Source organism: Colius striatus, chromosome 11, assembly GCF_028858725.1.
Source record: "Colius striatus isolate bColStr4 chromosome 11, bColStr4.1.hap1, whole genome shotgun sequence".
In the NCBI taxonomy this organism is placed as follows: domain Eukaryota; kingdom Metazoa; phylum Chordata; class Aves; order Coliiformes; family Coliidae; genus Colius; species Colius striatus.
In genome coordinates, this window is record NC_084769.1 from 24,704,383 (window position 1) to 24,776,471 (window position 72,089).

At 37.6% G+C, this 72,089-nt stretch overlaps 1 protein-coding gene across 4 annotated transcripts; it reads right to left on the bottom strand.

Annotated features, from left to right (window-relative positions):
• Positions 1 to 7,655: 7,655 nt before the first annotated feature.
• On the bottom strand, positions 7,656 to 58,394 carry LNPK (lunapark, ER junction formation factor). Of its 4 annotated transcripts, XR_009819457.1 has the most exons (15): positions 58,339 to 58,374; positions 54,704 to 54,858; positions 54,499 to 54,580; positions 53,230 to 53,274; positions 51,865 to 52,052; positions 48,560 to 48,618; positions 45,329 to 45,369; positions 37,885 to 37,965; positions 37,744 to 37,795; positions 31,212 to 31,430; positions 26,305 to 26,410; positions 25,570 to 25,640; positions 24,176 to 24,346; positions 14,984 to 15,237; positions 7,656 to 9,031 (listed from the first exon to the last, which is right to left on the bottom strand). XR_009819457.1 is itself a non-coding variant. In XM_062004920.1 (14 exons), the coding sequence occupies exons 3-14, from the start codon at positions 54,523 to 54,525 to the stop codon at positions 15,047 to 15,049; spliced, it is 1,251 nt and encodes a 416-aa protein (XP_061860904.1). In that variant the 5' UTR covers positions 54,526 to 54,580; positions 54,704 to 54,858; positions 58,339 to 58,374; the 3' UTR covers positions 14,224 to 15,046. The 4 variants fall into 4 exon arrangements, 3 of the variants coding, with proteins under 3 accessions (XP_061860904.1, XP_061860906.1, XP_061860905.1); XM_062004920.1 differs by lacking the exon at positions 7,656 to 9,031 and having other exon boundaries at positions 14,224 to 15,237; XM_062004922.1 differs by lacking the exon at positions 7,656 to 9,031 and having other exon boundaries at positions 14,224 to 15,237; positions 53,230 to 53,271; positions 58,339 to 58,367.
• Between the last annotated feature and the right edge of the window lie 13,695 nt (positions 58,395 to 72,089).

The window sequence follows — 72,089 nt, forward strand, 5'->3', positions numbered from 1 at the left end:
TCAAGATCCTGCGTGGAAGGGGCAGAACACAAAGCAGGACCGTGACCCTGGATTTCAGGCGAGCTGACTTTGGCCTCTTCAAAGATCTACTTGGACAGATCTCATGGGATATGATTCTAGAAGACAGAAGTGCCAATGAGAGCTGGTCAATCTTCAAGCACCACTTCCTCCAAACCCAGGATCAGTGTGTCCCAATGCACAAGAAAGGAGGAAGGAGGCCTCCATGGATGAGCAAGGTTCTGCTGGGACAACTCAGGAAACAGGGGCTGGCTGCTTGGGAAGAGTATAGGAACATTGCCAGGGCATGCAGGGGTGCAACTAGGAAGACTAGAGCCCTTCTAGAATTAAATTTAGCCAGGGATGTTAAGGACAGCAATAAGCCACTTTTCAAGTACATCAGCAGCAGAAGGATGGTGAGGGGTAATGTTGGCCCCCTGCTAAATGCTGAGGGTGCCCTGGTATCTGAGGATGCAGAGAAGGCCGAAGTACTGAATGTCTTCTTTGCTTCAATCTTTATGGCCAAGGCTGACCCTTGGGAAGCCCAGTCCGGCAAGGATAACAGGATGGCCTGGACAGTAGAGGACTTGCCCTTGGTGGAAGAGGTTAAAGACTTGTTGGCCAAGCTTAAGGCTCATAAGTCAATGGGTCCTGACAGGATGCATCCCAGAGTGCTGAGGGAGCTGGCTGATGTGATTGCTAAGCCTCTCTCCATCATTTTTGAACAATCATGGAGGACAGGTGAGGTGCCTGAGGACTGGAGAAAGGCCAATGTCACACCAGTTTTCAAAAAGGGCAACAAGAATGACCCAGGAAACTACAGGCCTGTCAGCCTCACCTCCATCCCTGGAAAAGTGATGGAACAACTCATCCTGAATGTTATCACTGAACATGTGAAGGATAAGATGGTTATCAGGGGGAGTCAACATGGCTTCACCAAGGGGAAATCCTGTTTGACTAACCTGATACCCTTCTATGAGTGCATAACCGGCTGGCTGGATGAGGGGAGAGCAGCAGATGTCATCTACCTTGACTTCAGCAAGGCTTTTGACACTGTCTCACATAACACCCTCATCAGAAAGCTCAAGCAGTGTGGCTTGGATGAGTGCACAGTGAGGTGGATGGAGAGCTGGCTGAATGACAGAGCCCAGAGGGTGGTGATCAATGGCACAGAATCAAGTTGGAGGCCTGTGGCCAGTGGAGTTCCACAGGGATCAGTTCTGGGGCCAGTCTTGTTCAACATCTTCATCAACAACCTGGATGATGGGACAGAGTGTACCCTCAGCAAGTTCCCTGATGGCACCAAACTGGGAGAACTGGCTGATTCCCCAGAAGGCTGTGCTGCCATTCAGCTGGATCTTGACCGGCTTGAGAGTTGGGCAGAGAGGAATCTCATGAGGTTCAACAAGGACAAGTGCAGAGTCCTACATCTGGAGAGGAACAACCCCATGCACCAGGACAGGCTGGGGGTCGAACCACTGAAGAGCAGCTCTGCAGAGAGAGACCTGGGAGTCCTGGTTGATAATAAACTAAATATGAGCCAGCAATCTGCCCTCGTGACCAAGAAGGTCAATGGCATCCTGGGATGCATCGAGAAGAGTGTGGCCAGCAGGTCAAGGGAGGTTCTTCTCCCCCTCTACTCTGCCCTGGTGAGGCCTCATCTGGAGTCCTGTGTCCAGTTCTGGACTCCTCAGCTCAAGAAGGACAGGGAACTGCTGGAGAGAGTCCAGCACAGGGCCACCAAGATGATCAGTGGACTGGAACATCTTTCATATGAGAAAAGGCTGCAGGAACTGGGGCTGTTTAGTCTGGAGAAGAGGAGACTGAGGGGTGATCTTATTAACATTTGTAAATATCTAAAGGGTGGGTATCAGGAGGTTGGGACATCCCTTTTTTATATAGTAGATAGTAACAGGACAAGGGGTAATGGGATGAAGCTGGAACACAAAAAGTTCCACTTAAACATAAGAAAAAACTATTTCACTGTGAGGGTGACGGAGCCCTGGCACAGGCTGCCCAGAGGGGTTGTGGAGTCTCCTTCCTTGGAGGTCTTCAAGACCCACCTGGACACGTTCCTATGCGACCGATCATCTAGGTGAACCTGCTGCTGCAGGGGAGTTGGACTAGATGATCTTTAGAGGTCCCTTCCAACCCCGACCATTCTATGATTCTAAGTCTATCCCTGACAAAAACTTCCCACCCAAGACTTTTTTTATTTGATGGAGATTCACTCAATTAAATGGTATTAGTCTAGTAAACACCATTTTTTTCCAGGAATTAAAATTAATTACCAGGTAATATTCCAGTGTTGTAAACTGTGGTAGTTTAGCCCTGTCTGGGCACCAGACACCCACCAAGTTGTTCTATTACTCACCTTCCTAAACTGGACAGGAGAGAGAGAAATATAATGAGAAGTTTGTGATTCAAGGCCAGGAAGATCACTCAATAATTACCATCACAGGCAAGACACACTCAACTTGGGGATAAATAGTTTTATTTATTAATGAAAAATCAAAATAGAACAGGAAAATGAGAAATAAAACACAATCTTAAAACACGGCACTCCACCCTTCCTTCTTCCCAGGACTCCCCTTCCTTCCCTCTCAGCAGCGCAGGAGATGGGTATTACAGTCAGTTCATTACAGATGGCTTTGCTACTGCTTCTTCCCAGTGGAAAGCCTCCTCACACTTCCCACCGTTACAGTGTGGGGTCCCTCCCACAGGAGACAGTCCCTCATGAACTTTTCAACATTGGTACTTCCTATGGGCTGCAATTCTCCACAAAGTTCTCCACCGTGGGTCATCCACCAGGAGAACAGCTCTTCAGGTACCAACTGCTCCAGCCTGAGTCCCTCACAGGATCACAAGTCCTGACAGCAAACCTGGTCAGATGTGGGCTCCTCTCTCCCCACAGACTCCCAGATCCTGCCAGGAACTTGCTTCAGGGTGAGCTTCCCATGGAGTCACAGCCTCCTTCAGGCATCCACCCGCTCCGGAGTGGGGTCCTTCATGGACTGCGAGTGGATCTCTGCTCAGCTGTCTCACCATGGTCTTCAGCACAGGTCATAGCAAAATCTCTCTTCCAGGGCCTGGGCGCCCCCTTCTCCACTGACCTTGGTGTCTGTGAAGATGTTTTCACGTTCTCACTCCCTGTTGCTGCTGCCATTTAGCAACTGCCCAGCAACTCAAACATGTTACTCATAGAGGCATTACCTCAGTCACTAATTGGCCAGGTCTTGGTCAGCTGTGGGTCCATCTTAGCATTGACTGGCCCCAGTCCTGTCAGCTACAGGAGAAGCTTCTGTCAGATCTTTGTTTAAATAAGTCACCCCTGTATCTCCCCCAGCTTCCAAAACCTGGCCCAGACAAAACCACTACAAGCTCACAGGGGGGAGTTTATTAAATCATTCTTTTTGTAAACACTGCAAAATAAAAACAAATGAGGGTTTGTTTGGTCACAATTAAGCACATAAATTTACCAAATACGTGCATCTACTACTCTGTGGTTGTATCACTGAGATGGAATCCACTGACTGAGTATCCTTACACAAAAATATCATTAAAGTTGGTTTTCACCAGCTCTGTGGAGAACAGAAGACTGAAGCACTACAAGAGAGACTTGAAGGCAGCTGAAAGACTACTACACTTGACAAGGAATGCTTTATGAGATGTATACACTTCCTTGGACATTTGTAGAGCTGTGACATCAGATTTCTCAGTCCTGCTGCCCAGAGAGTCTTTTTTCCATCCCATTATTTATATTAGTGAAGGAAATTAGAGTGGCATTCTTGAAGCCACAAGACTTTGAGGAACGTCCCTTCATTCTCAGTATCCCAGCCTTTGGCAGAATCTGCAGACAGCAACAGCCATGCAGCACACTTATGTCCTACATACCCCCTGACCATAGGTATATCACCTGTGGAAAGCTCTTACAACTCTTAAGCTTAGTTTTCAGTGGGACACTAATAGCTCAGAGAGAAATCTCCAAGCCTTTAACCATGATACACTATACCAAAAGAGCAGTTGCATGCCCAACCATCAACATGAGTGTTCTGTTATTTAACACCTAACAAAATGTCTGTTCTCAGCAACCGAGCTTCTTGGTATTTGATAATTTTATCAATCTACCTTCTGAGCCCAGAAGCAAAGATAATAGAGAATCAGCATTTGTTTCTTTGAAGGCAGGCAGAAGAACAAGACCTACTCTTGTACATTTGTTATGCTTTTTTTTTTTTTGAGTTATACAACTTCAGTTTTGCAAAGCAATTTTCCTAACTTTCACTGACAAACAAATCTGCTCTGAAATATCTTACATCAGCAGGGTTGGTTTGCAGATGTTATTTGTACAATTTATTTATCAAAAATAACTAGAAAATGTTTTTAAAACATCATTCCAGACTGTACAAATAGGAATGTGACATGAGCTGTCTGTTTTACTTATACTGTTTTACTGCTTCATATTCTGAGCAAACAGAAAGGCTATTTTCCCCAGGGGTTCAGGAGGGCATACTATTTCATTTCTTCAGAAAATTGTTTCTCTGGATTTCAATCTTTTTAGCTAGATATGACAAAATATAATATCAAGAACACTTATGCTTTTTATCAGCTCTATTTTCAAAGCATAAATAATAGATCAGTATATATTTAAGTCAGGTGACCAAGTCTTATTTCAGAAATCAAATAAGCATTTTGCAATTTTTAAATGATGCTGTACATTTTCACCACAGTATCATTATGCCTTTAAAATGCTTTCAAAAGACCAATTTATAAGCATGGAGCAATTCTGAAGATATTTCACTAGTGTTAATAATACCTCACTCAGGTGGCATTCAATTTTCTGAATCCTTGGGTTAATGAGGCAAATAAATCAAAATTAAATTGGCCTCAGAAAAAAAAAATCTAGCAAAATTGCATCTATCACATACACCCTGAGACTCCTCCAGTACTGTTCACAATGGCTAACAATATTCCAGCTCTCAAAATCATTACATTTACTCATAACACAATCTCAGATTAGACCTCACGGACAGGTGAATATCATGCCTTATTATATCAGGAATATTCACAAGATACACAGTCTGGGTCAAACATTTTCCATTAAGAATTTCCTAAGTTTCAGCTGCCCACCATTTGTGCCCACTGTTTGTTCAATAGTTCAGTAAACTCCTTCCAAGAGCTATTGCAAACCAATAAGTTTTAAGAAAAGCCTTAAAAAGAAAATACATTTTTGCCTCCAGGCTGTCATTCATCATCTCTTTAAAAAAGCTCCAGTAGAACTCAGATGTAGCCAAATAGTCGAAACAATTAAAAATCCTAGCATTTTTTTAAAATAATTACTTCTAGTCATATAGCTGTAGTAGGAACAGTAGGAACAAATATAACCTCCAGTCCCTTCTCTAAAATACGAGAGAAAGGAAATATTTTCCCGATACTATAAAAAAGGATTCTACTGTTGGGGAATACCACTGCTGTCAATGGTTAATAATAGACAATACAGAGAACTAACAAGATGCCTAAGCTGTTACCAGAAGTAATAAATTCCATATGAACAAACAACAAATACTAACATGCAATGACACAACAGTTGCCATCATTTTGCTGTTGTTACTTCTTGCCAAGTAACAGACTTCTCTACCCATGGAGTCACCTACCTGCACAAGGGCATCCTTTCACTGTTAAGGAACTTCCCACAAACACAATGCCACAGTTGGAAAAACTTCCACATCCAGTTGTTGTAACCACCTTCATCTGCTAAGTGAGCAGAAGATTTCCATACACATTATATTTACATTTTTAATGGAAAATGGTGAAAAGTAGGTTGAGGTTTTTTCCAAAATGTTAGAACTATTAACATTCACAATTTAATGAAAGTATGCAAAAATGCTTGAGGGTGTTTTCTATTTTGAAAGTGGCACATGTTGAAAGCAACAAGGAACAGCACAGAAAATTGTTTGCACAATTTCCCCAGGCAGCACTTTCCTTGTGGCTTTGCAAAATAGTCTGCATGGCCAAGAGCTTGATTAGGAGCAATTTATGTGATGATCTAATTTATTTGTTTTGCTTTTCCTCCCAGGGAACAAAATTACACCAGAGATAGTCAAGGATTTTCTGTTAAAGAACCTTCCATTTTGATGAAATTTGCAGTACAAAAGTTTTTAGGATCATTATCAATCTACAACTACTGTGTATATACAGCAAATGAGTAACCTCCACAGCCAGGAAATCAAAGGAGAAAGCTACCCTAGATAAAGCACTCATCTCTCTGGTCACAGCAGGTTTGGGACAGACGAGCTCCCTTCAGTCCCCATTCCACATCACCAACTTGGGTCATATGCTTTCTGCACCAAGGTCCCAGTAAGGCCAAAGGTTACTGGGGACTAGGGCTTCCGATTTTTGACAGCTTAAAGAAAAGTATTCCAAAAGGTGTTGGTTTCACCTCAATATGAAACAAAACAAGCATTTTCCCAGCTTCTGAATTAAATTTCACATTGACACTGCTCAGCACCTGGCTGCCGAGGAAGTAGATGTTTTAGAAGACAAGAAGTTCTACTTCAAGTTATTCCTTTGAGTTTTGGTCATGACAGACAGCATTGATAGAAAGTCACCATTCAATGGTTACTCAATCACTTCCTCAGAATGACTCAGTAATTTTATTCTGATTTTTAGTCCACAGAACAGAAATCCCAACTGTTATCAGTCCTCTCGAGGCTTTACTGCTCTTTGGCAAGGAGTATTGATTTGTGTTTGTATAGCACTACCAGGTAGTGGTTGTGCACTATCATTACCCAATAATTTATAACAACAGCTGAGGAAGAAGGCCTGGAAACTAAACCAAATGTAGCTTGATCTGCTCAGGAAAAAAGACGAATCATAGCTGGAGTAGCTAATACAGCCTTTTAAATCAATATGTGGTGCAGGTCTTGAGACACTCCAATTACATTCCAAAAGGTGCTTAAAAACATGCAAACTTGCACCATTATCATGCAGATAACCAGCTCTAAAAAGTATTATGGAAGCAATATAGTAGTGACACATCGACTCCTTGCAGGACCAGGCTTTAGCCATAAATCAGAATATGAAATTTAGATTACATTAGAACACAAAAAAAAGGGATTAAAGAAACTCTCCCAGAAAAAAAAGTATTGTAAGAGAAGCCAATGGCATAAGACTCCTTTGTACCACTGAACTACTGTTAATTTAAAAGCCAAGATTCATTTGAAAACATTCACCTGTAAATCAAAAGCCCCTAAAGATTAATTTCTACATTTACACTACTTGCAAAATATATTTAACTTGGAGGCACCTTTTTTTCTCCCAAAATAATTGCTTACGAGATGAGAACTAAAACACAATCTCAAGTGTAGTAAAGGTAATTGCTGCACTTACTGCTCGTGTCATGTTGATGTATTACTACGTATCAAAGGTCACAGTTCTGTACTCATACATTATCAAATTTGAAAGAGCAATATTCGATTCTGACCAACCTTTAAACTGCCCAGAATGTGTGTGAAAATGGATGTCAGGCTAACTTGGGCTTTAAAAAAAATGAACCCATGTTTCGGAAGCTGAGGGGTCAATCAAGCCAGACTGACAGGGTTAGGTGTTGCTTCTGTGCATCTAATACTCTCTTAGATTAACAATGAGGTGCAGTACACTGATCACAAGCTAAAGTAGCTTTACTAATGAAAACGAAAGTCTGAAAAAATTAGATAATACAGGCCTGTGACACAGGGCAGTACCTTGTAGGCAATAATACAAGAATAAGGACATAAATCACCATTCAGATACAATAAAACCTGTAATACCCACCCTGAAATGTATGTGTCTACAAAATCACAGGCCACAATCAGAATCTTCACAACTCCACAGTCCCCTCTGAAGTTGCCACACAATTTTTCTACTGAGTCAAGACAGGTTTTTCCATGGCTCTACTTCACTGCACACACAAAATTTTGCAGTTGTATGCCAGCCTGACCTTTGAGGATGGGTAGCTGGCTGTTAATACCATGAGCCAGGAATTCTCACAATTGGATGTAGCACAGATAAATGGGTCTTATCAGAAGCTACTCAACCTTGAACAACTTTCTTTTCCTCCACATGCCAGTCCAACTTGTGAGTGAGGGTTGCACTGAAAAAGTTGGAGTATCCTCATCCTTGTTTGGGTAACATATGGGGTTCTTCAAATATTTTTTTAAAAAAAAAACTATCGAATCCAAGTTGATTGCATAAAGCCAGCACAGAATAAACTACTAAACGCTGGAATTACTACCTTAAAACCATAAGTCACTACTATGCAAAGAGCAACCTGACTTATCCCAGCCATCATCATAATCCAGATCAGATGAATATTCAATAGCTTTTTTAGAATCAAGCATTTCCTCAAGAAGATACATACAGCAGATGCAGCATACAGTCAAACAACAAGCCATACCATTTAATTTCATACTACTGTATTTTGAAAGGAGAGCACAAGTTTAAATATTTTCTCTACTACAAGAAAAAAACCTAAGACAGACATTTCAGGAAGTCTATTAGGCCCTAAGAATTCACACTAATTCACATCTTTGCCATTGATTTTAATGGAGTTTCAAGTGCAGGTGATGTAACTACTGGTCAAGGCCACAGCTAGCACTAAAATGATACTTCTGATAAAGATACTATTTATAGTACATAAACACACATACACTTTACTAATGCAGCAATAAGGCTATTATAACAACAAGAACTTAAGCTATAAATATACCGGATCTCCTGCTTAAATAAATTCTCAGTATACAAAAAATACAAGTTGAAACATTCCTTAAGAAATATCAACTTTCACATTTCTTCTAAAATGTCACTTAAAATAGTTTTCTCAAAAATGCATTTTCTTGGTGTTTTTATAAAACATTTTTCTTTGTGTGCTGAACAAGTCAAAATTAAGTTTCGGCAGCTGAGCAGAACTCCTTGAAGCGATGCAAGGAATTAGAGGGCAGACCATTTCAGGAGAACTGGAAGGTCTTTGTTGCTTGAGTTTTCTACAAATCCAGCATCTCTATTTTCATTTAGGCAGCAAAGTGGAGAGAGAAAGAGAGAAAGAATTATTATTTCAATATAAGTTACAAATTTAGAGATGAATTTGAATTTACAAATTGAACACCCAAAATTGCCGGGTCTCCAGTATCTGCACCCCTTGTTTTCTCCTATATCTGATTATTTCAAGATTTTGCTGCATGTATTTCTCTCTAGCAGTTGCAATCTCCCTTTTGTAAATTATTTTTGTCACACAATAAAAGGGGAATACATGATTTCACAGTGGCAAAGGCTTATGAAGCCCTCCTGAAAAACATTAGCAATTGTTTCCTGAGAATCCTAGCAGTATAATGCCAGATAGAGGCAGTCCTGAAGCAGATTTATTCCCAGAGTGACTACAGTCAGAAGTAACTAGTATTACAAGAATCAGCCAGTAACCAACCATCTTTGCAAAACTTAAGTCATTACCAAATTGATTTTATGCAACCTGGAAACAATTATGATTCAGTACTTTAGATTTTGCGCTGTTGCCAAGTTCAGATAATCTATCAAGAATCCTAGAAGTGTCTGCTTTAATCTCAAAACCCCATGGTTTGGGAGTAAATTATTGTATAATCAATACATTTCATTTTAAAACTCTTCTCTCATCCTGCCCATCATACACCTCTCCAGGTCTTACTCTTGCAGAGAAAAGACTGAATGTGACCTGACATGACCCCAGAGAGGTTCACAAATCAAAAGCAATGGTGACGAGAAGTCAAATTCCTAGAGACTCATAATCATGAGGGACAGCTCAATTTTATTTATTTTAAATGCCAGGAGGTAGCAGTTCTTATTGTTAAACACTACCATAACTTACTCTGTTGTATAAACAAGCCCCTAGTAAAGACCAAGTGGTAAGAGATTTCCATGTACTCAAGGATGCCATTCTTTTTCTCCAAAGAGCCAGAACCCAGAGCACAAAGCACACAATCTCATACTACCTGATACAATCTCAAGTATGGCACACTTTGATCAAACTTCACACTTTTTTCTCTGAGAGAAGCTTTGGCGGATTACTACAAACCAAGACCTGGAAGCCAAGGGTCCCACGCCAATCACTCCCCTAGAACTTCAGCAGTAGGAAAGTTAGTTGTAATTCCTTACCTTCAACACCCTCTACAAATTTCACACCTGTGAACTCCATCTAAAGACCACAGGCTGGAAGAGCACTGCCATTTTCACAAACACTTTCAGTGAATCAAAACTTCCTAACAATAGCCAAAAATCTCTTCCATGAACTACCACACAAATACATTCTTAAGTGAAACAAAAAACAGTGCACACCATTACAAAGAATCCTCTGGTTTCAGAGAAACCTCTGCTTGCACTCTTGTTCTCAAACTACCTTTTAAACCTAATGCGTCCTGCAAGGCTATTTGTCAAAATTATCAGGAACATTCAAACTTCCAGTTTGGAATTTATCCGTGGAAAACTTAATTTCCTTCTAGTGTTTATGCACTTGAGGTTATTTCTAGTCTTTTTTAAAATTAGTTTGTATTAGGGATGTATCTCCTGCACACTACAAATACCTATGTGCAACCTCAGAGGCTTACTACACCAGAAATCTGGAGAGGTCTGTATTTATCAATTCAAGGAAGTAACTGAGACATGAGATGCTGAAATCTGAGGCACTAACTATTAACCATGTGACTGGACAGGCAAGAACATCTTAGAGATATTCAGCAAAAAAACAACATGCAAAACACAGAAGGAAATGAAGGCCTAAAGGTTTTGCTTGACACTACTCATTGAACTGGTCAAATGATTTATTTGCCAAAAAAAGATGCAAAATGAATCTTCAAAGTTGTCATTCTAGCAAAACATTCACAGAGGGACCACTCCTCACCCCATGGACAGTCTTTGTCACTATGCAAGACCTAGTAAAACCAACACAAGTGCACAAATACTATGAAGTTCAGAACCATGCACTTGGGAAGGAAAAGTGTTTCTCCTAGCCTCTGAAAGTTCGTAAGGTTATCAAAATTAATTACTGCCACAGTTTCACTAATCTTAGAACAGAATTTCTAAGCTTTTATGATTAAATGAAAAAGGGTAAGAGCAACTTTGCTATCATCACCTCTAGTAATAGCTAGACAGTCTTACTCTAGCAAGTTACTGTAATCCACTTGTTCTGTAATTAATTCTAAAAAGTTAACAAGTTTCTCTGATACAATTCATTGTCAATTGCATCCTTATAAATTCTGACATAAAAATATTATTAGAAACTTGGGGTATGTAAAGCCATGTAGTAGTAGCCAAACTCTGCCACATTTTCTGAAAAATACCTTCAAGCTTTTTATCTCCTGATAAAGGTCTTATTCTGACACACAGAAATCACTCTCCCCCCTCCACCCTCCCCTATCTGTTTCATTTAAATTGTTCCATTGACTTCTACTTGTGCTTAACTTCAAGGCAACCATACACATCCCTAGTTACATGCTTTTGATAATCTTTAGAATGGTCCATTAATTGTCAGCTTCTGCATTGTCTTCATTTGCCTTTCCTTGTGAGCTTCTGCTTTTCCTGCATGTAGGCTGAACAGCTTTCAGCCATCTTCATATCATGACCCCACTAAATGATCTATTTCTGTCAAAGTGTGTAAGGGTAATCAATTGTGTTCTTCAGAATAAGTATTAGAATTTGAAGTAACATTCTCTCATTTCTCAACTCTGTAGGCTTCTTAGTAAAACTTAAATTTGTCCAACTGACTCATTTCAATTTATTTTGAACTAGAACACTCATTTGTCTTTTGTGGCAGATTTTACACAGCCCAGATGATTCCTCTCTAACATATAAACTACATTTGAATAAAAGGAGATCTTTGCAATTACTCACGATATTTCATAAGCAATAAAAACATTGCACCAATAGGCTTGACAAGTATTATTTTACTACCCTACTCTATCATGCTTTTTAGCCAGGCCACAGGAAGGGGGTCCTATAACATCTCTCAGGAGTGAGATTTTCAAAGGATAAGGCCTTTAAAGTACATACTAGAAGACAACAAAACACAGAATCATAGCATTTGCAATATTTTACCCTCTACTTCTCAGCTTTCAGAATCAGTCTGCAACTGGATTAAATATCACTGACAACTGCTGCACCTTTTTGTTCCACATCCTCCTACTTCTAAGTTTTTTGGTGCTGCAAAGACATGCCTAAATGTAGCAACTGCTGCTCACCGGTAGATATTTTTGAATTTCAATCCGATGTCTGTTGGACAGGCATCTTTTACTATTGCCACACTTGCAGTAGAGAGAAGCCAAGAAGCAACTGCTGCAGAAACAGAATCCTCTTCTCACATTTACAGAGACTGGGGCACGTATGCTTGGCAGGAGTAACATGTGAATGCTTACTGTAAATTGAAGAAAGCCTAGAGTCTATTACTATCATATGAATCTCCCTAAGCCTGAATGCACTTACAGATTAATTAACCCTCTACCCTCATTTACCCTGAAAAACGAGAAAGTCAAAAATAGTCTCTCTCTACCAAAATACTAGGACATCCTTAATACGTTTTTCTAGCCTTCTGAAGCAATTCATGGGAATGCCTGCTTAGACGCTCTTTTTAATTCAAAAGTCTTTCAGGAAAACTATCATGTGCTTAAAAATCATTTAATTCTCCTCAAAAATTCTAGGTAGTCTTGGGTCTCATAAAGCTAGGTTTTCACATTTTAAGAAATATTTGTTTTCACATCAGGTTGACTGTCTCTACTTGATCCTTCAGTGACATTAAGCAGAAAGTATCAATCATTCCTGTGACAAGTCGCTAATGTCACATTTAAGAATGTTGAGACACATAATATCATGCCCCATACAAGATACTGAGCTCTGTCAAAAAAATTCAGATTCCAAACAACCTAAGACACATCAGTTTCCTAGACAAAAGTAGGGCATCTGGAAATAGACATCTTTCAGGCTCGTTAAAAAAATTTAATTCATAAGCCTAATACCAATAGATTCTTTTCTCCATCAATTCAATAGATACCTCATACATTACAGCTCAGTGGTTTCTTGTCATGGGAAAGACCTCAAATTGCTCTACAAAAAACCTGACACTTAAGATACAATTTTTTTAAAGGATTCATAGGCCTGAAGTAAACTTAACTTAAGAAGTGACAGCAATTCGCACATTCATATCCCATATGAGAAAACACAATGTCAAATTTTACTTTGGTAATTGAGCAAAACCGAATAATGATTTCTTTTTTCTATGAAAACAGGTAAGTTAAACAGATAAATTAGTGACGTACAAAATGCAATGTAGAGATTAACATCTGAAAGGCTTGCAAAATAATGAGTAAGCTTTGTCACCTTTCAGGCAAAATTATTTCCATTTGAAAGAAATCTCGGAACATAAAATAATTCTCTTAGAATACCAAAGAATGTATTCCTCTGTCACTTTGTACCCTGTGCTTTTCTCATATCATATCATAAGACAGGTTTAGAAAGGGGACTGTTTTCTTTGTAGTCCCAACTAACATAGCCACGTACAAAATATATTTACTAATTGTTTATATAAATACAGCCAAACACCAACAAGTAACTCCTTGAATCACACGCCTACATTCTGTCTATTAAGGCAGATGTCACATAAAAAGATATGGACATTAAGGTCACATTTAGAACCATGATTTTCTTGTAGAGGGCTTTTGAGCTGAAATTTAGGTTTTTGCTGCCTTTACACTGTAAAACCAGTTCACCTTGGGAACAAGATAATGGATTTTAAAAAATGTTTTTGAAATCTCTCCTTCCCTCCATCTAGTGAGGTACACAGAAAATATCACAAATGTTAAAACTTTCATGAGAAATACTACTAAATCAACCAAGTTACACATGGTCAGCATTTATTTCTGAAATATCTGATTGATTTATGTACCTCACTTGTAGGCACCAGAAAAATTCCAATCCAGGCTCCCAAACGTTATATTTACCAAGAAACGTATAGCAATTATCCTTGGCTTGAAAAGTCATACAATAAAAAAAAAACTACAGTTTCAGTTAATCCAGCAGCAAACATTCATTGTAATTTTACTAAATAGTATAAACAGACTTGAGACAATTAGGAAAGTCTTTTGGCAAATGCATATTCACCTCCCCTATTGATCAGGGATCTATTTCTATTTTATCAAAGCCACCTCAGCTATATATAAGGCATATTCCTTTTAAGGTGCAATATTCCTTCTGAATAAAGTAACTGTGGACTAGCTGAATGTAGCAGAACAGAAATTTTCTTCAGTTTTAGAAATCACAAAGCAAATATTGCTGCTAGATGTCTTTATTTTCCTTTAACAAAACACACAAAGGCACAAAATTCACTTATATCTTGCCATTATTGTACAGGTATAAATAGTGCTTTGTATTCAAGTACAATCAAGTGCAGAGACTTTCTATATTTTATGTAAACACAAAACAGTCTTGTATGTACATGCCTCTGGTTCATCTGTAATGCAAATACCAAAGGAGATGTCATCCGAGTGCCATTTAACTGGATTTTGCCAAAAAGTTAGACAATAACATTAACACCACTGCAATGACACTTCCATATGCTAAAGTCAAATGTCAGATGACATTTTAACTTGTAAACATCTGTGTATTTAAAATGTACTCAATTCATTTTAATAGGGAAGCATTAAAAAGTATCTTAAATTCGCTAGACCAAACTTACTAGGTCAGCTTCTGACAGTAATTGTTCTATGTCAAATTATAGGTCACACTTAGCAAAGTTTATACTTTTAAGTTTTTAAATATGCAAACTGAACAATGGCTACAACTGTTAGACTTCAACCAACTACACATTCTGTGTGTTAACTTAAAGACACATGCTTAACTCACAATACACACTTCTATACATAGCTTTGACATACTGTGGCAGTTGAGGCAGTTTAAGCTCAAGCGAGATTTTTAAGTTGTACCATTTAAAAAAGCTCACCTGAATAGTAACAACAGGCATGAACAAAGCTAAGAACTAGCTACAGAAGGCACTTGAAGTACTTTATTCTGTTTTCATTAAAGATTCTTCACTTTGTGCGGCTGAAATAGACTGTGAAATAGAGTCTTCAGTTGTTGAAATGTTTTCTTCTTTTTCAACTTCTTCAGCTGGCTTATCATTTAGCTGCTCAGGACTTGGTGCTTTATCATCCATCTCGTTTGTCTCAACAATCTGGGCTGTGTCTTCTTCAGACTCTGTGAAAAGAAAAAATTATGAAATAACTATTTCCAGAATGAAGAGGTAGATCATACTCTTAAAAAGCAAATGAAACAACATTTTGCAATCACACACAGGTTTCAACTGCATGAAGTTCTCAATTACTTAAAAATTCTTTTTCTAACAAGAGGTAAAACACAAAGTTTAAGAAAAAAAAAATACTGTGGAAGAAAATTCAGATCCCACTGTGAAAATAGTGTGATTTTTTGCATAAGCTCACTCTCAACAGAATCTTCCTTAACTTGCTCATTAACACGAGAGACTGTCACAAATAAGACGTGACAGCAATTCAGCTTCTTTTTGCTTGAAGTTTTACCAACTGTACAGAATTTTCTATAGGAGTTCAAATCGTACATGGAAACTAAACATTCTATTTGGTGGAAACTACTTTAAACATAAGGAGATAGATAATGAGAAGAACACAAATTATAATAATCTAGTTCTCAACATCTCAAAACAGCCAGTGAAAAGTAATGTGTATTCACAATCTTCCCACAGGAAGTGCAGGAAGGATACACATAGAGTATCTTTACTCTCAATCTGAGATTAGAGTTTCTTTGATAACAGGCATTATTTTGAACATTGGTCAAAAATATTTATCTTAAGTATTATTTCTGAAGAAGTACATTCTAGCTTCAAAATAGGATTTCAGTAGCATATGAGAAATAAGAGACAGTCACGTTTTGAAGTAAGCATAAACATTTAAAAACTGAACACTAAGCGTTGCACTAGACACTAAGGTACTGTAGAATGATACGAGAGGCAGTTTGTTTATTGACTAGTAGTAGTCAATATTATACAGCACTAATGCATACTACAAAGGAAAACAGTCTGCAGAAAAGATGTAAAGTTACAGCTCAAAAACATTAACTTTATCAAAGGTTTTTAATTTCATATTTATCAAAGCATGTTGGGCGTCAATACCAGCTTTAGTCTGGTATTCATCAAATTCAAGCAGGGCTGAAAGTTCTAGAACCACTGCTCTGGGTTTTCAGGTCACACCTGACAAGCATAGCTGCTGCACATTCCAGCCCAGTAGACCTGGTACAACTGCCATCTGTTGACAAGAATTCTAGGCTCCTCACACAGAGTTCCGTGTTCAATACCTTTCTCTTCATCTAGCTAGTTCCAGGGTACACTTCAGACTGCTCAGTGCAGCCCAGCTTCTCCACTTCTTTCTCTGACTTGACCTTTCATCTTAATAAGATGCAGTCAACTGACCTCCTGATTCTGCTTCCTTTCCCGCTTTCTCAATCAAAGGCTGCTCAACATTTGCCCTGGCTTCTTGTTCCAAATTTTCTCCAGAGTCATCTGTCAGATGGTCAATACTCCTATTTCTGTCCAAGCAAATTAATTTTCCTAGTTTCTTTTCAGATTACCCCACTCTCTCTTCCTGCTCTTCGGTTTCCTTCTTGATCGCACCTCAGTCTGTGCTCAATCTCCCAACTGCCAGTTTTCTTTGTCTTCAGCTTCAAATTCTATGAATAAGTTTGTGCGTTTTCCTGCTACAGTCCCTCCACAGTTGAGTTACATTCCTGCTTTACTGCTGCCGTGCAGGCTTATGTCAAAGCATATGATGTGAGGAAGAGACAACTCCACACCCTCTCAACTCATTGGTAGCACAGCTCAAACATTACTTGTGTAGAGTTTCAGTCCTGTAGCCCTCAAATGAATAATGCTCAGCACTCTGTAGAAATTACTCCTTCTCAGTGTGATCAAGGTAAAGAGACTATTCATTTAGTCTGATCAGGAGGATGCCAAGTGTCTACATCATGTTTAAAGACAGCCCCACAGACAATCAGCCACCAGTAGAAGCAAGCAGAAGCTTCTAATGGAAAGGAGAAAACTTGCCTAAGTGCACGTTCTATCTATATTCAAAAGAACAGGAGAAGGATGCTGCTTTCACTTTTACTTTAAAGTATGGAGACACTGCTTCTCTAAGAAAAAAAAAAAAATCAGGTATCATATGACTTTTCCCTTCACCTTGTTCTTGATAAAACTTGGTGAAACTCTTGAAACTCTGCAAAACATACAGTTAAAACAAACCAACTTAACAGGGAAAAAGTTGGTCTAATAGTTACGTCTGACAAAGTTGAAAGGACCTACTCATTAGTTCCTCACAATGAGAATTCAGGGCCACCCCAGTAAGTGGTGCTACTAACTCCGACTATAAACACAATAAACCTGCATTAGACATGTAACAGCAATTCTATTCTAAATACACCAATTAACGGTAAGCTTGCCTATAATCAACAATCTCAATACTGCATGAGTTACATTGTTGTAAGAGCAGCAGCTAAAACAGAAAGTCCTGACAGGGAACTTAGAGACAGCAAAAGAAAATCAGTGTCTTTGACGATTAATAATCCATGATTTAACTGAGGAATGTAGCTACACATACACAATCTCAACAGCAAACAGCCCTACGCTGAGGCAAATTTAAGAGTTCTATCAATGCTACTTTAAAAAGAACTACTCTTGGCTACAGCAGTTCCTTTTTTTCCCCCTCACCAACACTCCTGCTTAATAGAGGAGTATTATTAATGTATTTAACTTAATATCAAAACATGTCGTATTCCATATTAATATTAAATATATTAATATAATATTTAATATTAAGCATATTGTTAATATACTTTAAAAGTATATGTACTTCACATTGTAAGTAGTCATCCACATCTCTTCTTGTTGCAGAGTATTTCACTGCATAACCAGTGAAATCACAGAGCTGCATCACTATGAGGTAGAAAATGTATGTTAGTTATGCAGGAATTCAAAAAATGGTGTAAAATAATTATACTACTTGTACTTGGTGTAGAAAACACAACCTGAACAACAATTCAAAACATCTGAACATCTGAAGGACATTAGACTTCCATACCACTTTCAAGACCTTAGGTACAAGCTTTCTTCACTACTGTAGCATCCCATTAGGATAGACTCGCACAGTGACCTTTAAGGACCAACCACATGGTTCAGTAGTCTGTGTTCATGTCTTTGACATCAGACAGCTAACTTTGATGCCTTTGAAAATGAAGCCTGACAATGGCATCTCTGTACTCTTTATGTCCTACCAAAAAAACAAGCTATGTTTCAGCAAAATTGAACTGTGGTAGACTAGAAACATCACATTTTTAAAACAAAAGAACTAGTTTAGACGTCATCAAACTCAAGGCGAGATGACTCATATCTGCTTGAGAAATCATTGAATTCTAACCATATCAGCTGAACTGAAGAAAGTACACCAGGTAGAAACTCTCATCTCCGAAAAGAAACAATGGCACAAAAAATATAGCAGGCTCATGCTGTCCTATCAACTTATCTAGTAAAAAGGCGAGTCAAAACTCTGACACAGAAAGTCTCCATTCCAGTTAAAAAAAGAACAAACCAACCAACCACATACAATGCACAAGCACCAATCTAAAACCTAAACTCAGATCATTCTGACCAGAACAAATACTCAATCTTATTTCTTAGTCCTTTGTCCTCAACCAGTTTTATTTCTAGATACAGTTTGTGTTGCACTTATAACACTTGCTCAAAGTCAAGTTCTACTTTTTGTAGTAAGCAGACACTTGAAACAGCATTATTTCTAGAGGAGAGTATTACTGTGAACTCTTCTGTTGAACAAACCAACCAAGTTTCTGTAACTGCTTTTCAAATGGAAGTCCTTTCAAACACACCAGCAGTTGCTGTATTCCAAGAATCCTTAAGACTGACAAAGCCAAATGGCCAGGGAATATCAAAAATCTGGAGAAGACACAGAAAGATCTCTGCATAAAGTGTTGACCATCATGATGAATGCTGAAGTTCAAAGGCATTTAATGAAGGACTCTGAATATCAGCACCACATATCCACCACAAAATGCTAGAACAGTCAAATTTTGTTTCAACCTTCAAAACATTGCTAAATGCAAAATTTAAATCAAGAACATAGCATAATAAAAAAAATACAGGCAAGGCAAAATTAATTAAAAGGACAGAATCACAGAATCATTTTGGTTGGAAAAAAAAGCTTAAAGATCAAGTCTAACCACTAACCTCACACTGCCAAGCCCATCACTAAACCATGTCATTAAGCATTTCATCTACACATCTAAATATCTCCAGGAATGGTGATTCCACCACCTCTCTGGGCAGCCCATTCCACTGTTTAACAACCTTCTTAGTGAAAAATTTCTTGCTAATCTTCAATCTAAACCTCCCCTGGCACAACCTGACACCATTTCTTCTTGTCCTGTTACTTGGGAGAAGAGACCAACCTGCACCTCGCTATAACCTTCTTTCAAGTACTTGTAGAGAATAAGGTCTCCACTGAGCCTCCTCTTCTCCAGGCTAAATATCCCCAGCTCCCTCAGCGATCCTCATAAGACTTGGTCTCCAGACCCTTCACCAACTTTGTTGCCCACCTCTTGGACACGCTCCAGCACCTTCTTGTGCTTCTTGTACTGAGGGGCCCAAAACTGATCAAAGCACTTAACATGCAGCCTCACCAGCACCGAGTACAGGAGAGTTTAATCACTTCCCTGGTCCTGCTGGACACAACTTCTGACACGAGCCAAAATGCTGTTGGCCTTCTTGGCCACCTAGGCACACTGCTGGCTCATATTCAGCTGGCTGTTGATCAACATCCTCAGGCCCTTTTCCTCCAGGCAGCTTTCCAGTCCTACATCCCCAAGCCTGTAGCACTGCATAGCGTTGTTGTGGCCCAAGTGCAGGACCCAGTACTTGGCCTTATTGAACCTCATACAGTTAGCCTCAGTCCATTGCTCCAGCCTGGTCATGTCTCTCTGAAGACCCTTCTTGCACTCCAGTAGATCTATGTATCCCCGCAGCTTCATGTAATCATAGAATCATTTCAGCTAGAAGAGACCTTTTTAAGATCCAGTCCAGCCTTTGTCCCAGCCCTATCAACCACTAGACCATTTCCCTAAATGAAACATCCAACCATCTCCTAAACACCTTTAAGGGATGGTGACTCTACCACCTCTCTGGGCAGTCCATTCCAATGCTTGACAACCCCTTCAGTAAAGAAATTCCTCCTCATATCCAGCCTGAACCTCCCCTGGTGCAACTAGAGGTTGTTTCCTCCTGTTCTATTGCTTGTTACTGGGGAGATCAACCCCCATCTCGCTACAACTTCCTTTAAGGTAGTTGTAGAGAGCAATAAGGTCTCCCCTGAACCTTCTTTTCTCCAGGCTAAACAGCCCCAGATGCCTCAGCCATTCCTCACGAGACATGCTCCAAATCCTTTACTAGCCTGGTAGCCCACCTCTGGATCCTCTCCAGCACCTCAATGTCCTTCTTGTAGAGAGGTGCCCAAAACTGGACACGGTATTCAAGGTGCAATCTCACCAAAGTTCAGTACAAGGAAATTATCATCTCCCTACTCCTGCTGACAAAACCTGCAAACTTACTGAGGGTGCACTTGATCTTCTCATCCAAATCATTGACAAACATGTTAAACACAACAGGCCCCGACACTGAGCCCTAGGGAACGCCACCGGTGACCAGATGCCAACTGGATTTCAGTCCATTCCCCACCACGCTCTGGACTCAGCCATCCCTACAGTTTTCCATCCATCGCAGAGTATATATATCCAAGCCATGGGCAGCCAGTGTCTCCAGGAGGATGCTGTGGGAGACCACGTTGAAGGTTTTACTAAAGTCCAGGTAAACAACATCCACAACCTTTGCCTCTTCTAAGCAGGTCATCTCATCACAGAAGATCAGTTTAGTCAAGCAGGACCCGCCTTTCATAAAGCCATGCTGACTGGGCCTGAATCCCCGGTCATGCTGTTATGTGCCTCATGATGGCACTTAGGATGATCTGCTCTATAACCTACCCTGGCGCTGAGGTCAGGCTGGCAGGCCTGTGGTTCCCCCTCATCTTCCTTCCAGCCATTCTTGTAGAAAGATGTCAATATCTGCCATCCTCCAGACCACTGGGACCTACCCAGTGAGCCAGAACCACTGGTAAATGATAGAAAGCAGTCTGGTGAGCACTTCTGCTGGCTCCATCAGTACTGTGCTCTCTGTCAGCTTTTTCAATACAACCTAAACGTTAATACTTTTAAGAGAACAGACTAACCTTTGATGAATTCAAGAATTCAAGACTGAGACATTTAAGAAAAGGCAGCAAAAGAACAAAGTATATTGCTTCATTCTACATCTAAGTTACTCTGCGGAACAGGGAAACAGCATTTATGCTGCATCAGATTGACACCTAATGACTCTGTTTCCAGAGGATTAAAAAAAAAACCACACCAAGGTTCAGTGTCAATGGCACTTCCGATAATGATTCTTCAGATCTCCTATCCGCAGGAGTTGCATGTAACATGGTTGCCACCGCAAGAGCACACCACTGAAGAGAGTTTTGGCTTCATGCTTTACTCATTAGTAGAAATAGCTGACTGGTAAAAAAAAAACCTATAGCACTTCTGCATCCTATTAGCTTGCAGTTTCTTCAGGCTTTACAGGTATGGCTTAAAAGTTACAGATAAGAGTTGGATTTCCATGTGTTGTCAACACTGTGGTGAAGTTGGTTTCTTAATGTTAATGTTCGTCTACATCTGTAAGTGAAGATATTCTCTATTCTTGCTACAACAACAGAAGCTATATTACTATAGTCAACAAAAATCTTCCCCAGAGCTATACTTCAATGATAACTTCATACATTAAACTTACAATCAAGGAACACGTTCATTTATTAATAAGGCCCAACTGCCTGTAAGCAGTTATGTTTCAAATTAGGGTTGTAATGGAAAAAGTGATTTACTGAAAGTGATATTTTTCTCATTCATAAGAGATTATGTTGTTGCAAGTAGCAGGCAGTTAATGCACAGTGACAAACTGATAGGGTGGCACTGCTCTTCTGCATCCACATTTTTGCAGATACTAGTTATATAAAATATTAACGCTATTGCTGGCAGCTTCCTAATTATCAAAACAGAATGGCTTAACATCTTGGAGATTAAATTTTCAAAAAAGATCAAATATTTAAGCTAGATAAACCCAAAAATCAGTATACCAGTTACTTGTTTCTTACTCCTCTTGTGAAAAATCTCACCAAAGACTTCGTAGCAGGAAAAGGGAACTAGAGAATGATCCCCACAGTGGTTTTCTTTGTTGCTGTTTTTAAATAAAGTAGCACATTAATACAAGACCACACTAAAAAAACACAAGTAGTTTTCAGTGTTAAAGGTAAACTGGTAAAAATCATAATTACCACAACAAAACATCTTATATTTTATCCTGAAGTACTTGATAAAATTCTGCTTTCAAAGAATTTATTTTGCAGAATTTTCTCTCTTACACCTCAAGCACCTAATGAAAATCTCACACTAATTCTTAAGGTTTTACATTTTTTTTACAACATCTATAAACTGACTCGGCAGCTCAGACCCATTAAAGGCGTAGTTTGATAAACATTTCCTTCAATGATAATACTGGCTTAATTAGCCTCTCCCAAAACCCCTCAGAACCTCTAGTTATGGATAATACTCAGAAGCCCTAGAGGCACATACCTCCGGGAGCTGAATATCTGTCTTTATGGGCTTCTCCATCTGATTCACAGAGGAAAATAAGCAGTTTTGAAGACCCCCACAACAAAGCATATCTTTTCTGTAAGAATCTTCTAACTTAAAAAAAGCCAAGAAGCTACTAACCTATCCTTCACTCACTGAAAAGCTGATTTGATCAGTCGAGGGTAAAGATGACAATTGCATCATCTTAGCATCATGCATCTGATTTCAATCTTACTTTCATACCAGCAACAGTACTTCTAATGAAGTACAGGAAAAAAAACATCAGTTTTCTCTACATGGGACTTGCCTCACACCACACTCAAGAGATGGCTACACTTTGATATCACTTCCCTACCAGTCTCATGCAGCCTTCTCACACCAGAAAGTAACAACCAACATCATTTTGAACTCCCCGTAAAAGACAATCACACAGAAACATTCTTTCTGTTACATTCTTGACAGTTTCCCCATAGTTTGCATGTTTCCAGCCTGAATCTCAGGGCTGTACACTATTCAATAGCTTTCCCCTACTCATGATCTCTGTTTAAACTAATGTAAAATCCCATCAAATACTCAACAGCACATCTAACTGGAGATTCTCTAGTTTGAAATTATAATTTCTGGAGTCCTTTCAAACACTGCATCTTCCTGTTGGCTGTACACCAGATGCCTACTGTATCTGCACACTATAAAATGTCTCAAAAGGAACTACGTTAAATTAAAATTGACAATTTGTCTTTGAACTCCCTGAAATTAAACAAGGCAGTTTTACTAGATTTTCCTGCCCTGAGGAAAACAGCAAAAGGAACAAAGGCAGAAATTCCAACACACCTCAATCAAATGACCTTGTGAACACAGTGAAAGTTAACCACTTCAGGACATATTCCCTTCTTAACTATTACTGTAATTTACAGTGCTGTTTTCTGTTTATCAGTAGTGTTAGAATGAAACTTTTTGTTACGCCATCATTTGCATGAGACATATTGCCTAATATGAAGAAGCTTCAGGGTACAGGACAGAAGACAATAGCATCACTAAGCTAGAAGTAGAGACAAGAATAATTTTAAAACACAAACCACACCCACTACAAAAATAAAATAGACTACACTTTCAGTTGGAAGGGACCAACAGCAATCATCTAGTCCAACTGCCTGGTCAACTCAGGTCTGATCAAAAGTTAAAGCATGTTAAGGGAATTGTCCAAATGCCTCTCAAACACAGACATGCTTAGGGCATTGACCACCCCCCGCTAGGAAGCCTGTTTAAGTGCAAGTTCTTCATCTGTTCTTATTCTTATAAAAAACTCATGTAAACACAGAGCTAGATGATAGAGGAGTTTCATTAGACATTAAAAAAAGAGCAGACTTCATGAGATTAGATTAGTACATACCTTCTGACTGTTCTGTCTTCTGAGGTTTCCTCTCTCTAGGTTCTAGCAGCTCAGCTTCAGATGGCAATTCTGTAGACTGCCTTTTTTCAAAACTGAAGTCTGGAAGTCGTGGAGCCTGAGGTCTAGTTTTTCTTGCAGGATTCAGGAAAAAGCAGTAGGCACACCTAAATGCTACACAAAAGCACACCCAATAAGTAGCCTCACCAATTAATTTCACTTTTATTCCCCACGTATTCTGACTGTCCGAAATACTAAAATCAAATCATTAAACAAATAACTATCAGTACCTGAGAGTACCTCCATCAAATTTACATAAGCTGTTCCATATAGGTCCATTTTTAACTTCAGTATATATTTGCTTCTGTTTGTTTTCAGCTCTGGTGCACGTATAAGTACTGCCTACCACTGTGAAAGACTTGTCCACAATGAACAAAGCAATGCAATGCAGTACCACCAGATGTTGCCACATGGTGTTGTTCTAGTCTTTCCTACAGAAGAACTAAGTCAGGCCATGAATTCTAACTCCCTCTTCCACAAGATGCCACTTGCCTCACTCTTTAAGTAATGAGATGCTATGGATTCTGCAAGGTGTGTCTCACTGCTTTTTGAGGAGTATTCCAGTGGTGCTTCATTACGAAAAGGCAGTTTTATTCTGGAAAAATACCAGACACCACATTATAGTTAAATGTGTATTTCCCATCCCAAGACAAGGGGGGGAAGTGTCAATTTCTTGCATAGTTCAATTGTGAACTCACTTAAGCTGACACACAGACTACTTAATCTTTGATTCCATAGGAAAACTGTTATATATTTATTCATAAAATTAAGCAAATCAAAACGAAATAGAAGATTCCCTCACTTCTTAAGCATCAAGCTTACACTTGTGGTAGAAAGGCAAATAAAATATCTGTGTTCAATAAAGAGCTGTATCTATCTTAAGTTATTGTCAGTTATACATTCACATATAGTCCCCTAGGGCTTGTTTCCACTCCTTTTCTGATACTTCCCCAAGATCTTCTTGCCAATACAAAATTTTGTTTAAGTTCTGGTAAGAGGCGTACTTTAATGTCAGATAGTTTCTCAGTATAAAACCCTTCTGAGAACTATTCACAGCCAGTAGCAATTCTCAGGGATGTATCAGAGGAGGCTTATTTCTACTGAATAGCTTTCTACACACACAAAATCCTTGGCCTGAAGGTTGCAATAAAGTACTTCTCTCAGTCTTGAAGTGAATCTTACAACACGAAGCAATAAGTGACCATAAAACTGTTCCCATACAAAGTGGCATTTCATAGTGTCAGTTAAGTACTTAACTACAACCAAAATGAAGTATGATATATGCTACCTTCGAAATATAAGCCAACTAATAGAATCTACCACAGATTAGCTCTTACCTATGTATTCAAACTCCTCCTTCAAAGCCATACCATTGTGAGAAAAGCATTGCTGACATATAAGGGCATACCTAGAAAACATGAGTAATATATAATTACATACCTTTACGTAATAACACACTGAAGAGAGATATGTTTCTAGAGTAAATGTCTAAAGTAAAATGTGTTTCTTATGGTGAAATAATAATCCTTGAAGCAAATTAAATCTGTATATTAACTAATAGTTCTAAGGTTGGTTTAGAAAGGGAAATATTCATAGCTGTAATTTAAACTTCATAGTTTAACATATTTTAAATATCACCGTTGTCAGAAAATAACATCCAAATTGAGTTTATATTTCATTAGAATGCAGTCGAAACAACAAATTAATAATGGAAGTTCTGATATGTTTGGACAGTTCTGAAGGCAATCTGAAAACATATATATTGGTAATAAAGCTGAGGCACTAAGGTAATAAAATATTTGACTTCTAGTTCAAAATACAATTCAGTCCTTTGAGTATAAATTTTTCTCTTTGTATCACGTGGCCCCAAGGTTAATTTTGTCAAAATGTTACCATTTTTCTTACAAACAGATTTCAGGTGAAGCACTGACACTGAGAAAGGGCCATTTCATTATGAATATTCCAAACAAAACAATCAATTCTTTTAACCTTGATACATCTGCCTTAAATAAAAAAGTTAAGAAGTTTCCCGTCTCTTAACTGTTTAGGTATTTCCTTTAGCAACATTTTACCTGTTCTGAGGACCATCACCAACCAAATATTCAATAACTCTATCCACAACTCCTCTTTCCCGAGGAAGAATAGGTCTTGCTAAAGGAGGCCCTGGAGGATGAAGACCTAGGAAGATATGAACTATGTCAATATTATTTTCACCTATACAAGACAATATTTCACTGTGCATGCTAGTGTAATAAAATAATTGTACCTATTTACTATGTACATGGACATATTTCTTAGTCTACTAGGAAAGCTGAAAGATTTTTAAACCAGCAGTAATCGAAAGTATCTCTTCTGTTCTTTCATAATCTTATCACTTCACTTTTACATCTTGGATATGTAAGTTTGTAATTTCTAATGAACTTAAGACATCAATAGTATTTAATTACTACTCACAAACAGAGGCTTTTAAGCAAAGAAAAACTCCTTATTGGAGTTTTCTTCAAACACTCTAAACTCTGCATATTCAACGTTTCAGCTTACAACAATAAATCTAGTAAGATCCATTACAACAGTAGAAGGACTAAAAGATGTTACCAAAGAATTTGCCACTGATTTCTGTGCAATTAGTACACTGCATGAGCGTGCCCTCAGTGTGCATTCAGCTGACATATTAAACCCATCTGGCCATTTGGCGTTTTGGCAATTCCATTTTTAATGGTAAGTTGGATACCTTCAAATTTATGCTTAGTCTAAGAAGTCAGAAGACCCATGATTAAGATAACTCTTTTCATATGTCATGTATTTGACAAACTACTACCAAAATAAACGCCCATTAAGAACAGGTAACAGCAAATACCTTTTTCACCTCTGTTTACATACGGCAGTTAAAGTAGACTAGTGGAACAAACTTCACTTTCCACAAAGTTTTAAAGCATCTGGTCTACTGTACAAGATCACTGCAAGCTGGCAATTTCCATTTATGTAGCTTTGAGTTCTTATGCCTACCTTCCTTTTCAGCCTTAAAACAGAAGATGCTAGGCATAATGAAGAAAATGCAATTTGGTAAGAAACTGAGTCTGAAACAATGTCTAAATCATTCAAATGTTACCATTCAAATAACTAAGTATCTGAATTTCTTCACACAGCAACACTCCTGGCCAAGATATATTTTACACAAGAACAGGAGGTATTCAGTTATACTACTTTTAATAAACAGATACCAGACAGTCTTGAGAGATAATTAAGTAACAACCAGGGGGGAGGGGAAGATGTAACATGTATTTCCATAAGACTTTTATGAATTACATTCAAAAGTCACAAAAAACAATGTTTGAGGAAAAAGAACCAGTCTTTTCAGAACTCTGAAACTGGGGCAAAATGGTCAGCTTCAAACCCCTTGAAGAAAAAAAAAATAAAACCTGACAGATAAGACTCAGTTTAACCCAATGACAAAATTACTTGTACTCATGAAAAAGTCCTCCTCAAGTTCAAGATAGTTAGAGGAAGGTTAGACATAAAAAAATTCACTAACGTTAGAACATTTTGCACTGAGATGAACATATGGTATTCTGAAGCCATTCAAGAACTAAGTATATTTGATTTGTAGAAGTAAAATTCTTAAGGCACGAGGATTACTCTGGGAAGAGTTCCGCTTTGTAGCTAAACACAGATCTACAAAAGGCACAGATTAAAAGAAAGGCTTTTCTGTGACCACAGATTCAGCCTTCAATTCTCGTCAATTTGTTGTAGGCTTCCAGTATTTCTTGGGAAGAGATGTTTCATAGCATTCCCCATAATGTCCTGGAGCCAGCAGGATGACATGCAGAGTCACCGCTTCCACCACAACTGATACTGTTCCTTAAACATACACACAGAAGTAACATGTATCTCTTAAGCAGAGTATACACAAAGACAACACCACAAGTCTCATTATTTGGTAAGTTGATTTGAGATGGGCTTTAAGTTTAAACAGAGCATTTAATGTAACTGCCAGAAATTACCAGATTGAAGTAACAAAAGAAGAAGAGTAATACAGCACAATGTTCTATATTGTGGTAAACCTCAAGCTGAATACCATGTACAGCTTAACCTCCCTCATCTACTGCAAAGGTCTGCAACATCACAGGAATCCAAGTGCTACTTGTGGAATGAGAATAATCTTGCAGTTAAAGTTGCAGTTATAGCCTTCAAAACACTTCATCAATACTGGATAACTGATCTAAATAAACTGTCCTAATATTTATAAGTACAATAAAATTTTATCAGAAAATACTGCAATTCACAACACTTCAATATGTACAAAAAAGTTTCATGCTCAACATGTTTTTAAAGTAACTCTGATTTTTACCAACAAGAGAACTGAACTCAAATCATATCAATCAGTGAATGCATTCCCAAGTTATTTCTGTATTCTGTCAACAATCACAATACTCAGGCTAAGAAAACCCTCACAGCAGCAAGGCAGAACAGTATCAGTGCAACAACCTAATGCTTCATTTTATATTTTCTAAAGAAGCTGTCTTAAAGGAGTGCAGGCAATAATTAATTTCCTAAAGCTTCACAAAAACTCGAAAGACTCTAAAACTTCCATTAAAAAAAGTGAGTGGACAACATTTGACATAGGTGTGAAGTTAAAATTTTGGAGAACTGATAAAATCAGCAATAAAATTTGAATTCTACAATGATTTTGTGAATACCTGGTTAACACTCAAATGTGTATTTAGATCTATATTCAAAAGACCAAATTTTCATATGACCCAAGTATTGCCAACATACGAAGAGTTTGTAGAAGACAGGAAACAAAGTAAAAATTAAATAAAGTTACCTAGAATGAACCATCATAACATGCACAAGAACAACTTCAATTACCTGACTATAACTCTAACCAACCATCCTAGTTCTCACACTGTTACGGACGTCAGTAATTAATATAAACATCAAAGCAATCATTGTAGAAAGACTGGTCATTTCTGCAAGCTTGGCAAACTCTCAACTACCTGCTGGTTATTAATTTTCAAACATATGGGAACTCTGTGGTAACACACATTAAATTGATTCTCCTCAAAAAAATATAACATCATGAAAATGAATTATTAATCTTCTCTAAAGTAGAGATAATTAAGGCTATTCATATTTGTTGAAAGTCATGCATAAACTTAGATGTAATGATATTCCTCTTACAGATACTGAATTTACACTTTTCAGTACAGATACTTGGCTGAGATTTTATGAATCTGGAAAGTTTAGGGAAACTCCTGACAGATCAGGGCTTCCACATTAACTGAAAACTACAGTGGGTTCCATTGCTATTTGAAACACAACAACACATTTGCTCAAAATGCTAGTTATTAGTGAAAAAAGGTGCATCTATAAAGTATTATCACAAAAACGATATTAAATAGGCTTGGCAAATATCCTTTCAAACAAGTACATTAGTTATTTTTTTTACTGCAGACAGAAATGGTTAAGATGACGGAAATTTCCTCCAGTTTATTCCATGTGCCTGAATCTTCTCTTAAGAATAAAACTGTTATATAGCTGATATTATTTTATTATATAGCTAGCTTCTTAAACCTGAAGGAGCATATTATTTTGAAATCATTAAGGTATCTTCAGTAAGCAGGTTTCAGTAAACATGGCTTCTAACCAAATGACCAATGTTCTGCTTCAAAGAGATGATTTCCAGTACTTCAAGATAATCGAAACTTTACTAATAACATGCCTTTACAGTTCACTCCAGAGAGAAAATCAAGTTTATCAGTTTCATAACACAAGTAAACAATTACCAAAAAAAGGGCTTAATAGACTCTGCAGACAGATGAGAGATCACAACTTTTCATGACTTTTTTTCTGCTACACTAAACTATACAGCTGCCCAAGACATTCCATTAAGAGACTGAGAGCCACTATCTTATATTTAATCCTACTTTTCCATCGTATCATGGAAGTTAGCAAGCAAGGACATGCAGTTTTAAGACTACAAGTAACTTAGAATTAAAAACCGAGAAAGCAGGACAGAACAAAATATTCTTGATCACTGTATAAAGAGCAAAGAACCACCCTACATTACAGTGGTACTCAGAAGATTCTTGGCAAGTTGCATCCCTTCTATTTGCAAGGCAGCATTTCATCTCCTTTCTTGCCTTGTGATCCAACTTGCCAAACACCGTGCAACAAATGAAAGGCCTGGCACTAATCCATACACGGATTTACCATCCATGAGGCGAATGAGAACACCACCTCCTACCCAAAACTTTCAAATTTTCCTATCCCTACTACAAAATTTAGTTGATATTCTATTTAATTAAGTCCACACCCCTCCAAACACCAAGCCAGAAATAAAGGAAAAAAAACATTTTCAGAATATGAAACTAAGTTTTAAGGAGTACTCATTTCTACCAGATTTTATCCTGTTGCAAGACTCATGACTCTGGTACCAACTATAACAATGCAGTTTTAGAAGACTTGCAGCTACAAGACAGACAACTTTTCTGGTGTATCTGGTATTTTACACTTTAATCTATGAGTACAGGCTGCATGACTATACCTACTAGAGTAAAAATTTAAATAAGTGTCAAGATGCATGTTAAAAAAAATATGAGCAGGGTTTAGTGAGAAACATGAATGTATTCTGAAAGTGTTCTCCTCTGTATCTGATTTATAGAAGCATAGAGCTCTTCTAAACTAAGAACATAAAAAGGTATGCTATATTGTTGACTACAGAATCCTGCAAAGTTTTATTGCCATTTAAACAAAGAAGCCATAACAGTTAAATGAGCTCAGGCAATAGGCTTCAGCATCAAAAGGTGCCAGCTGTAAAGAGTTATGGCTAATTGAATATGGAACTCCTGCTTAATCAGATAACTGCTCTGCTATTTCCAAACGAAATGCCATTTCCATACTGTCTGAAAATGGCTTATTTTATTGGTAACCAGAGAAAACAATATAAACTGTAAATAACATTAAGTGCTCTGTTTACCCATTCCAGGCACTGAAGTAGCAGGGGATCCAGGGCGTCTTGGTGAAACATTTGACTGCAAGGATGGCACAATAGCTCTTTCTGTGGGTCCACTCAAATCTGCTGTGTCTCTCTGGAGATTAGGAGATGCTGGAACCAGTGATTTTGGAGAGCCTTGTTTAGAAGTTGCAGGTGGAGGCACAGAAGCATTTCTTTGAGCTGTGGTCCTCTGACGAATTTCTGACAAGAACATATACATATTTAACATCTACCATTATAAAAAAAAGAGAACAGTAAAAGTAACAAGTAAAAGTAATATAATTATTCTAATCAACAAATGACTGAGTCACACAAAACAAGAAAGGTCTGTAACCAAAGATCACCATCTGCCTGGCTGAGGATGCCACAGAAATGAACTCCACATAGAATACTGTATTTTAATAGCAATAATCATCAAATGTTAAAAACTTCGGGCAAAATTCTTCTAGAAGGAAATTTGCAGAGACCAACCTTACGATTCTGTTCTCTAAGGCAGAATACTGAAGATATGAAGAGCTAGATTCAAACCAAATTCAAACAGAACTAACCATTGTTTTTAACTCCATGGTTTAAACACACTCTCAAGTATTTAGCTTTCCACAGGCACCAAAACCTATTCAGTCAACGTTTAAAACATCCAGGCTAAGAGTCCAAAGCTCTTACACTGTTCTTCTCAGATTGGATAAATGATGCAACTCTAAAGCCAGAAGAAAACTTAATTCTTCATGCAGATCGTATAGTTTTGTTCACTTTTTTCAGATACCCTACCAACAAACCATGTGTTTGGATTGCAACAAAGCAAGAATAGCCTCTGTTCCATTGAAGTTCCATTGTATTTAATTGCAAGTTTGTTCCCCAAAACAAGCTGGGAACAGGGCTCATGAACAGTAGTCACTATTACATATTTCTCATCACATCTATCTATACCTAAACATCTTGCGGAGCACCTGGTGCAACCAAATTGAAACGTAACCCTCACTTTAGGGCTGCAAGCATTAACACGGTTAATAAGCAAAAGCTTTGCATCAGAAAGGTCTACATCTAAGACTATAGTCCTCTACAGAGTTAGTATCTAGCATCCACGTTAGTTTGAACCAGCTTGCTTGTCTTTGTTCACAACAAATGGAATTTAACATTACAATTCCACTTGAACTCTTTCCTGTGAGGGAGCCCTGGCACAGGCTGCCCAGGGAGCATGTGGAGTTTCCTTCCCTGGAGGTTTTCAAAACCCACCTGGACATGTTCCTGTGTGACCTGATTGAGGTGAACCTGCTTTAGCACAGGGTTGGACTTAATGATCTCCAGAGGCCCCTTCCAACTCCTACCATTCTCCAATTCTGTGAATTGGACTTTAAATTAATCTTTCTGAGTTTCATGATTAGATGTTATCTGCTGACTTTGTGTCAGGCTGGAAAAGTTCAAATCCTTGGCAGGGAGTTTACAGGTCCACTATCAACCAGCCAAAGGTAGATGGGTGTGCTAAACTCTAAAGAAATTATCTCTGTCCTTGAAGGTACTGTTACAATACTAAGCCTCTGTACAGGCTGGAGGAGGCAGGGAGTGTTGCCACATCAACTTACATTGAACTACTAGGTCAAGCATAAGAGTACTGTAGGAAAATTGCCAACAACTCGTGCCACAAAATTGCAACATAACATAGCCTATGATCTTGCCTATTTATCTGTACATATAAGCAGAATTAATATATACCAGAAGAAAAAAATAAAATACTTTGTTATCATGACTTAGAAGGCTCCAACTGCACTAAATCTTACCAAAAAACCCTTAATTCAGTTTCCTGACTTACTAGCTCTCTCCTGCCACACCTTCATGTGCATGACTGCATAACTTTACACAACTTTATCAATCAAATCAAATAATTCTTTGAGTATGAAGATTCTTTACCTCAACTTGGTTTTATGAAGTAAAATTTGTCCCCTCATTATTTAAACCATTCAGAATCTGGAAACAGTATAAATTAGTGAGGTAATTGCAGAAATCCCATTACAGTTTCCTTGGTGGCTCACTTCTATTTTGAAAAGTGCTCCTGTGTTGAAAGTTTTATTTTAACCACAAATTTATTGATGATGAACTTCACCATTGACATTTCTTCAATAGTTTTTTGTGAGACCTTAGTATTAACCTTTCATGTCTAACTACACCAGAGCAATTGCATCATTCTGTCCATGCCATCTGACCAACGAGCACTACTCATCTACAAACAATATGTGGATTCTGTCCCATTTATTTATCCATATCTTCCAGTTTGTGTTATAGTTTCCTCTCATGTACTAGCTTCAAAAACCAAGCAATTTCTCACCTCAGCTCCACAGATCTTTTATAAAATGATAGAAATATGAAGCCTAACTCCACTTGTTCCAAGTTCATTTTAAATACCTATAAAATAACATTTTAATCCAATGCTAAGTTTTATTTCATTCTTTTTCATTACAAAGCCTGCTTTATTATGGTTTTACATACTAAAAAAATTAAAGACCGTTGCTGTAATTTCTACATATGAACATCACTTTTAGAGGAAGACAGCCTTCTAAATATGTCATGTAGTTTAAGCATATCAATTTTGGTTGCTTAACAGCTCTAGGTCTGTTTTGATATGTCACAAATATATCCACGTTTATTCTGAGTCCATAAATTTCCATGACACCTGCAACAGCTTCAGCCCTTCCACCTGTTTTTTCTGAAGGGCCGTTTTTGGCAAGCCTCTTTTAAAAAATACTTCTAATTTTTATAAAGTTACTGCTTCTTTAATTACTTTTTCCCCTGTATTTTTGCTTGTACAAAGATGTTGAGCCCAAGTACTTTATAGTCAGTATTAGACAGATGCTTCAGTAGTTTAGTCTTATCACCAAGGTAAGAACTCACTGCTACTTTCCACAAAATTGTATCAGGTTATTCACAAGGCTTTTTGTTTTTCTCCTTCCACTTACAAGTTCATTTGGCTGTCACTATTCTTATTTCACACATAAGAGAACTTGCCAACACTCTGCTGCTCCCCAAGTAAGAGAAAAGTTACCAGAAGAACTTAGATTGGGAGAGTGAGAAATGTTCTCCTTCGCGAGACCAATAACCCATCCATCCCAGTATTTCAGCTCTTAGAGTGGCTGTAAATGTTATTCAACACCACCACACAAACCTGAACGATCTCTGCTGCCTACATCTCACATTGTCAGGGACGTTAGAGTACAGCCCTGTCTAATAATTTTATATCACGTAAGAATCCTATTGCCCATGAACTCTAATTCCTTTTAAATCTGCTGTCCACTTTCACAGTAGCCCTAATATTATTCTGAAGTAACTGGATATATCTATATACTTTTCAAACCATCTTACTTGGAGATGCAATGTGTCAATCATGAGTCTCTTGCAAAGTTCCAAATTTCCATAACTTGAGTTTCACACGTTAGCCAAGTGGCACATGCATTGGATCTCAACATTAAAACAATATAAAAGCTACTCCTGATATAGTTGAAATGAAGGTTTGCAATTTTCCAAGTTTTTTTTCTTCTCCGGATGATTTTTGTGCATCTGCAAACCAACCATACGAAGACGGGACATGTAACTTATAAACAGAACTTTTATTCTTCAAGCACAGTGGAGTCCAGATTCCACAGTTACCAGCACTGAACATTGGTCATTATTTACTCTCTTTTCAAAAAGACTCAACTACAGAGCTCAAGATAATGAATTCTGGCTAGCTTGTGTCCAAAGCAAGCAAAGAGAAGATAAAAGGAACTTTAATGTTAACTTCTTAACAGATATTTTATATTTATTATTCCCAGTCACTATAATTCTACCACATACTGCACACACCAAATTACACCACAACCAGATTAAGGTGTTATCTAGTTATAGCAGTTATATACAGAACAGAAGCTAATATTTGGTTTGTGCTGATATTGAGTGTGAACAGCAATAAGCTAGCAGGTTTTTTGATAGCTAAAAATTTAAATAGCTGCACATACAAAGAGCTCTCCACAATTTCACAAGCTGAACAAAGCATGTCTCTCCTAAACTCTAACGCATTTAGAAAATATCATAGTCTGAATATCTACTCTTCCAACAACACCAATTCTAAATTCACTGTTAAAGAAAAGATCAGGGAAAAAAAAGAAAAAAACTGAAGTTGTGCTGCACAATGAACAAAATTACATAGAACCATACAAGCATTTGTGTTGGAAAAGACCCTTAAAATCATCAAATCCAACCATAAGCCATGATAATTTACAGAACTTATTTTACAAAATCCTTTACAAGGCTAAACTGTGCTTTTATTCAGGATAAACTGCTTACTTTAATATGGATACACCCAAGGAAGTTAAATTATGTTTGAATCAAAAGTATATACTTTACAGTTTCTCAATTGTCCCCCACTTAGACGTGTCTGATGCATGTCACAGTACAGCCTAAGAAAACTCACATTCTTACTGCACTTACATTCTTCTTGAAGGTAAACTGAAAGATGCCCTCCACCAGATCCATGAGACCAGCTTACAGCTAGCACTAAATAAAAACCCTAAACATATATAGCCTCAGCAAACTAATCAGCAACAATCATTTCGCTCTATAACTCTACTCTTATTACATCACACTTATTAATGTAAACCATAGCTTACAGTGGTTGGCTCTCAGAAACTCTTTTAACTCTCAGAATCTTTCCTTGACCTTCTATCAATAGTCAAAATCAAGACAATCCACCATATGCTAGATTCAACTAATGTGTTTTTGACTAACCCAGAACCCTGGGTCAAAAGCACAGACACTGTGTATCATAAACCCATATATACACAAAAATAGTTACCTAGCAGAGGCTGAGAAACTCACTTGTCACCATTGCTACTTACACAGCCTGGGCAGCAGGGAAGAGAACAATCATCTAACTCCTTAAGGAGTTTCAAAAATGGTGGTGATATCTCTTAATAAAACCAGGGCAAATAAAGCCTTCCTACTGTCTTATAGTTAATTACCTCTAGAACACTACATAGAAACACATATTTCCAGTCAATTTCATCCCCTGGTCAGCATTACTTGCATTCTACGAACAGATGTATCACTCTACTTCTGGAGTGATTTCCAACATATCTCAAGAATGACTATAAAGAGTTAAAAAAAAAAAACCCCACACTAGACTACCTAAACATTTCTTGTATGACAGAAAATTCTTGGCAACCATCTACGAGTTGTATTAAAACAGAGAACAGAACAAGGTGTCAAAATGGCTCTTCAGCTTTAAAAAAACAAAACTACGAATGCCACAGAAATGGAATGATAGGAGAGACAGGTAAGGAGCAAACTTGAGAAAAAGCTGTTGTGCCTAGGACACCAGAAGAGGTAAAAGCTTTACTGCTAACACACTGCACTGCAACTACTTACTGTCAATGTCAACAGGTAAGGATGGTTTTAAAATGTTTTTGTGACAATTTCAAGCTAAGAAAGAAGAACAAAACAGTGGATTTGACCATGCAGTTTATAAACACCTTTGTTAGTAAATCTAGGTGTTCTCCACCCATCAAAACCAGCACTCCAGAAGTGAAAAACTGGAAAAATAAAAGTTTGGTTACTCACCAGACTTAGACACAAGTTGAAAATTCTCATATACACTCTAAAGTAATCTGTTTATTTTATGAAAAACTAAGCAGCTTATTTTGAAAACTAGCCTGTACATTCTCGGTTTTAACAGCAAATTAGTACTCACACTTTGAGTCAGATCTTTGTAGGTATCTTCAGTATTATCATTCAATATGGTCTTCATACTATGTTCATACTACTACTTTAGTTTGTCTACAGCATATTATACTCAACTTTGATAAAAACAGTAGTTTGTTTGCTTAAATATCTACTTTTTTATTATTTATAGTCCACATTCTTAATGTAAGCATTCTACTGGAAGAGTGTGGGGGATAGATCTCTTCAGACTTTCAAACTGTGTGTGTAATCTAGAAATAAGGCTTCCTTGAAATGCACGCAAGTTTTTTCTTTTTCTTTTACTATTTTATTCAATAGCACTTTTAGATGGAACATCATAAACTAGTAAAGAACTGTTCATTCTGTGCATCTAGAAAATCACTGATCTCTGCACTAGCTCTATGAATCCCTCTATCTACCACATAAAAGTAGTTTAAACACTGCATTAGGAAAGGTCTAACTATCCAGAAACAGAACTGAAAAGCTAAGTCAGTGAACATTACAAAAGATTTGAAAGTACCTTTGTATTTGGGAAAAATTGCAAGTGTGCTACAAGAAGTTAATTTTCTCTCTGCCTTAGCATCAAGTTGCATTAAACATCCTGCTACCTAGAAGACCATCAGCCTTTAGTAATAGATCCCTTGATTGAAAAATACAGAACAGTAATGGGGACAGCCTAATAAACAGTCTATTAACCCTAAATAAAGGTCAATTGATCTACAAATTTTATCATAGAGAGACTTCTAGAGTAGGAATTGCTATGAAAGATGAGTATCTATTCTAAGGAACAGCCGTTTTACATGGCTATTACCTTGTCCAGGTCTCGGGGTTGCAGATGTTCCAGCAGATGGTGGCTCAGTCTCCTGCCAATTAATTAGAAATAACATTATCTGAATGTTCAGCTCCATAGTACCTTTCATATTAAATCAGTATCAATATCAATAATTCTTACCTTTGCACTCGATTCTGGATCAAACCTTTCAAGGATTAGCTTAGCAGTTTTGTATGTTTCCTTCTCCATTACTTCCTCAAGCTGGAAACAAAAAGTTACATCACTACAGAATACTTTAAAGTATTTTCCCCCCACATCCTCCATTTTACATGCAACATAATGTTGTTACTAAAGGTGAAACTAGTCCAATGATCCAGTAGCATGTTCATTTACCTGCAGATTTGCTATATTTAATGGAAATGAAATTTTGCTTTCAAAAATAGTTAATAAACTCTAATGGGCTACTTGTATTTAACAGCTTTATTGCAAGGAAACACCAAATATTGCTAATTGTTTACATATAATGAGGAGAATAATTACATGCACCAACTTCAATAATGGAATGTGCAAAAATCTATCAGCCATCATTATTGGAAGTTATTAGACATGACAAGCAAATGACAGGCAATTCCTTAGATTTATTTCCTCATAGCACTTAATGCCATTAATTTAAGGAAGGTCGTTAGCCAAGTGCTTTACAGAATAAAGTCTCTGTGCCAATTAACTGCTGTCAGCATCGATTTTAGATTATTTATTAGCAGAAGCAATTAGCTTGCTGCAAAATGCTGTGAAAACTCTAACTAGAGAACAGCCATGGAATTTGCTCAAATGACTTTAAAGGCTGAATCTCCATCTTTACAGCGATTCAAACTGCTTTTCAGAAAAAAAAAAGGAACATGTTAAGAATTTAAATAAAAAAATTACTGAGAACAATGCATACTTTAGGGAATGTAATTAAAGCACTTCATTATTACAGTGTTTTATTTACAATGCACTCAAGTGGCTTTATAGCTAATACATTGGCTTAATTAAAAAAGTAATCACTAGCAAAGTATCATTTTAGTGGTTAACAGCCAACATCAGAAGCTTAACTTTAAAACAGAGAAAGCTGAAGTTATGACAAATACCTAATATGTATAAAAGTTATAATACATTTTACAGTATCTTAATACGACCTTTTCTCCTAAATATGCTGACTAATGGCCATGTTCAGCTAAAAGTGGAGGGTTTGTTTGTTTTTAAGTTTGTTGTTGGCATAAACTACAAAACTGAAAAGGTCAGTGGCCAAAAAAATAAGTTCTCTCAAATTCATTTATCACTGCTAAAATAACAAACGATGCAGGTTAACATGACTTTTACGCCATTATTTAGCTAATGAGAAACTAAAGTCTCAGCCATTCTGTGCATACAGACCCTGTATGGGTTTTTACTTTTAGACAGACCTCTGTGCTAAGTAACATTCACTGAGTTAAACGGATACAGAGTATTCATTTAACACTCACGTCTACACACATTACTAAGGCGAAGAGTACTATCCAGGTTGTTAACTAAGGACTATTGAAACAAAAGAGTGAAGAAGGAAGTAAAAATCAATTTCCTAAACTTGTATTCAGCAGGACTATGGAGTTAACCCACAAATTTCATAAAACAATGCCACATAACAATGCCACATAGTGTAGTAAGATCAGAATTAAGAGTCTAATAGGAAAAATAAAGTCTTTATTGCTTATAGAAGTGAAAATCATAATGCAGAATTTTATATGAAGGGGTAAGGTTAGGGACACAAAGCTGGAAAGTGGCGAAGTGTTAACAGTCAGTGTCAGTATCTCTCCCCAAAATCGAAATAAAAAACTCCAAGTCACTTTATATCGATGAATGTATAATGCATGCAATTGTCTTTGTAGCCACACAGGAAAACAAGAAATAACCTTCTGCAGGACAAAGTGACCTTTAGGAAGGGAAAACAGAATGCTCAACCATCACTTGACACTTTCCTTATCTAATGCACTTCTTGCTACAACAGTATTAAGATAGGAGGGTAGTTATTTCGGGATACATGGGTTCTGCAAAACTGTTGTTTTGAAGTGGAAAAATTTAGCTCTCATCACAAGATTCAGACATCAAAGTTATTCTTCACATTATGTAGTTGTTGGATAATACAAGTTACTCCTCTATGATTCGTATTCTGAAATCCATATACAGCTTTAAAGCTCTAGAAAAAGTGAATCTGAACAAGAATTCAGCTTCACCACTGACTCTATACATTTCCAAGAAATTTAATACTCACAGTTCTCATGGTTTCATTTCTAGGATATAGTTTTCTAAAATTAATGAAATTTGACTGACAATACCAAATACAGAATCAAACAGGTCAAAGCTTATTTACTCTTTGAGGAAATTAGTATAATTACTAGAAGCAAATAAAGCCCTGTGTAAAATTTAAACACCATCTCTAGGTTTGCACAGCAGAAGAAACTAGCTTCTGCACTGCCACAGCAAGTTTGTTTATAAACGCACATCAACATACTGACTTATGGTATGGATTATTCACCAACCAGAAGCATAACCTTGGAAAGGTTAACCCAGTGCTGAGCGCTGGCTCACTAACACAGTAAATCACTCCACACTGACTGCTGTTTCTCCAAAATATACTCTATTCTCTGGGATCCAAATCTCTTCCCACAAAAAACATTTTCTACTTTCTGACAAGAGCTAATTCATAGTCTATTATTATTGAGCTGAAATGCGGAGTATACAGTCACAAGTGAAGTCTCTATCGAAGTTAACATCAGCCTAACCATGGAGTTTTCAAACTTATCTCATGGAATTAACCACATCTTAATGGTCACGTACAGCATTCTCCCCTACAAATAATTGCATGCATGGTCTCCTTTCCAGCTGGTAACCAGAGTTCCTATGGCAATGACATCAGTTGCCTATACTGAAAAGGAAAATAAGTAATGTATTTTAAGCTTCTTGTAAATGCAATTTAACCACTGGATTTCTGAAGTATTGGCATGGTGCAAACTATTTATCCACTATACTACCACGTGAGTTTTAAATTTAATTACTTGGTTTGCCAAATCCAACTATGGTGAAATATGTCTATATTCACACAAAGCCTACTATTTAAGATACGCCAGTACACAAAGCAAAAGTTCTGCTAAAATAAGAAATAATTCATTTAAGCCACAATAATCAAGTGTACTCTGGATTCACGCAAATGGTAAAAGAACTGAAGTAACTGGTTTATGTGAACAGTGCATTAAAAAAATACCTCATTCATCAGTAAACATGATTTTTAACCGCATTTTGAGCTTCCAGTTGCACATTTGCAGTACTCTAGCACATACTGGGTAGACAAGACTGGGCTTACACAACAATCAACTTCTAGCAGAGTTTGTCACATATTGAAGGTGATCAAAATATCTTATTTTCTATGCCTGGACAGCAGAAGGTAAAAAGTTAATTAAACAGCTGCTATTTTAAATTAAAAAACTCCTATGCTGCATTTTTTTTCCTTTATTAACACAACTCCAAGGCAGTTTTAAGACTTTTTTTCTTGGAAAATTAACAGACACAACTTTCTAAATTATTACCTGAAATGGCTAGGAAGTCTGTCCAAGTCTAATATGACACTCAGCTTACTACAATAGAATAGCTGAGCAAACCAGCAAAGCTTAATTCTAACATTAGCAAAGTAATTACTATACTATCTTCACAAGTCTGTCCTCAGGCTAAGAATTATCCCATCTTTAAGACTGCTGCTCCAGGTAAAGTCTCCACTAATTCCCATTTGTAGCAACTTAATACATGTCCTGTGCCCTTGCTTTAATGTGCTTAACCCTCTGAACTTGCTCATCTATACACATTCAGGCTTAACAGCTGACACCCTTAGTAACTGAGAACTCTACAGCCAAAATTACAGCTACACAATCACAAATGCAACCACAGTATCTCCTACAATCAAGGAGGGAAAAGAAGTTCATTCTTGAAGCACTGCCTTAATTATAACTAATGAATTGATCCCTATTCCCAATTCGTAAACACTCAAAGTATTTTAAGGTATTCACTAAGAAAAGCCAGCAATGTGCCCTCATGGCCAAGAAGGCCAATGGCATCCTGGGATGCATTAAGAAGAGTGTGGCCAGCAGGTCAAGGGAGGTTCTCCTCCCCTTCTACTCTGCCCTGGTGAGGCCTCATCTGGAGTACTGTGTCCAGTTCTGGGCTCCCCAGCTCAAGAGCAACAGGGAACTGCTGGAGAGAGTCCAGCACTGGGCCACCAAGGTGATCAGGGGACTGGAGCGTTTTCCTTACGAGGAAAGGCTACAGGAACTGGGGATGTTTAGTCCAGAAAAGAGAAGACTGAGGTGGGATTCCATTAATATTTACAAGTATATAAACTGCGCATTGTCAGGAGGTTGGGATATTCCTCTTTTTCCTATCGTATCTAGCAACAGGACAAGGAATAACGGATGAAGCTGGAACACAAAAAGTTCCATTTAAACATAAGAAAAAACTACGTTACTGTGAGGGTGAGGGAGCCCTGGCACAGGCTGCCCAGGGAGGTTGTGGAGTCTCCTTCCTTGAAGGTCTTCAAAACCCACCTAGACACATTCCTTTGCAACCTGATCTAGGTTGACCTGCTTATGCATGGGGGTTGGACTATATGATCTCTAAAGGTCCTTTTCTAACCCCTACCATTTTGCGATCCTGTGAAGACAGCAATGTAGAGGGTCAGTTCTGAGGAAAACAAGTGTTGCACAAACTTTGAGTCAAAGCATAGGATAGGCAATATTCATGGACATCTTCAGATGAAGTACACCTGACAAACACAAATAGAGATTTTGGCAATCTAACTATGCATGTGATTATGCTACCAAGGGTTTTTGAACAGAACTGAAGTTCTGTCAAGCATCTCACTGCACAGCCACCAGGGTACCTAGAAGATAAGGAGCTTACTCCTTTACAGGTACCCTTCAGCATGTAAGGACCACGTGCCTGTAAAACACAAGTACTGTAGCACCTCTCAAAAGGACAATCATCTTCAATATTGGATTTCTTCAGCAATCAGGTAGCTGAGCTGCAGTGAAGTGAAAAACCACAGCTGCTGTGCCAGGATGGCAATGTCTAGATACCAATTTGCCTTACAACTAAATAGGAAATACATAATTAAATTATTCCAGATATTTTGAGGATCATAATGTAAATATCTTAGTAACTAATTCTATTTCAAACTCAGTAGCAAATCAGAATCCAACAGAAAAAAAAATCCTCTCCCTTCTCCCTTTCCATTACTTTACTTGGTAAAGGTTCTTGTTTTGTTTTACTAAAAAAGTAGGTATTGGTACAGCTATTCATAGCCACTCAGTCCTAAAGAAGTTAATTCAAAACAAAAGCAAATCTGAGTATTATCAAAATCAAGTTATTACAGAATGCAATTTTAAGGGTGCTTTAATTTAAAATACAAATTATATTGACTCATTACCTGTACCCACTTCCATTTTTTTTTGACATGCCAGTTTTCATGTATAATAATCTAATCTTAATGCTTAATTATGATGAAACTCCCAAGTCTATCTTCTGAGCAAAAAATACCAACGCTATGCTGATTCAAGAGGTTGGAATAAGTCTTCTATTTCTGACTCCTTGCTAGGAACCAGCCACCCACAAGATCAGGAAGTAATCACGGACTTTTTATTCCCCTCAGACTGAAAAACGTGTTACAGGTTATTGGACTTCCCAGAACCCTGGTTTACTAATCCTACTCAGAAGTTTGATTTTAATGATTAAAGCTCGACATGCATATATACTGCTGGCAATTCGTATTTCCAGTTTTAACCTTGCCATACTTATACTATAACTTCTGTCTTGTTAACAAGGCATTTGTGCAGTTGTTTAACTTTTAACTACTGCCTCCGCTTCTAAAATAGTTTTCTGCGTACGCAGAACAGATTGATATCGTTTCAACAGTACCAATTCCCAAAGTAAAAAACTCTCCGTTATAAACCATCTTTTTCCCAACTTCTTTATTCAATGCCTTTCTCTAAAATGCTTCTCTCCCACAAAAATGCAGTATTACTAGTTAATCTAGAATATTAAGATTTTCATTATTACAGAAAATAAACTTATTTAACCAAAATGAAGGCTTTATATTTAAGACTCCAAAAGCTGTTTTGGAGCTTTTGGAGTCTTTCCACTGTGCTTTTTTTGTTCCAACATCTTTCTTTCCAAAGCTACTCAATAACCATGCCAATTGGAGCAATTAACTAATTTCAGTTAAGCAGTTTTCATAAAATAAAACTTAAAAGTTATCGTATTAATTTTTTTTCTCAGAAACTCCTTTTTATTATCTCTCCAACCAAACAAGTCCATTTAACAGATTCCTAATGCTAATAAAGATTAACAGATATAAATATTAGCAAATTCTCTTTACCAAAGTACAATGACATAGGTTACAGGTTGTCATTTTTAGATCTACATTTTTTAAGTTATAAAAAATCAGAGTGGAAAAATCAGCGAAATCTGTTTCCCCTGTAAAGGGCATATAATATCAGCCCCTTACCTCTTTTTTGGTGGCTTTGTTGTGGGTTTTCTATTAATTTAGCTACCATGGCAAAATCCAGAAGGTATAAGGTGAACACTTTGGGAAACTCATTAACTATAAAGCTTTATAATACAACTTATTTTTAACTCAAAATACAAGTTTTCTGGAGAAACGGCAGCTGCTGCAGGGAGGAGGGGTACAGTTTGGGTTTTGGTTAGTTGGAGTTTTTTCTGATTTGGCAGTGGTCATTTTTAAATTTTGCCTTGCAAGACATTTGACAAAGTAACAACATAAGAAAGCAAACAACTTCCTCATGGAATAGTTAAATAAGAGAGGAGACAACTTTCAGTGCTACAGAGCTCACAAAGAGTGTAAGTTATCCAAAACTTGGAACCTTTTCCATCTCTAAATGTCTGAGATTAAGCGTCGATCCAACTGAAGCAAATACATAGTATACATCAGTTTTATACTGTTAACTCATCCACACAGCTCACAAAATAGATGACCTCAAGATAACTAATAGGACTGATATTTGACAAGATATTTGTCTTAGATGAAAGATGGAATGGATAAAATATGTAGTACAAAAATAAGAGGAAGGTAGGAAATTAGTGGTGATACATTTAAGATACAAACAAAAATCTGTTACTTGATGAAAGAGTGAAGATGAGATGGAAGTATTTTTTGCTATTTATGAACAAGACATTAACAGAGTAACTACTAAAGATATAGTTGCAATCTATGTCCTTAAATTGGCTCAGTATCTAACACTTTTTGTAATCCTAAAGTAAAATTAGTCAGCAATGAGTAGATTAAAGCATACATTTAATTTTCTGACAAAACAGAATCACTTTACCTAGGTCTAGAAACACTAAAATAGCTTAAACTACAAGGCAACATTTTTCTCCTCATATGTGAGCAGTCCTCTGTAATTTTGGGGTGAGGAAAACCTTGGTAATAATTTCACCTCCCTCTGTCCAGTCTTCATCTATATATTACAATCAAACAACTTGTAGAGGTGCAAAAAAACCACTTCAGTGAACCATAAGAATTAGCTTTGCTTAAAGTTTTACTTACTATTTTTTTCTTTTGAGTCTTTAAATCTTCCAGTGCATCATCTAAAACAAGGATATCACACATTAGTTTTCAAATATAAAGAGGAGGTAATTTCAGCACATTCTAAACATTGACTTCATTCTGTGACATCAGGAGAAATTACACCACACTGATGACTATCAACTCTACAACATTAGTAAACTTTGCATAAAATAACTAAAGTTTTTATGTGAAAATAAATCATTTTAAACCCTGAAACTGCTTATAAATTACAGTCCACTGTTATCGCTTTACAGTTAGAACTGTTAAAAAATTTTATGTACCATTTCCTCATTAAGCAAACCAATTCTAGCCAGTGCCCTGCTTTGACCTACATTAAAACTGGTACAACAATGGACCAAATACACTTAATCTCATGAGTCAAACTACAGAAAAAAAGCTTCAGGTCTAAGGATTAATATATCTATTTGAGTACCAGATTTACTGGCTTCAGTATTTCACGTAAGCCTCTTAACAAATGCTAGTTTCAAATGCCAAGTCAATTCTGAGCTTCAAATCTCAATCTCTTTCATCTTCCAATACTTTCAAAGTACAGCAAAAACCTCAGTTTTGCAAGAAAAGCTACCAGAAGATCATCTTACTACTAAATGTTAAGTGAGTGTTCCAACTAGCAGGCACAGCACCTAACCTAGCTGAAAGGAAGGCAAAGAAGAAAGGTCAAATGTACATGGGATTTTCTCTCAGGTCAGTGCTTGCAGCTCGGCACTCACAGAAAACTCATTGAAGTAAACCTTTGCCTAATAGACAAGGCAATCTGGTGACAGATATACTTTCTACCACCTCCTTTGCAATTAGAGGAGTTTAACAAAAAACTTTATAACTTTTCCCCCAAGTCTACTGGACACCAGCAGTTAATTTCCTGTAAAATGTAGCTACTTTTACCTATGAAAGGAAAAATCTTGATAGATCTAGGAGAAACAAAACCAAAACCCACCAAACTAAATACATACTACTTTTGTACCTCTCGCTACAAAGTCTGTAGAATATATATAGAAAGTTATTTCACAAACACAACCACTACTTGAAATTAAGGGAAAACATAATTACTTGAACTTTTCCAGAATGTAGGAACTCATTTTGATAGAATAAACCACTTCATCAAGTGTACAAAATACTAAATCTAGGCACATATTTGAAACTTTATGCAATGAAAGGGTAGCTACAACAATCCCTTATTAGTTAAGATAAATAGGACATGGAACAAGACCTGGGGGTGGACCACTGAAGATAGAATGTCGGGAATTGGGCATCTTCAAATTAATAAGGTACCTCTCTCCACAGAAGTTTACATTTATATTAGAACACAGCCTCTCATGTAGCCTCACTCAGATTAACATCTTGAAAGTACTGCAAGGCAGTGTAGTATCATGCAGACAAGAAGCACAACACAGGCAGCTGTTAACAGGTACTTCAGAAACAGAAGCTGCTTTTGGTGCAGAGATGCCTGGAACACCTTCAAGCAGCCTCTCACAAAGCAATGCAATCAGTTTAAAGCCCGGGAGTTTGTTTCCGGTCACTTTACTTCCTCACTTTCAACAACACCTGCCCCTTCAAACCTGGCCAAATGGCAATTTCTGCAAAATACTCTCAAGAAACCAATATATCCCATCTTAATTAAACCTATGGGAAAAAAGAATTCATATTAGAGGAGTCAATATCAGCAAGGTACCTCATTATTTTCACCACACTTTGGGACAGATCAGACTGTATCTTCCTCTACAGTTGTTTGCCTGGCCAGTCTTTTAAACAGAAACTCTGTAATCTCTACATCACTCTTCAGTAGGAATTTTCCTCACTCAGAGGATGGTTCTAAAAACTGGTGCATGCTTGTTATCCAGCATAGAGCTTTATAGTATTAAACAATCATCTCCAGTGACTTATTGTGTAGTATTAACTTATCCTAGAGTAAAATGCCGGCTTTGACCCTCTGATTTGACAGTCTGCTCTCTCAGCTACATTTTCTCCTGTTTTACTGCTGTAACTCTCATACTACATATTTGATTTCTCCTTTCCAAATACAGGACATATCTTTGAGGTAAAAAAAAAAAAAACCACTTGATTTTTACTCTATCTCCCAAACAATGCAGAAATAATTAATTTTGGCATGTTCTAACATCTACTAAAACCCTTTATATATAGGTTCAACAAAAGCACTAGACTTGCTTGTATGCTAAAAACAGCAATAAAGATATTTAAGCAAACTAGAAAAACATACATACTTTTTTTTTTATCCAGACATGAAATGCAAATATATATTCACCTTAGAAATGAATCACACAGCACCACAGAATATATCGGCAAATTTATTTCTACATAAAATATATGTCTTATGCTTGCATACCAAATGCGAACATTAGGTTTAAGAAAAAAATCCAGAAGTGATGCTTAACTCGTAAGCTGTCACAAATTAAATACATCATCTTGTTCTGTAAGTCATAAGACATGGCGCTACATTGAGGTTTTCCCTGTATTATTGCTCACATCACCATGAGATATTGTTCCAGGCTGGACTGCTTTCAAAGCAAGCCTCAAATGAATTTTAGCTACTGCAGACAAGTGCCACAGATATAGTTTTTAAATTTTGCATTAGAATGAATCTGCATGTTCTTTAACAATTTTTTATACATATTTGAATATCTGCTTTTTTCTCCCCTTCGTTACATGACTCCAAATTTTCCTTAGCTCTCAAAATAGCACAAACACATCTGTTTATCCCATTTTCATTCAGACAAATGTAAACATGCTTTGGAGAACTTGGAAAAGAAATGTTATCTTGATAAATAAATGAAACATATCTGCTATAATTCTTTTATCCATAAAGATATAAGATTGAGATTGCAGGAACATTTACAACATGTAACTATCAAGGAAACCCCTTTGATTGCTCTTATTCTCTTTCCCTCACTCCTACTTCTCTGCTACATTTTACTCCACTAAATCTTTGAAGCATGAAAAAACAGGAAAAAGTTACCACAATTTTGTAAGTGAAGTAAAAATTAATAAAGTTTCCTTCTCATTCTTTCAAGAACTGTGTGGCAGAAACAACAGTTTAGCTAATGCCACCCATTTCAGCATCAACCAACAGGCTTCTCTTCTTGGAAATCAAATTATCAAAAATATTTACATTTTCATACCAAGCACCATTCCCAACTAGTTCCATATTCTAAAAAAAGACAGAAAAAAAATACTTACTATTCCTTTCCGTCCTTTTGGAAAAGAAAAAAATGAGCAGTGTTCTTATAAACCAGATTCTTCAAAATAGAAAGAAGAATTACATTAATTAAAATATATTACAGTATCATTATTACAGTAAAATATATCACAGTAACCATTTCTGCAGTCATTTAGCAAACAGGGTAGTCAGTGCAGCAGACTTACAAGATGAGATTTAACTTTGCAAATAGAAAGAACAGAAATCTTCAAACAATATTTATAGAAAACGCTATCAACAAGATATCAACATTGCTCTAAATAAAATCCTCCTGTCTATTAAAGTCTACCAAAGTATTACTACAGGTAGAAACACTAAGGCAGCAACAGCAAGTAACATCATTGCTTGCTAAAACGTTCAGTGGGAACTTTTTAAAAATCCAGGTAAATGCAGCTAGATAAAAATTACTTAGTCATCACTTCTTATTTGATAGATTTATGATGCACGTTAGCCACAAAACCAAGCTTACCAACTAAGGCCCAAAATTAAGTCCTGGGAGATTTGTGAGAAGGATTCAATACCAATGAAAACCACAAGATATAGCTATTGTACAAATCCTCTCCCAGGCAGAGTTAACTAACCTGACTCCTGGAAATTTTACAGAGCTCTGAATCCATTCAGTTTCTGTAGGGTTTCAGCTGACTTAGCTCAAACAATGGAGCTCAAGATAAACTGATCTATGACCATTTTACATTTGAAAGGTCTCTCAGCAATCATCAGGACTTCACTTGTTTTAAAGCTTAAATTGCTAATAATTATCAACACTTTTTCTGGCAAGTTATTTGGTCTAGGCCAAGTGGCAAATCTCCTATTTCAAGCCCTTCCAAGCATCTTACCCAAAACCCTCCTAATGCCAAGAACTAGACAATAAAGCCTAAAGTAGTGATGTTTCATTTAAGAAAAAAAAAAATCTTAAAGGCTAGAAAGGTTCTCTGAATAACAGTTAACACATGAAAGCAGGCAAAAGGCTCTAAGATTTCAAGTAGAGTTTTGACTTTATTCATAAGAACTTTATGAATAGTTTTGGCTTCATTCAGAGAACCAGAAAGAAGTTTTAACTCCGTTCCACAAAGGTGTGCTATAATAACGACTCTAGGAACACAGACAGTTTTGCCCACTTACACAACACAAGATGTGTCTTTTCATAAAGTATCAAATATGTATATTAAAGAGTTTGAATTGCCTTAAAGACTATGTTACACAGGCAAAAGTATTATCTCTTTTTTACTGTACACTTAAAGAGACTTCTACATAAAGCTGTATTGTAAGCTAACAGATAGATACATGGTAGTACTTCATGAAGTAAAAAAAAAAATCCCCTTGAAAAACTTGAGGTGAAAGTTCAACTGCAGACCATTTCAGGCCAATTTTACAAAACAAAAACATCTTTATCTGAAAATCAAAACCTGTGAGATGACATAAAATCTAATTCAAGTGAAAATAATTTCAAGAAAAGCATTTTTCTAATATGATGAAAAAAAAATATTAGCTTCTCAGACACTACAATACACATTTAAAATTAATGACATTATATATTCCTAGAACTTAACTCACTCTACCAGCATCAGTAACTTGCTGAGACCCTAAGGGAATGACCCAAGGCAGAAATAAGTTGGTGACTGACTGCAAGCTGGAAAAGGCAGACATATTCCAGTTTGATTAGGGCTGAAAAATCTCTAGAGCTATTACTGGGTGGCATCAGGCATTCAGCATAGAGTCACCTCTTGACCGAGAACAAAGACAAGCTGGCAGTTTCTTGCCATTCATATCTGCCAAAAAAAAAAAACCTGAAGGGGAATAGCTTAAGAGAAAAATCAGATAAACAGTTACAAGTCATGAGAGAACAACAGACAAATTCTAAATGTTAGTCATTAGCTAATTCAGAATTTTACAGAAAATATCTCAAAAAAAATCCCCCAAACAATAAAAGAGGAATTGGAGAGCAAAACAGAGAATAAAAATTCAATGTGAAAATTCACACCAGAGCACTAGAAGCCACCACCTTCAATAATAAAAGTTTTCATTTCTACACTAATGCTGACACATCTATACAAAGGAAGGCTGGTACTGCTTCCTCTTCTACTAATCTTCCTTTTTTGCATGGGTAAGCCCTGCATGCTAACAACAGACTTTCAAACCCTTGTCCTCAAGAAGAAAATTAATTCGTATTGCTGCCAAAGATTAAACTGAGCTTTAATTTCTACACTAATTCTTCCAGTCAAGATATTGCCACCCATGTATCTTCTCCAGAGGATTCCAAACAGCAGCATATTAGCACATTATGCAGAATACAGCAAAATATACAAAAAGCCTCTTCAAATATTTTTTTTTGCATGTTATGCTGATCCACACTAATCAAACTCGCAAAGCCTTAAATATTTATATTTGACTTTGCCTTTTTAGTCTAAAGCTAACACTCTGACAAGTCATTTTCGTAAAGATGCTGTATAAATATGGACAGTATTTATGACGCTTATTTCACCAAATTAGTAAATCCACTGTGCTTCTGATAAGCAGAAAAGATTCAGTAGGATGCTTCTCTGATAATCTGGGAGTAGGCAGAGAAGCAACTGTTTAGTGAGGCAGAAGCCTATTTTGTTACATTTAGAAAAGCAGTTTTCTTTGAAAACAAAAGCCACTGGACAAGCAATCAACCTGCTCAGCATAACAAAAAAGTAAATAATATTTTCTCCTATGTTGGGGTATTTTCTGGTTGAACAAAACAGTCAATGATTTCCCGGAAAAACAGCTAATTATGTAAAACTAGATCTCAACATAATTTGGATGATGAGCTTTCAACTCACTTCCGTGCAAGTCACCTAAGACATAAAAGTAAGTTTCTCCATTTTTTTTCCCCCAAATTTATACTCTGCTTTTCACACACAGGCAATACACCTCAAGTCACTTTCATATGTTAGTGTTTTCCAAATAGTATGAGAAATAAAACCCAAGATAATACTGTTCTGCTTATATTACATTATCTTGCAGCTGTTCAGATACAAGTCTCTCTCTAGCCCTAGTATAATTTTGATAAACAAAGTTAAATTCGGATGCTACCATCTTTTGATGGTAAGACTTAGCTCTACACTAAACCCAGATCCATGAGACACATTCCCTCAAAGAAATTGCCTACCTAACTATTTGGATTTATTTTAAAAGAAAAAACTCAGCAAGTTATGACAACTCAAGGAATGTCAAAAGCAATCCCAAACCCCTGCTGAGATGTATTTTCCATCTCCTTTTATCAGAGCCAGCAGTTAGGGAAAAAAAAGCCTGATTTACTTACATCAATGGAAATGCAAAAAATGGAAGTGTCATAACCACCCTTGCTGTCCATTCATCAGGAAGACACCAAAAATAGACAATTACGCAGGTGATAAGGTAAAGAAGTGAAGAGTAGAGAAGCAGCCTTCCAACCCATAGTTTCTGTAGCCTCTGATTTTTTTCCTGAAACTCTTCTAATGTCTGTATTTCCTGTAAATAGAGTTCAATCTTATTAATGAAATTAGTAGGTCATTTTACTAAGCTGACTTTAAGTGTTTACTAAAATTAGCCATATCAATTTGATACTTGATAAGAAAAGTCAGGCAGCTTTTTGATAAATGACAGTATATGCCAAAAGATAACATTCATGGCATAAACACATCATACTATTAAGGTTATGATACAGACCCTTTGCACTGTATTAGCAGTAACATACCACTATTGGTAAGTACTACAAATCAGCACTGTTTCCTATTTATAATGTGCTAATATATTTGGGACAAGGGGAAAATATTAATATTTTATGAATGGCAGTCTTTATGATCACATAAATCACTACTAAGCATAGCTCATATCCTGAAACTTTTCAGACACCTGCAAAATTTCAAACACTTCTAATACTTTTATACTAATAAGGGAAATGGCTGAAACCTCTCAATCATTTCACATGTTTTCATTTCAGTATTTTTCTCATATTAAGAGTAAAATCACGATCATCTGAACAATGTACTTGGCATATTAAGTGACCAAGGAATGCTCTGTCATGTTACCATTTTGACCATATTTCAAGTTGCAACAAGAGTACTCACATTTTCATGAAAAGATAAACAAAAAAAATATCATCAGCATATTTGAAACCAGTTAGTTTCCCCATGAAATACAGACATCTGTCACAAATGGTGGTCAAAAATCACAACTGATTACTGAACCGTCTATTCAGTTATTCTACCCCTGACCTTACTTACTTCCACTACAGCTATAACTCTGACACTTAAAACTATACATTGAAGCTTTCCTAATGAGCCTGATGAATGGAACTATGCATTACTGACACTTTCCATTACATGAGAGTTTAACCATTAGTAATAATTGAATTGTGTAATCAACCAAACTTCACATCCACTCCTATTTCAGGCTCTCTAAATAAATATTTAAGATGTAGTTTCCCACTATCATATGACATGTTTTTTTTAAAGTACTTCTAGTAAGTGGGAAAAAAAGGTAGCAATATATCTGAAACTTAGAATCTCTAGTATATTCAACTGGAATAATTATCAAAATAATTTAAAATCCATGACAGTATTTTATTTAATGTGAAAAAAATACATTGCCAGCAAAAAGGATGCATAATTCTGAACAAACAAAACACCAAAAAGAAAATACATACCTTATCAATTTTTTCTAATACTTCTACAGTGGAAGGCTTTGTCTGCTTACAAGGGACAGAACAAAGATGTTAATTTCACTAAGAAAAGTGACTTTTTTGAGGATTACTGTATATCGACAGTTTCCTAAGGAAAAGATATATTCATAACAGATTAATATAGGTAAGAATTTTTCCTTCTTTAAAAGCGACAAATAGAAGGGACTGTAATGAATCACTGTTTTACAGGTAGTATTATTATTAAGTGAAGGCTCCTCTCCTACACTACAAAAGTCTAAAACCTATCATGCATGTACAGCAATAATGGAGGTGTGGGTGGGAAGCAGAACAAGGAAAGAACTGACAAGTGGAGGAAATAGATCAAAGCGATTGCACACAGGAAGCCTTAACCTGAGAACTCAAGCTTTTTATTACTATTCATTCCACACACGTTCCCATGCTCTAAATAAATTATAAGCAATTGCAAATAGACATTATAATCTCCAATAAAATTCTCCTAAGGAACAAATTTGAATCCTCATCTATGACTCTTTCCTAATTTCTGGGAGTATAAAGCCACTATCTTCCCCGACTCCACATGCAACAAATTCAAGAAACCACAGCCCACACTGCATCACCAGGAAAGTGAGTTTCTTTCTATTACACAAAACTGACAGTTCACCTTTAAAGGAGTTTTGTGTGGGAGGCTCTGAAATTCATATGTAAAGGCAAATCTAGACTCTTAGCAACTCACACCTGCCAGGGGAGCAGACAAAAACCTCACATCTCTTCCACATATGCTCAGTACACCATTCAATAATATACAAGCCAATAAAAAGAGTCAAGAGGAAAGACATGTATAAGTAGTCATCAAAATATTTTTTTAAAAGGGACAATGATATTTCAAATGTATCCATTTTGACCTAAAACAGCCATCAATCTTTCAAGTCACAGATGCTGCTGTATCTATCCCAATGAAACACTACACTAACTACTTACATTTATAGAAAGAGTTAAAAGTGTATTTTTATAAGTTAAACGAAAGTAGTGTCAGGTCTGCTATTGCAAAGGAAATAAAGGATAGCCACAGTTTCACCATATAAGGATCTGGTAAAGAGTATTTTTGGTCACTTTGTCTCACCACTAGACTTTTAAGTGACATGTTAATAGGAAAAGTTTAGCACTAATATTCAACAACCACTAATGGTCAACCAACAGGCATTAAGAAACTTGTCCTGCACACTCCCATATTCTAGACTGAAGATTATTGCATTGTTACACAATTTTACTTACCCTCCATCTTGAAATTAATCCACCCATCTTCTATTGTGGACAAATGCTGACAGTGCTATCAATCTTCTACGAGAATCCACATCTAGAAGTGAAAGATTAAGCACTTAAGAACAATTTAACAGTAGAGTCCAAGATTCACAAATTTATTCCAATATCTAAAAAAACCAAAATTTCACATGAAGCCATTGCCTAGTTATCTACCTACGTTATTTTTAAACCCAGTCTTCCGTTTCATGCACATCTTCCAAGTCAGCTGATCAGCCTTGATGTGGACAAACTTTTTTTTTAAACTTTGAAATACTTGAGTGGAGTCCTCAAAACTTAAGCCACAAAAGAACTTCTAAAAATGCCATCAAAATCCTCCAGAAAAAAAAAAAAAAAAGGAAGGATTATTTAAGAAGCTGATTTCCAATTATTTCCTCTGCTGCTCATAGGCATAATTTTTAATGTTTGTTTTCATCTGTCACTCCTGGCATCCAGCATTAACATCCTACTACTTATAAGTTCACCTTCAAGAAATCTACTTCCTTTCCATGCTCTCATCAACATGAACAGACTAGATAACACTACTGTTCTTCCTCTGTATGATCAGTTTTAAGTTCAAATACCCTGTTACAAAGACTTCACTTGCTCTAGGAAAGCACTACATCAGCAAATCTTCCCTGGCATACCAAATGGAAATGGCCCAAAAGCAATTCCAAACGTTCAAAAGTAGCTCACCTCACCCTACACAAACTGAGAACTGTCCACTCACAGCACCGATTTTATGATCTTGGTGTAGGTTCTCATAACAAAATTGTAGTAACTTTGTAGCAGCTAGTTGGAATCAATTAACTTTGAACCTTGATGGCAGAATTTCTCTCCAGTCAATTTACAAGCTTTCACCCAGTGAATGAAAAAGTGATCAGTTCATAGCAACCTCAACAGGAAACTAATACTCAATCCCACCTAGCACTTTTTAACTCTGGAATGAAATAATATGACTTATTAAAACAAAGCACTGATATAGTTAGGCATAAATATAAGTTATTGTTAGTTTATTAAATTAACTTCAGCCAAAAAGGGAAAGATAAGGAAACCTAATCTCAATCCAAATTTGTTTTCAAATTGTCTGAGGCTGTCAGAACAAATTAATATAGGATACATGCTACTTACTAGCACAAATGTTACTGTAGTATGGTAACCTCTTCACCTTTCAAGAAAGTCACAGACCTCAGAATGCAGAAGTACAGGCTCTGCAATTTCAGGGAGCAATCCTTAAAGACAAGGATATCCATATTTGAGGTGATACCAAAATGAAACTAGAACAGATGGACAAATCAGCTCTGCTGCTGCCAAACTACTAGCACAAAGGGGTGAGCTACAGAAAAAGCACAGTTACCCCTTAGACTCTTGAGTGAAATCTCAAAACAATCACTACTACAGCAGCTCACCTCAGTAAAACAGCAGCAATATTTTTATTTTTCAAACACTGAACCTAACACTAAGAATTTATACAATCAGCACTTGGGAGTTGAGAGTTTTTGCATGACAGGTATTACAGTAAATCTGAGCAGATATCTTGCTCACAAGTATTTTTAAAGAGACAGATAATGCATTTATTGCAAAACAACACAAAAGCTATGTCAAACAGCCAATCAAGTAGTTTGTAAACTTAGCACAAGGATCCCGAATCTAGTTTGCTTCCCTAATATTGCCACTGCTGTTAGCAGCAGCAGTTGCTCGTGGTTATGGACAGAGACATAGGAGATGCTCACACAGCCTTTCTGTACACCACTTTCCTTCAGGCACTGGTTTGAGAACCTCTGCAGTAGAAGTATTAGGAGTATCTTTTGGGCACAGGTTATTAGTGACACCGACCTTTGTCAATAACACATTCACAGTGCTAATCTCTACACATGTTTTTTAAAATATCTGGCAAATACCTGGAAGAGAAACAGGTTTGACAAGTGTTACCCTGTGCATAATTTTACATGAACTATGATGCTGACAGGCTTCACGTATACTGCTATACAAGTCGGTAAACACTAACAAAACTCTTCCCCAAAGCGGAATTCGGGACACTAGATTCACATTTACAGTTTAGTCACCAAATCCTTAGTTAGGGAAAGCAGAATTTTATATGTTTTCTATGGAGTGCCTCAGAAATTTTCCTTCTCTTCTTCTGACAAGATAACACAAGTTGTCTTCAACTGCTTCAAACCTCTCCTCCATCCTCACCTGCCACTCCATATGGATAACACTACTATCCTATTGTTCATAGTAAAAGTCCTCATTCTACAAGCCTCCTTCCTTCCCCTGCTCTAACCATCAAATTATTGCACAGCACTTTTTTCTTAAAAAGACTGCATTTCTTTAGCACAGAGCTGTCCCATTCACTGAGCACTGCTGCAATTAGACTTATTTGCACAAATATTATCACTGATTTAACGCACAAATAAGATAGCTGCACCATTTCCTATCCCTAGGCCTAAAATAGACAACAGAAATGTTAAGAAAACCACTTAACACAGAAGCTTAAAGTTGATATTAGTGTTTTCTTATTACCTGACCCTGGAAAAAAAAAAGAAAAAAGAAACCAACATCCCTCATAGCATCTCCTCTACCCCAAAAACATGTATTTTAATTTGTAAATAGGAAAGCAAGAGTGCCAGACTAAGAGTATCAGAGAAGAAAAAGTTTCTCTTTTGAAAGAGGGATGAATCATTCACAATTACCAAAGTTATCCACCAACCTACACATCCAGATAGAGAAAATAGTTTGATGACCTCATTATACTTTTATCAAGCCAGTCTCAAATTTCTTACAGGTTGTTGACATTCTAAGATGACAAGCTCTCAAAAAAAAAAAAAAATCAGTCTCCAGAATAAATTTTAGTAATAGACATGCTGAAATGCAAGACTGAATAACACCAGATCATATTACAAAAGGTTACAAACTTGAAATCAAGGCCTTGTACACAGACACAAAGGTTTCCTCTTAAGGGTAATGCTCTTTAAATGAGGTTGTCTGCAAAACCTGCGACTTCGTTTTGTGTAAAGGTTCTCAGAAATTTCTCATCACAAAGAACATCTTTAAAATGGAATTTCCAGTTCTGCTCACAAAATTGTCACCCAAAATTCATATGCTCCCACAATTTACTAGCCTCGAAAACTTCCACAGTGACTGTAAAAGGTTTATCCCACCACGTACACCATGGACAAGGAAACAAGCAAAACAAAACCGGGACATTCCTCACTATCTACTGCCATCCTGTCCCAGCACCTCTCAGTTAAAGCAGGAAAGTGAATTTTGTTCATTTAAAACTTCATTTCAGCTGTTACTGTTTGGAAGTATCGTACGGAGGTCCTATGCATTGCAGAGCTTTAATTAAAAGCTAAATAGCTAATTAAAATTAGCTCCCACACAGAGAGGCCAAAGTGATGGTGCACGGAGCGAGTGGGTCAGGAGCTTTCTGTAAAGCCCAGTCCCGTTTGAAGCCGCCGAGGGCGGCCGGCGGTGGCCCGGGGAGCAAACCCGACGGCAGAGAGGACGGCGGCGGGGTCCAGTCAGCCGGTTCGGCCCCCAGCTCCGCTAGCCCCTGCTCCCGGGCGGGCGGCGAACGTACACCGGACGGCTTCCTCTTCCGAGGCCGCGCCCGGGCCCGCCGCCGCCCCGCTCCCCTGCAACCGCCCAGCTGCTCGCGGCCAGGCGGGAAAGCGGGGGCACCTGCTCCGCTTCGGCCGCCGGTTAGCACCGGGCGCCTCTCTCCCGCCGCCCCGCCCACGACAGAGCTCATCTCCGCCACGGAGCCGCCCGGGGCTGGGCCGGGCCTGGCCGCCCCTCCCCCGCGGCACGTACCTGCCGCGGCCCGCGCCGCGCATCCCGCCACCGCCCGCCGCAGGAGGGGCCGCGCTGCCGGGGCGGTGCTCCCAACAGGCCCCGCGCGGCCCCGGCAGCCAATCAGCGCCTCGCTGCCGCGGGGCGCGCTGGAAGAGGGGCCGGGCCGGGCGGTGTGTGGGGCGCCGGCGCCTGGGCCGCGGCCGGGCGGTGTCGGGGAGGAGATGGGCGGTTGCGGCTTGGGGCTCTGCGCGGCCTGTCGGTGATACGGCGCCCCGCGGTGACATGGCATTTCGTGGGCTGTGCCGAGCCAAGTTGAAGCGGGCGGGTGTCGGAAACGGTCACCAACGTCCCGCCAGTGGCGAGGCTGGCGAGGGCGGAACCTCTGTCCTTCCTCTGCAACTCTCTCTGGTACTTAGTTGCCGGAAAACACAGTGTTTTAACACCAAAACATAGGAACATGAAAATCAGGCTCTTGTGTAAAGGTTTACAAGTAGCTTCCTGACACAGCCTCTGCCAAGGAAGCACGTGCTGGCAGAGAGACCCAGCCTTCATTGTGTTTTCTCTGTGACAAGAGCTGAAGTGGCCTCGGGGTCAACGGGAGACTGCACTCGCTGCCTCCTTTATGCCAGTGGGCAGCCACTCATTTGAATAGAAGCAATGCTCTGTATGTTAATTTTCACTGCTATATTCACAATGCCCTGTCTTTTGGGGTCTACTTTATCCGTTCTTTTATGTGATATCCTTTCTTGGCTGCCACACATAGAATCTCATGGATTGGAAGGGACCTGTAAAGGTCATCTAGTCCAACCCCCATGCTCAAGCAGGTCCTCCTAGATCAGGTCACTCAGGAATGTGTCCATCCGGGTTTTGAAAAGCTCCAGAAAAGGAGACTTCACACTCTCCCTGGGCAGCCTGTGCCAGGGCTCCCTGAACCTTAAAGAAGTTTTTCCTTACGTGGAACTTTGTGTTTCAACTTTTGTCCATTACTCCTAGTCCTATCACTAGACACTACAGAAAAAAATGTGTTTCCCTGTCCTCTTGACATACACTTTTTAAATACTTGTGGGTATTAATGAGGTCTTCCCTCAGTCTCCTCCAGGCTGAGCAGCTCCAGTTCCTGCAGCCTTTCCTCATAAGAAAAATGTTCCAGTCCCCTGATCATCTTGGTGGCCCTGCACTGAGCCCTCTTGAGCTGGGGAGCCTAGAACTGGACACAGTACTCCAGATGAGGCCTCACCAGGAAGAGTAGAGGGGGAGAAGAACCTCCCTTGACCTGCTGGCCACACTCGATGCATCCCAGGAAGCCATTGGCCTTCTTGGCCACGACGGCACATTGCTGGCTCGTGTTTAGTTAGTATCAACCAGGACTCCCAGGTCTCTCTCTGCAGAGCTGCTCTCCAGCAGGTCAATCCCCAGCCTCTACTGGTGCATGAGATTGTTCCTTCCCAGATGCAGGACTCTGCACTTGTCCTTGTTGAACCTCATGATGTTCCTCTCTGCCCAACTCTCAAGCCGGTCAAGATCCTGCTGAATGGCAGCACAGCCTTCTGGGGAATCAGCCAGTCCTCCCAGTTTGGTGTCATCAGCCAACTTGCTGAGGGTACACTCTGCCCCATCATCCAGCTCGTTGATGAAGATGTTGAACAAGACTGGCCCCAGAACTGATCCCTGTGGACCACTGGCCACAGGCCTCCAACTCAACTCTGTGCCATTGATCACCACCCTCTGGGCTCTGTCATTCAGCCAGTTCTCAATCTACCTCACTGTCCAAGCCACACTGCCTGAAGTTTTCTATGAGGATGTAATGGGACATGGTGTCAATAGCCTTGCTGAAGTCAAGGTAGATGACATCCACTACGCTCCCCCCTCATCTAGCTAGACAGTTATACTCTCTTAAGAAGATACTTGATATGTCTGCATTGTCTTTCTACCTAGTCTTCAATACCCTGCTATGTTGTACCACTACAGCTACACAAGTAGGAGCATATGCACATGTATGGAAAAAAATTCCTTCAGAGTCCTAAAGCAGAAATTCCTATGCAGGGTCTGCACCATTTAAACTGACTCTGCTTTGTTGAACTTGTATGTAACAATGCATTATAGCAAAGGGGGCCTTACCAGTCGTGTTGGGTTGACCATGGCCAGCAGGTAAACACCCACGTAGCATCCTGCTCACTTCCCCTCAGCAGGATATGTGGGGGAGACTAGGAAGAATGAAAGTGAGAAAGCTTGTGGGTTGGGTTGAAACAGAGATTAGTAAGTGAAGAAAAGGAAAAAAAAATATGCAAGGGAAATAACTCTCCATCTCTAACAAGCAGAGAAATCAATGCCCAGCAGTTGTCTGACAAAATCCTCCTCACCTTCTTATTCTGCTACCTCAGTTTTATTACTCAGCATAGTGTTATATGGTGTGGAACATCACTTTGACCAGTTTAGGTCTACTGTCCTGGCTACTTCATCTCCAACTACTTAACTCACTCCCAACCTACTCACTAAGGAAGCAGAGTAAGAAGAAGCCTTGGCACGATGCAAGTACTGTTCAGCAATGGTCAAAACTTTGCTGTCTTATCAGTGCTGGTTTAGTCACAGAATCAAAAAAACAGCAGCATATGGGCTGCTATGAAGAAAACCAGCTCTATCTCAAGCAGACCCAATACACCAATTTTTAAAATAATTCAAATCCAAACAGAATAAGCAAGACTTTTAGGCCAAACAAGATATCCCACCACCTTGCCAGGCAACACAATCAGCTTCAAGCTTTAAGTAGTACAGCTGCTGAGTCTCATCATCTGCCAGGCATCAGTTCTCAGTTTTGACATTTGGGAATTAATTCTTTTATCTTCTGCCAGTGTTCTGAGTGAATCTTGCTGCTCTACTTTATTAACTAGTTACAATACCAGCTAAGCAACAACTTTAGCTGTGAATCACAGTCTAGAATGGGCTTCAAATAAGTTTGTTCAAGGCAAAATACTGGCAGTAAGTGTAGAGTCACTGACTATACTAGAAGTGCTCTATCAATTACAAAGGTCACTTTCATTTACAGCTTTATTTTCGTTGTTGAGGCTGTTCTTTCCTGTTGTGGTTTAACCCCAGCCAGCAACTAAGCACTGGGCAGCCGCTCACTCACTCCTCCCCCCTCCCAGAGGGATGGGGAGGAGAATCGGGGAAAAAAAATTCAAGTCCTGGGCTAAGAACTGGGCAATAGCTAAAATAAATTAAATATTGCAATAAAAGTGTAATAAAATAGTATAGTAATAGTAACAAAAAAGGAATGTAGCAGAGAGAGAAATAAAACTCAAGAAAAGACAAGGGATGCCCAGTGCAATTGATCACCACCCACTGATGCTCAAGCAGCAATCCACCCCTCCCAGCCACCATCCGTATACTGTATATGACACTCTATGTTATGGAGTAGTCCTTTGGCCACTTTGGGTCAGCTGTCCTGGCCATGCTCCCTCCCAGCTTCTCATACACCTCGTTGCTGACAGAGCATGGAAAACTGAAAATTCCTTCACTTGGGATAAGTATTGCTTAGCAATAACTAAAACATCAGTGTCTTAACATTGTTCTCACACTAAATCCAAAACACAGCACTCCCTGCTACTAAGAAGAAAATTAAGTCTATCCCAGCCAAAACCAGGACACTTCCTTTCTAAAAAGACTCAAGACTTCAGCTTGCCTTCTAGAACCACATCTGCTTAAATCCTTGTAGTGGAGAAGATGTCTTTATTTTTGCTTTCAGATGAAATACAACTATAGTGCACTTCTGATTTTGTTAATTCCAAGTGGTGTATTGCTAGAGAGAAGCAAATTCAAATCTTATTTAAGCTAACATATTTAAGTATTCATAATATCTTTTTCCATGGTCTAGCACAGTATGCACTGAAGATAAACCCAAATAACTGCAATATCATATTTTTTAAGTGCTGCAGCTAATATTGTCATCTCCAAGAAGCTTCTCCTCTTCATTTTTTTTCAAGAATTATCATAAACATTTTCAAGTCACCACAAAATCCATCCCTGATTCAGGACTGAAGCAGAATTGTGAAGAAGATCCTAGACTTTATTTCTGTCCTTGGTCCCTGTTGCAGAACTGGTTTTTATGCAGGCCTCTTCCATGAAGTTCTAATCACTCCTATACAATTATGAATTTATCTAACTGGTAGGTTTTTTAAAGTACTGTTAGCTGCCATTATTGAACTTTACATGCAGATAAGTTTCTCAACTGTGTGATATTATGTGATTATATGCAGCTATCTGTTTACTTCAGAGCCAAGATCTACCTAAAAGAAGAAATGATGCCCACGAAGCTGGTGAGGATAGTAAAATTGAGTACAAAAGCCATAGCATCAGTCAGCTTAAAATTTTCATTGATCTGGTTCAAAACTGCCCCCTACAGAGTATTTAAAACTCTAAGTTAATTGTCTTCAGAATCCTTCATTATCAGTGGGATTGGTTTTTAGTCTGATTCTACATAACCGCTCTAACGGCAGAGTCTTCAGAATTTTCCTCAGCATTATACATAGCGTTTAGCACTTTCGGTCCCTCTATATGCATAATACTGAACAATCAGTTATAAACTTCTTTTAAAATGTTTTGGTTTCACAAGTAGATTACTTTAAGATCACAAACTTAACCACCCATACTACTATTGGCTATGGCCTGTGTGTGCTACCATCTCACTCTTTTTTCCCCCACATTGTTAGTTAATGGACTTTGCGAATTAGGTGCTGCTGTATGCTGCACTGCACAAACTAAAACTGGAGTACTGTTACTCTGTTTTGGTTAGCCATTCTGTGTTCATTGCTGCACACCACAGGGAATTCCTGAAGAGCACAGCTTCACTTCAGGCCACTTCCTCATGCCCTGTGGGTACCTCAGTGATTAAAGCAAGCCTGGGCTGTTAGGGACACAATCCAGGTACTCTTCACTACAGCTCTGCTCTCCACCCACAAACCTACTCTTCCACCACTGGTGGAATGGGTTGGTGTCGACACTTGGTTTGCTTCAGCATCCTTCCATCCTGTCCTCTGCTGTGTACCACAGCCAGGGGTGATAACGTAAAACAAAACTGAACTGAGCCAATGAGAGATCATGTGCCTCAAGACTTGAACTTTGTTTCCTCATCATCTTGAACAGAATAGGTGCATGCTGACATTCCATAAATGACAAATACATAGAATATAAAAAACACCTTTTTAATAACTTATGTTATTCAGCTTTGGTAAAAAAAAATTACAATATATTTGATAAAGCAATATAGGAACTTTTTTTTTTTACCACTGCAAGTAAATACAAATGTAAGTAGTGACTTCCTTGTGTGGGCATATCTGTAGCAAAGGTTATATTGAACCTTCACTTTACTCTTACCTGACGTAACTGTGATGACTCCAGATTATTTTCTTGTTTTGTTTTGTGAAGTTTCAGTTAGGACTGGGACTGGGTAAAGAGTGAGAGAAAAATTTTCAATTGCAAGGGACTGATAGAGCCTTTTTAGATGAAACTAGTGTGGAAGGAAGAGTTGAGGCCTGAAGCTTAGAGGCAGATATAATTTGGAAGCTGCAAGAAAGGCTTAAAAATGGATTCACCAAACAAATTGCCTTTAATTCATGACATTCTGATTCTTTCAGAACGTATAAAAAAAGGTGGCGCTCCAGAGGTGGAGTGACTTCAGTGTCGTATTTTGGCAAGATATGCTTTGGAAATGCACTCTGCAACAACAGTACCGAGGAAGATATCATAGCTTTGATTTAATTTTTTATATGAAATAGTATATTCTTCTTTTGACGTTCTAATCCAGCTGTAGTGTTTGGAGGGTCAAATGGCTGTATTCTTACAGTTGCCTCTAATTCCATGAGCTTTTCAGTATTTTATCACAGAAGGCATTTGAATGCTGCAACACTATCATGAAGTCCTTTGCATCTGACTCCTCCTGATAAATTATTACTTCAAAAAGAAATATATAATCCATCAGGTCAAAAGATATGATTTCAAGTTAATGACTCATCTAAGAATCTTTTAATAGTTGAATACAATCATCAGAAAAATCCAAGATCAATTCTTAAATTCCATAAAGTATTCTTGTGATTAGGACCTTTTCTTTTGATTAATAGTAATCATTATTATTGCCATTACTTGCTCTTGCAGTTGCCATTGCAACAGCAACAACATTGCAACAAGTGTCACTGTTACTGTTGCTATTGTTATATTGCTATTGCTGTCACTTACTATGACAATTGTTACTATTACAATAGTAATACTACTATAGTCGTGAACTTTTCCATACTTGAAAGATCATCAAGTTTAAAGCAGAAATGGCATTCTCATCTTCATTTGAACACTAAACGTCTCTCACAGTGTGTTTAGGACTATGGTTAATCTTTGGATTATTTTTGTAGCACAACGAATCAGGAAAGTGATTTCTCATAAAACACTGAAATGCCTATGTTCTGTCCTTAGGATCTCATGAGCAAACAGAAGCCTAGTGTGAAACTGGCACATGAGAAGCAGAAAGATGGCTTTGCCTGTATTTGTGATGTTACGCTTCAAATAATGTATGAACTATTAGAAGCATTTATTATAGATATATAAGTACAGTCCCTTCCCTGATGGACGTAACTTCAAGGTTATGACTCTTTAATGGTTATAACGAGTAATATATTTTTATAGTTAGAAAAATGACTGTATAAACAATATCTCCATGTTTTGTAAAAAGAAAAATTTAAAAAGAAAACACACTAAAATTTACTAACTGAATTTTCCCTGGTCTCCAAATGAAAACGTGATTATTGTTGCTGAAAGTATTTGAGCTGTGCTAATACCTAAGTCAGCTATATTATTTCTGCTTCCTGGAGCAGTTTACTCTTTAAACAAATTAGTGTTCTGATTCAACAGGATTCCTCCTCTTTAATAAACATATAAGTACATCCTTAAATTTTATTAACATCTATTTCCTTGAAGCTAAATAAAATAAAGAATACTTTCCAATAGCCTTTTTAATATGGTTGTGCCTATTGGGCAAAGTGGAAACTAACCCAACAAATAGAGGGCCAAATTATGAAGTAATTTCAATGAAACTCCTGTTGACCTTATACTTGATTAAGAATAATGGAATTTGGAACCAAGTAAATGTTTTTCAAGAGATGAATGAGAATGTGCTGTTCACACTGCAGCAGGCCTCCCTTACATGGCATTGTGTGTGTGTGCGGAGTACAGGCAAGTGCAGGAATGGTATCCCCTTTCTCTTCAACCTGACCGAGTTTTAGTGCTTCCTTATTAGTCAAGCTGGAGGAGACAGGCAATGAGAAGAAAAGTTCTAATTAGTACATATATTTTGCTTTTGATAACTGCTCAAAATGGTAGACAGAACATTACCTAGATTAAATAAATTTCATACATACTCCTGATTGTTACAAGAGCTTACTTTAATGAAGTATTAAGTTTACATATAAAATTGTTTTCAGCAAAGTACCAAGAACTGGATCTGCTAATAAGGTTTGTTCTGATTGAATACCAAACAGAACCGTGGAGTCCCAGAATGCCAGGAAGAGGACAATAAATATTTCTGGCACAATTTCAAAGGTTCATAATGCCAGACATAGACACGTAAAAATAATGGTGACCTCTATAGAGATTATAAAAGAAATAAAATCACAGTTCGTAATTCATATAATCATGTTAAATAGCAGGCTTATAAAGCAATTCATATAATAAAATCCACATGTAAAAGTATCTGTGATTTCATTCAGTTAAAGATGACAGATATTAGAGTTCCCCTTGACAGCAAATACATCTCTTGCAAGATGAAAGACAATGAAGTTGCTTTGTGTTCATGTTTAATGATATAACCTCTGTTCGTGTTTTCTCACATGTAATATTCAAATAACATTTCAAAGAAAGTTAAATTTAAAAGCATTCAGAATTTCAGAACATATATCAGTTACTGAGTATCCTTTTCTACAACTATTACAACTTTAAGTTTAAATAGTCTAAGATCTGAATTTACAGTCCCTTGACATGGAAAACTCTCAGACAACATGATTTTCTTGTGGCTTGTCATATTAATAAATGTCTGAATAGAGCTTGAATTAGTTACATTAGATTGATGTCAAGAAACAGTCCCTTTCTTAAAATAAAGCTATTTCATTATAAAGCAAAACTTCTACTGTAACCACTCTGATGATTTAAAATTTTAGGATTCAAAGTCCTTCCAAGCCTGCTTTAGCTACACAGAGGTGCTTAGATAAAGTTAATGTGTCTTTAATTTTAAAAACACATTTGGGAACTGGAATTTTGGAGCAATGAGTTGGGCTTTTATTGCCCAATTTGAAGGTTCTTTCCATGTTCATGTCATAAACTGACCCATACCCCAGCAATGGACCCGTAATCGAACAGTGAAAAGTAAGATAAATATTTAAGATATGAGTCAAAGGTAAAGTGCAGGTGAGGTGTGGAGGAAGAGAAAATCCTGAAATAAAACTTCAGTTCTTCAGGCAAAATAAACCAGAATAAAATGCATTAGAAAAGGTTCATTTTTCTAGCATAACCAGCACATCAAATTGAGCCCTGTTGACACTAAAAGAGGTTGCCAGGAAATAGAAATAGCATGCAGTGAAGTCTAGGAGTTTTGCTTTAGGGCATTTTTTTTTTGTCTGGGTTATTTTATTAAGTAATATACATTAATCAATGCTAGATCCGTTTTTTAATGCCAGAAAAGCAGAAAAAAACCCTACCCTAGTACATTTTATGCTTGTCAGTGACTTAAGTTCTTTCTGAAGGGCAGAAGTTTTACAGAGTCATTTATCTATTTTCACTTTAAGATAGAGAGATGCTAATCCTAAACATCTTAACCTAATGTGCAATGAAAATTTACTCTTATTTTGTTAGCTGCCTATCTTAACAATTTGTTCTTCAAGATATCACAACTTCTCTTCATCTTCATGGAAGTTAAAACACCATAATATACTGAGAAGACCAGTGGAAAAAAAATATATTTGGCACATGGCTAATAATGCAGCATTGTCTCATTGATGGCCTACCTTTTTTTTTCTTCCCCTTTATTTAAAATGTAAAGGATTTGGTGATGCCTCTGTTTTACACTTGAATGACCTAGGGCTAGGAAATTGTGTCCTGGGATTCCTGGAAGTCTCCACAGTGCTAGTATCCATCTCCTATTCTTTACTATACTAAATTATACCTATCTGGTACATATATTCACAAATTATAAGCTTTCCTATTTAATTTATTTGCTTACTCTGTGATTTACCAAGAGAACTTTCAGAAAGTTTTCGTGGGTTCGGATGAGATACTGCAAGGAATCTGATTTTCACAAAGTACTGATTGTCTAACCTTTGAAAATCAAGTTTTCTTACAATATCAGGAGCAGAGGAATCCATCCATACTCATTATATATATTTCAATGTTTACCTATGCATCCTCTTATTTATTTCTTTTTTTTTTTTGGAAAATTACTTCTGATGTATGCAAAATATTTTCCCTTTTTGTTGTAATATAGCTAAAAAATAACGATAAAAATAAATCATTACATTATTGCTAAAAAAATACAGGCACCACACATATTTCTACAAATCTATAAATGCATTCCTACAAACTTGTTTATTGGATAAGTCTGGCCATAAATTGGCCAGGACACAGAACTTTATATGAAAAGAGCAGAACATTGAACAAAAACATTATAGGTCCACAGTATGAGGTTTAAAGTAAAGTAACCACAAACTCCTAAACATGTATCCCAAAACTCACAATCTTTATAATGAAAGGAAAAGACCACATCATATAACTGTCTTAGCCAGGCAGTTTAGCATTTAACTTGTTTATTTTTCACTTAAACAAAATCCAAATATCTCTGGGGAAGACAATGCTAATAACAAACATAACCACATAAGCTTTGTATATGAAATTCAATTTTAGCTTTAGTAGGGCCTGTCAGATTGGAAATGGTAATAAAAAGCCAATAAACCTTAATCAAATTCTATCACACAGAGAGATTGGGCATTTTGTTTTTACCAAGTTTGCTCCAATTTCTGATCTGAAATACATATTGCTTTGATATTATTCTTAGCCTTGCAAGTAATTTACCGTACTGTTTAATAAGGAAATTCCATCTTAATAGAAGAAATCCTGTTTAATGAACACATTTGAGAAAACAAAGAATATTTGCCTTTTGTTGTTCTGGTGATGTTAAAAATTTTCTTGAGTGTATAACTCCCTACTGGTAGAACTGCTGTCGATTTCCCCAAGAACGGGCACAGCCTGCTTGCGGAATAGCCACCTGCAGTCTGCTGATTTTAAAGCTCTCCTGAGGACTCTTCTTTAGCATCACTTTCAAAAGTATGTTCATTGGCATCTATTTGTTAAATTGATTTGTATAAATCTAAAATAATTCTTTACTTCTTCATACTGCACTGAACTGGTTTTATTACCGTGGCATCACCTTTCATTCTTTAACACATGCTTTCCTTTATTTAGAATTTACATCTTCTCTGTTCTTTGAGCTGAGCATTGCATGAAATTAGTAGTTAACCCTTCATCAGAGTCTAAGTGGGACATTTTAGCAATTCACAATTTTTGAAGACTGGTAGAATTGCAAGACAGCAGAACTGCAAGCAAGATTTTTTATTATTATTGCTGCTGTATTTTCTGAGCTGTGCATCCAGGAGATTGTTCTGTTCATCTAATTTTGTAACAGCCATGCCTTCCAAAGTGCTTGCATTGGGCGCCATATTTTCACATTTTGAGATAAATTCTATCTTCAGATGAACACAATCAGCTCTTCAGCAGAATTTTGTGGGAGGACATCTACAAGCTCTGTGCTAGAGGACAAGGCTTCTGTCTTAACTGAAATAATGGAAAAAGTCTACATAAAACACCCTCGGGTATGAGCTAGCACCCTTTTGCTTTACTCCAGGTCTCATTGGTGTTCATAATTGTGACAGCACTCATGGCACTTATATAAAATATTTTCATTTCCAGCCTGTGTGTTGTCTACTTACAGATCCACCAACCAAGAGTTCCTTCAGCTCATATTGCATATGGTCATTTCACATGACCACGAAAGCAGACAGCAGAATGGGGAGTAACAGAGGGAGGAAACCCTTAATCTACAGCCCCCAAAACCACACCAGTGCCATGGGACTCGTGACACTGATTGTGCACTTTAGGCCAAAGCTGGACTTGCCCTGCTGTAGACAAGTACAACAAGGGAGACATTCATTCCCAGTACACAGTCAAAACCACACATCTCCATTTCAGAAGCAGGTATGTTATGAGGAGTTGATATGTGATTCATAATATTTTTTAATCTTTGGATTTGAAATGAGAATTCCATGATCTACCCAGCTGCACACAATTAAGAGCAGCAGCTCAGCGTAATAGGGTGAGGAACTTTTAATGGGTGTTTATAGGTTGAAAACATCAACCTCTTTTTTAAATGAAAGAAGCTGTAGAAGAAATAGTAAGTGCTAAAAGATAACTCAGAATTCAGAGTGCCCTTAGAAGAGGAAGATCTGTTATCCTTGAACTTCAATAAGCTAGGCCTTCACAAGACCTCTGTGTTCTCCAGTATTACCAGTAATAAGAGTGGGAAACTACTTTTAAAAATCTTACTCTGAGGAAAATTTACAGTTGCATTAGCATTTTTAAGCTGCATGGAAGGTTAACAACATTCCAGCAAGAGTGTCTAGATTGAGGTATGTGAGGCAAAACCAAATATTTCTCCATAAAATGACTACACTAGCATAAAGAGGAATACTTAGTAGGCTTAAGGTGGGAATTTAGGGAATAGTATTTTTGCTTTTTTTAACAGGAAATACTGTTTAGGAATTTTATATAGAGGGCTCTGCATTTGTGAAAGGATAATTTGCTCTAAAATATGTGGGCAACCAGCCTAAATTCTTTAATTGAGTAGTTTGCTTATAACCCCAGGCCATTAGGTGAATGTAAACTATTACAGACTTAGTAAGAAAATAGTCCCATTAGGATTTTTGTGTTTGCGTGTGGTTCTGGGCTAGTGTTTCCAAAATGATGGATTAATGAAAAGGTCTTTTTTTTCTGAGTTTGCAAATGTCTGCTTTGAAGTACACAAACTCAAATTAAGCTGAAGAGTTCTTTTTTTCTATCAAAAAAATACCAGATCAAGGCTTAACAATTAGTTCTAGTGTAAGTTATCCAGGTATGTTTGCAATCACAGACGTGTTTACAATCTTTACAAAATAAATATTACTACAGAAATACCCATATCCATATTTCTTAAACTCTCCTTAATTTTAAGTGCCAGCTATTAGTCCAATAAAAAATGTTCTCTGTCCTTCAGTTGTTGATGTTAAGATGTCACACAGGTTGCTTGTACACTCATATTTCTATAAACAAGGAGACAACTTTATGTGCAGCTTCTTTTATACTGCTAGTATTAATCTTATACTTTGCACTACGTGATACGTCTCTCAGTTGATACATCTCTCAGTTGTTTTTCCTTTTCCCAAGCAAGCTTTAGCCTATCACATTTCATTTTTTGTGGCCTCTGTATGTACATAATATGTAAGATATTTAGAAGAGGAAACATAGCTTTAATTAAAAGTAATAGGAATAAATGACCTACATGTGAACACATTGGATGTCAGCTCTAAATTCACCGATAACTTCCAGCATCCAGCCTACCTTCCACGAAACCTGAGAACCAAGAGTTATGAGAAACTCCTAAGACTATGGAATGAGAAAAGTCCTGTAATATCTTTGGTGCAGAAGAAGGTTTTAAAAAAAGACTTGTATCAATGATACCTAAACTCCAAGGGAGAAATGTAACCATAGACACAGACATTTTTTCAGATGAAGTGAAGGAAGAGTCTACGTGTAGCTCAGGATCCCTTGGGCTCTGAAAAATTACCATCTAGCAAAAGAAATACCAGATACGAAACTGACACAGTTTTCGTGTGAATTGACAAGTTTATCAATATAATAGGGAGTGGAAGGATTAAAAGAGATAAGTAGAGATCAGAACATTTTGCCTCCAAGCTGAGTAAAACTGAAGCAAAATGTCAGATAATGAAGGCAGACACTCAAAACAAGGGTGATTTTGCAACACAGAAATAAAATGGTTGCTCGGGGTGTTAGAAGGAATAATTTCAAAGAAATAAAGCCCAAGAAAAGACAAGTGCCCAATGCAATTGCCTGCCACCCATTGACCAATGCCCAAGCAGCATTCTGCTACTCCATGCCAAATCCCCCTCAGTTCATACACTGGGTATGATGTTCTATGGTATGGGATATCCCATGGGCTAGTTGGGGTCAAACGCTCTTGGTCATGCTTCCTCCCAACTTCTTATGCCACCCTGGCCTTCTTGTTGTGAGGGCAGGAGGAGAAGCAGAAAGGGCCTTGACATTGTGCAAGGCCTGCTTAGCCATAACTAAAACATTCCTGGGTTATCAACACTGTTTTCAGCACAATTCCAAAACATAGTACTGTACCAGCTACGAGGAAGAAAATTAACTCTCTCCCAGCCAAAACCAGGATATTATGTAAGATGAATTTCTTAAAAATAGTATGGTCATATGGCTTGTTTTGCTTCTTGTATAATGTCAAAAGATTGTAAGTTGTTGCTGTTTTCCCATTATATCAACAATATGAGGGATTTTGTTCATTAAGTAAAAAAGTGATAAATACAAGATACCTCTGCAAATCCAATAAGGCACAAATAAGAAGAATGTGAACACAGAATAACTATAGTCAGGAGGAAACACTATGTGCAGTAGTA

Coding starts and splice junctions, on each gene's coding strand:
- LNPK (XM_062004921.1), bottom strand. CDS start 54,525: ATGGGTGGATTAATTTCAAGATGGAGG. Junction 37,966..45,328: donor AGACTCAAAAGAAAAAAATA/GTAAGTAAAACT, acceptor TTTTGTTTCCAG/CTTGAGGAAGTAATGGAGAA. Junction 24,347..25,569: donor GGAGGAGTTTGAATACATAG/GTAAGAGCTAAT, acceptor GCTTTTGTGTAG/CATTTAGGTGTGCCTACTGC.